The sequence below is a fragment of the Phoenix dactylifera genome, unplaced genomic scaffold (assembly GCF_009389715.1).
Source record: "Phoenix dactylifera cultivar Barhee BC4 unplaced genomic scaffold, palm_55x_up_171113_PBpolish2nd_filt_p 000184F, whole genome shotgun sequence".
In the NCBI taxonomy this organism is placed as follows: domain Eukaryota; kingdom Viridiplantae; phylum Streptophyta; class Magnoliopsida; order Arecales; family Arecaceae; genus Phoenix; species Phoenix dactylifera.
The window spans coordinates 99322-171410 of NW_024067713.1; the positions used below are offsets into that span (position 1 = coordinate 99322).

General features: G+C 40.3%; 2 protein-coding genes across 2 annotated transcripts; both read left to right on the forward strand.

Moving 5' to 3' along the window:
• The first annotated feature begins 15554 nt into the window (after positions 1-15554).
• Positions 15555-34933, forward strand: LOC103696064 (protein CLT2, chloroplastic). The gene is made up of 10 exons (XM_039117102.1): positions 15555-16167; positions 17690-17835; positions 18199-18252; positions 24168-24285; positions 29657-29756; positions 29834-29869; positions 30020-30070; positions 30300-30423; positions 33673-33798; positions 34172-34933. The coding sequence occupies exons 1-10, from the start codon at positions 15782-15784 to the stop codon at positions 34327-34329; spliced, it is 1299 nt and encodes a 432-aa protein (XP_038973030.1). The 5' UTR covers positions 15555-15781; the 3' UTR covers positions 34330-34933.
• A 2767-nt stretch (positions 34934-37700) lies between these two features.
• Positions 37701-46353, forward strand: LOC103696063 (NAC domain-containing protein JA2-like). The gene is made up of 6 exons (XM_008777576.4): positions 37701-37878; positions 38696-38865; positions 42287-42537; positions 42647-42826; positions 43270-43612; positions 45484-46353. Exons 2-6 carry the CDS (start codon positions 38703-38705, stop codon positions 45759-45761), a joined length of 1215 nt encoding a protein of 404 aa, XP_008775798.2. The 5' UTR covers positions 37701-37878; positions 38696-38702; the 3' UTR covers positions 45762-46353.
• The last annotated feature ends 25736 nt before the right edge of the window (positions 46354-72089 follow it).

The following is a 72089-nucleotide window of genomic DNA, read 5'->3' on the forward strand; positions in this document are numbered from 1 at the left end:
TTCTTTTTTTATTCATGAAGTTAAGTGCAACCGCATTTCGGATTGCACGAACATCCCCCGCAAAAGCTTCTTTTTGATAATCATATGCCTTTTTCAAAATCAAAAGTATAAACATGTATGCTTTTAATATAATTCTTTTGTTATAGATAATGATTGATGACCTGGCGACAGAGGATCTAAATAACATGAGCACATGAACATTTTGTTCTAACTTAATTTACATGCATATTCTTATAAAAAAGCAATGGTCATCCCTAATAATATTATTTTGGCAAAATGGTGATTCATTCACCAATAATTCATTAAGAAACGAAAGAAAAAATGTTGCCAAATTTAAGAAGCAGATTCCATGTTTTGGTTAAAAAAATAAATTTTAAGATTTTGCAGAGGAATTTGTCCCGGACATGCACATGAGGAAGAAATGGCGGTGGTGTCGATGCTCCATCGGAAAATGGATGTTATCGATGATCATAAAGTTTTTGTGGCAAATAATGGTTGTGATTTATATAATGTTGTATATTTAATAAATTAGAATTTGATTATAAACTATTCAGAAGCTGTAAAATTTGATGGCTTTAAGCCTAGTGAAGTAATGAATGCATGAGAGTTACTGATATGTTATGGAAGGATGCAAGGTAAATGCAGGATCATTGTTATACTGATGAGAGAAGACTCTTTTTGATCCTAGGGCACTAACTTCTTTTACAAATGACAATAACATGGCTAACTAGCTAAGAAAGGATATAAGATTTATGTGACTAGAATTTAATTTACAAAGTGTCAATTGAATTATGTATTGGTGTAACTTTCTTTGGTTTGTCCTTCTTTCCTGTTTGTCAAAACTCTGTAATTTGTCAAAGAAATTTCCTATGGCCTTTGTAAATGTAGAAAAAGAAAATAACTATTTTAGCAGTTTCAGGACTCCACTATTACATGTCTTCGCATAAAATAATTGTGATGTATATTCTATGATCATTGTGATGCTCCTGTGTTACCTGAAGTTGGCCTTTGAGATATATAATTTAATAATTAGTAATTATTTCCTAATGTGCGATGCTTCTAATTTAATGTTATCACATGAAGATGTAACATGCTCATTGTGGGCCATGGTAACAGCTCATAAGAACCATCATAACGGCAATAATATATATCAAGTGAGTTTTTAGTGCTGGTTAAAAAGTCATTAATATTTTAGGACATCTGTAAAAATAATATTAGTTGTTTTTTTATTTAACAACAATTAATAATAGTTTCCAAAATTTTATTTATCACTCAAGACATATTGATAAGATAAATTATGGGAATAAGATAAAATTATAAGTCTCGATAAATTATGAAATAGTGCATAGAAAGATTGGTTGTCAAAATTAATAGCATAATAGAATTTTTTAACTACCTTGTTGAGAAAAAATAGTTTAGTTATTAAAAAATAGTTTAGCAGTATAAATAATTATAGTCATGAACAAGTAATAGCAAACTTTATTTTAAAAAAAAACTCAAATAGAAATAACAGATTTAAGATAGCAAATGAAACCATAAAATATTTTAAACTTCGCATCCAAATCTTGAAAAGAATTGGGTTCCATTATTGTGAATAGCATCCGGAGTTGTATCTCTAACTTCTTCCATTACTTCCTGGTGACTTGGTTGCACAGTTGCATCTAGATAAAGAATATCGTCAGGAATTACTTCCTGACTTTCACAACATACTTTTCATCCTGAAATTGCTCAAACAGCTTATCATTCATGTCCTCTTAAATGATGTAGTTGTGGATAGTCATGGAAGCAACTGCAATAAACATTTGTTTCCCTTTGAAATTCATATGAAGCCATACAATGCAAGATTGGAAAATATGCTTCCAAGACAGTAAAACAAGCACAAAAAATTCTCTAGCAAGCTCTGCATGGTCAATCATATGGAGAGCATTGTCCAGATCACTGCATATGCAACAACACCAATCTAACTAAAGGCGAGTAGAAGTGGCATTTAAAATGGAGGAATAAAGAAAGCTAATGGACCCTCATCCATTAGTTCTAGGAAAAGAGAAATGCAGTTATTTTTCCTCTTTTCTATCTCTCAACTTGGTCTCTCCCTGCTCTTCTTTGCCACCAAGCAACATAGCACCATCTTGTCATTAATGTCAAGATAGTGGATGGTGCCCAAAACCGATGTAATAGTTGTTATGTAACAACATAGAACCTCACCCAAAAAAGTTAGCCAAAAGATATTATTTGATTCCTTCATTTTGTATAAGTATCCAAGATCTACTAAGTGCATAGCTGATGTGAAACTAAACATATGCTTGTACAGATCCTCACATACTTTTTCCACTTAAGTCATGGTATCCTCGCCACTCTAAGAATTCAGATCTATTCAAATCTAATCATATGCACCACGATTGGTATGGTCAGCTTTAATAGGCATATGCTGCAGTGTCCTCTAATCCACATAGGCTATAAATCGGTCCGCTCTGATACCATTTGTCAGAACACAGGACCTCGCCCAAAAAGACTAGCCAAAAGGTATTACTTGAATTTTTTAGTCCTTTATAAATATCTAAGATCTACCCAGTGCATAATCGATATGAGATTAAACACATGCCCAAATAGTTCCTCACATTATTAATGTCATAATAACTGTTATTTTATACCTTGATTGCACTTGTGCTAACAAGAAATAGCCCTACATAAAGAAGGGGAGTACCTCCCTTGAAATTCATTAAAATAATGAAAGCCTACATGGAAGAAAGAAAAAAAGAGAGAGAGAAGCACATCATTCCAACAACTAGTAAGGCCTCAAAAAGAAAATTCAGGTAAAAAAGTACAAGGAACCTGTTGACCCCCTAATAGATTTTGATGAATACAAAACACTAGAGTAAAATTCCATTATATCTTAACAATTTAATTGAGGAATTCATGTGTCTTATTAAGAATATTGTTAAGAAATGTCTAGGCAAGTTTCCATAATTTTTATGAATTTATTGAAGAATATTTTGAGTTAAAGAAAACAGATCAGGGACAGCCGAGACGTCTCCGGATAGTTTCAGAGACGTCTCTGGCACAAACAGGAAGAACCGGCACACTTGGAGACGTCCCCGACACCTGCCGAGTCGTCCCCGCGTTAGCGGAGTCGACTCTCTCAGTAGCGGAGTCGACTCTCTCAGTGGCGGCAGAAAGGCAGTTTTCAAGAGATATGCGCGAGACGTCCCCACAGTAAGCCGAGTCGTCCCCGCAAGTAAAAAGGAGACTTCCCGAGTCGTCCCCAAGATAGCGGAGACGGCTCTCTCAGGGTTTTCCAGAGAATGGTTTTTTGGGTGATAAGGAAGCGGAGTCGACCCTGAGACAGCGGAGTCGTCCCCATGCATAAAGTGCAGACAACCCGAGACGTCCCCTGAAGGAGCGGAGTCGACTCTCTCAGGAAATACCAGAGGACATGTTCTTCGGAGATAAAGAAGCGGAGTCGTCCCCAGATCAGCGGAGTCGTCCCCATTCAAAAAGTGCAAACAAGCCGAGACGTCCCCTGAAAGTGCCGAGTCGACCCCAGACAACGGAAAAAGTAAAATCTTGTAGCCGAGACGTCTCCCGTTGAAGCGGAGACGTCCCCGGAGTGACTGGGACGCGACTGACAGCTTTTCAGGTTTGGTTTGAATTTCAAATCCTTCTTTCTTTGTCTCTAACGGCTATATTTGCTTTTTGGGCTATAAAAGGGACCTCTTAAGTGCTTCTCAACAACTCTTCACCAACCCAAAGCTAGATCATTCAAGAGAGAAGTAAGAAAGAAAAGTTCAAGGGAGTGAGTGCATTCAAGTGAAGAAATCAAGTGTTTTCAAGCTTCCCAAGTGATTTCAAGCTCAATCACTCTCGTGCGCTTGGGATTCAAAGCTCACACTCAATCCTACGCGCTCCACATCGGAAGAATCAATATCTCCCACGCTTCCAACGGCAAAAGGATTCTTCCGGGTTCTATTGTTCATAATTGCAATATTTGCTTTTTAGAGCTTTTCCTTTCTTTTGTAAACTCTTTCGTTGTGGTGCTTGTTCCAGTCAAGGGACTTGGAACAAGGGAAAGGCGTCCCAAGCCTAAGTGAAATTGGGGGTTTTAGGGTTTGTTGTGAGCCCGGTGTAAAACAACGAGTTGGGTAGTGAACTCGCAAAACTACCGTACTGTAATCGTGGATTATAGTGGAAATTCCCAAAGGTGATTTGGGGAGTGGATGTAGGAGCAGTGGAAGCTCCGAACCACTATAAAACCTTGTGTTTGCGATTGACCTTTTTCATTCCTCCTTCTTTACTTTAGTGCATATATTCGTGTGTTTTATTTTTAATTAGTCAAAAGTTTTTAAAACACCCAATTCACCCCCCTCTTGGGTGACCATCTCTGGGCAACAAGTGGTATCAGAGCGGGTGCTCTGTGTATTTCTTGAAAGACCTAACCGTCTTAGCCAAAGATCTAGATGGCAACACCCTTTAACAATGTCCCTGCCGAGGGGCAAGCAACCAATAGACCTCCACTCTTCAATGGGACAAATTATACCTATTGGAAGACTAGAATGAGAATCTTCATTCAAGCACAAGACTATGCCCTGTGGAGGGTTATAGTCAAGGGACCACAAGAACCATCACATGTGGTTAATGGCATTCGAGTTCCCAAACCTGAGGAGGATTGGGATGAGAATGATGATAGGATGGCTCAACTCAATTCTAGAGCCATGAACTCACTATTTTGTTCTTTAGATGTAAATGAGTTCAATAGAGTCTCTACATGTAGTTCCGCTAAGGAAATATGGGATAGGCTTGAAGTTACCCACGAGGGTACAAATCAAGTCAAAGAGTCCAAAGTGAACATTCTAGTTCACAAATATGAATTGTTTAAGATGGAACCTAATGAAACCATCACATGCATGTTTACACGTTTTACCGAAATTATTAATGGCCTAAAAAGCTTGGGCAAATCTTACACTAACCCCGAACTTGTGAGTAAAATTCTCAGGTCACTGCCAAAAGCATGGGAAGCAAAGGTCACGGCGATTGTAGAAGCCAAAGACCTCAACACTTTGGGGCTAGAACAACTCTTGGGCTCATTGATGACGCATGAGCTCACGATGAAGCAGCATGAAGAAGAGTTGCCAAAGAAAAAGACAATCGCACTCAAGGCTACCTCAAGTGTATGTGAAGAAGAGAGCAGTGAGAGTGAAGAAGAAAGTCAAGATGAGGACTTGGGTTTGATAGTAAGAAAGTTTAAAAAATTCATGAGAAGAAAGAAACCCTTCCCATGAAAGAAATTTGGAGGGAGAAATGATTGGGAAAAAGAAAAGGAAAAAGAAAGAGACCCAATCGTATGCTATGATTGCAAGAGACCGGGACATATTCGTTCCGAATGCCCTCAACAAAAGAAGTATTTTGGAAAGAAGAAGAAGAAGGCATTGAAGGCAACATGGGATGATAGTGACACATCATCCTCCGAGGAAGAGAAGGAAGAGACTGCCAATCTATGCTTCATGGCGTTCGAAGACGACGAGGTATGTCAAAACCCAACCATAAATTTTACTTTAGAAGAATTATATGAGGCTTTTCAAGAACTTATGGGTGATTGTAGTATGTTAGGAGCAAAGAATAAAGAATTAAAAGCCTCCAATCAAAAACTAAAGGAAAATATTGAAAACTTATTAATTGAAAAGGAGAGCATTAAAAATATTAACACTACTAACCTAGAAATCAAAAATTCAAAACTGAGCATTGAAAATGAAAAGGCAAAAACACTAATTAAGGAATTAAATCTAAAAGTAAAATCCCTACTCGATAATAATACCTCACTTGCACAAAATGTTGAATCTCTTAAAAAGGATAAGGAAGAACTAGTCAAAGAAAATTTGAATCTTAAGAATGAGGTACATAAATACAAACCAATTATTGAAAAATTTACACAAAGCTCTGAAAAATTAAATCTTATTCTTTCAAATCAAAGAGCAGTTTTTAATAAAGCCGGATTAGGATATAAAACTAATGAGCAACAAAAGTATCTAAAGAATTTCTTTGTAAAAGCAAAAGACGTAAAAACTGAAAAACCAACATGCTTTCTTTGTGGAAAGAATGGACATAAAGCCTACTCTTGTATTCAAAGAAAAATCCAAACTAACAAGAATACATTTGTAAAAGCTAAAAGCATAACTAAAGTATGGGTGCCTAAGGGAACCAACTACACTAACCACGAAGGACCCAAGAAAACTTGGGTACCTAAGAGCTTCACATGATCATTTTGCAGGTATGCCTTGCAGCCGGGAATAAAAAGAGAATGTGGTATCTTGATAGTGGTTGCTCAAGGCATATGACCGGTGACAAGAGTCTCTTCGTCACCTTGGAATCAAAAGAAGGAGGAGTAGTCACATTTGGAGATAATGCTAAAGGCCGAATTATTGGTATGGGTAAAATCTCCATATCACCCTCCTCATTTATTGATAATGTATTGTTAGTTAATGGACTAAAACATAATTTATTAAGTATAAGTCAATTTTGTGACAAGGGCTTTAAAGTGTCATTTGAATCATCACTATGCATAATTAGTAGTCCAAATGATAATGAGATCATACTCACAGGACATAGGCATGGAAATGTTTACATGGTAGATCTTGATGATCTCACCATGAAGGATGGCCAATGTCTTGTAGCCATGAATCCCAAAGTCAATGAGACTAGTTGGTTATGGCATCGTAGGTTAGGGCATGCTAGCATGGACTTAATCTCCAAATTAATTACAAAAGATCTAGTCAAAGGACTACCAAAAATAGACTTTGAAAAGAATAAAATTTGTGCTGCATGTCAATTAGGGAAACAAACAAGAAGTTCTTTCAAGTCTAAGAACATAGTTTCAACATCAAAACCCTTAGAACTAATTCACATGGATTTGTTTGGACCCACTAGAACTGCTAGTCTAGGGGGTAAGAAATTTGGTCTTGTAATTGTTGATGATTTTTCACGTTTTACATGGGTTTCATTTCTTGCACACAAAGATGAGTCCTTTCCCGCTTTTATCAAGTTTCATAATAGGGTTTCAAATGAACTCAATCTTAAACTAAAAGCAATTAGGAGTGATCATGGTACCGAGTTTGAAAATCAGTATTTTGAAAAATTTTGTGACGAAAATGGTATCAATCACAATTTCTCGGCACCTAGGACACCCCAACAAAATGGGGTGGTAGAAAGGAAGAATTGCACACTAGCAGATATGGCTCGTACCATGTTGTGCGAATCGGATCTACCAAAGTATTTTTGGGCTGAAGCAATAAATACTTCATGTTATATCTTAAATCGTGCTTTAGTTAGATCCATCTTAAAGAAAACACCGTATGAGTTGATAAAAGGTAAGAAACCAAATATAAGTTATTTTCATGTTTTCGGTTGTCGATGCTTTATTTTGAACAATGGAAAGGACAATCTCAGTAAATTTAGTGCTAAATCAGATGAGGGGATTTTCTTAGGTTACTCCTCATCTAGTAGAGCATACAGGGTCTTCAACAAGAGAACTCTCGTTGTTGAAGAATCCATTCATATTGTTTTTGATGAAACTAATGGAGATTCTTCTAGAAAAGAAGAAGATGGTGATGTAGGTATACTTGAAGACCAAATGAAGGAACTCTCCACTCAAGACAAACAACATGAGGATGAGATCAAAGAAGATACAAATCGGCGAGATGAAGAAGATCAACCTCCATCAAGAAATCAAGATCTTCCTAAAGAATGGAGGTATGCACATGGTCATCCAAAGGATCTAATCCTTGGTGATCCTTCACAAGGTATAAGAACTAGATCCTCTTTAAGAAACACTAGTAATTATCTTGCTTTCGTTTCACAAATAGAGCCTAAATCACTAGAAGAAGCTGAAAAAGATGATAATTGGATGAATGCTATGCAAGAGGAATTAAACCAATTCGAAAGAAATGAAGTTTGGACTCTAATGAAAAGACCCCCTAATGTTTCAATTATAGGCACCAAATGGGTATATAGAAATAAACTAGATGAAGATGGGATAGTAATAAGAAACAAAGCTAGGCTAGTGGCCAAAGGATATAATCAGGAGGAAGGAATAGATTTTGATGAAATTTTTGCTCCTGTTGCTAGGTTAGAGGCTATTAGACTGCTTTTAGCATATGCATGCTTCATGAATTTTAAACTCTATCAAATGGATGTAAAAAGTGCATTCTTAAATGGCTATATAATGGAGGAAGTTTATGTAGGACAACCTCCAGGTTTTGAAAATCACTTACATCCAGATTATGTGTATAAATTGCATAAAGCATTGTATGGACTTAAGCAAGCTCCTAGGGCATGGTATGAAAGATTAAGTAATTTCCTAATTGAGAACAAATTTAAGAGAGGAAATGTAGACAAAACCCTCTTTATTAAAAGAAAAGGAAATGACTTATTGCTTGTACAAATTTATGTGGATGATATAATTTTTGGTGCTACTAATGATAGTCTTTGTCAAGAGTTTGCCAAGCTTATGCAGGGAGAATTTGAAATGAGCATGATGGGTGAGCTCAACTTCTTCCTTGGGCTGCAAATAAAACAATCAGAGGAAGGCATCTTCATCAGTCAGACCAAGTATATCAAAGAAATGTTGGAGAAATTCAAGATGAAGGATGCAAAAGAAATCAGCACACCCATGGGCTCAAGTTGCAAGCTTGACAAAGATGAAAAAGGTAAAAGTATAGACTGCAAATTATACAGAGGTATGATAGGCTCTTTACTTTACCTTACTGCTAGTAGACCAGATATATTATTTAGTGTTTGTATGTGTGCTAGATACCAAGCATGTCCTAAGGAATCACACTTGCAAGCTGTTAAAAGAATATTTAGATATCTAGTAGGGACATCTAATGTAGGTTTATGGTATTCTAAACAATCTGACATAAACTTAATTGCTTATTCCGATGCTGATTTTGCCGGGTGCAAACTCGACAGAAAAAGCACAAGTGGCACATGTCAACTCTTGGGTGCCAATTTGGTTTCTTGGTTTAGCAAGAAACAAAATTCAGTTGCCTTGTCCACAGCTGAGGCTGAGTACATTGCAGCTGGAAGCTGTTGTGCCCAAGTTCTTTGGATTAAGCAACAACTTGAAGACTTCGGTATCAAAATGGATAATATACCAATTAAATGTGATAATACAAGTGCAATTAACTTAACAAAAAATCCTGTCCAACACTCTAAGTCAAAGCATATAGAGATTAGGCATCATTTTATTAGGGATCATGTGCTGAAAAATGATGTGATGATTGAATATGTATGTACTGAAAATCAATTAGCTGATATCTTTACAAAGCCCCTTTGTAAAGAAAGATTCAATTTCTTAAGGAATGCCTTGAGCTTGTATGATCCTAGCAAATGAGTTGAATTTGTATTGCATTGCTTTGCTACTCAAACTAATAATCAACCTCAAGGTAAACATAAGTGAAAACATGAATTCATCTAAGCTAAATGACGAACTGTTTGACTTTCCGGAGGATGGTTACCCTCCCTTGGACTCTTCATGGAGATATTTTCAGAGCCTATTTCATAGGTATTCGAAATTTGGTCAAACACTCCTCATTTCAATATTAATAATTCAAAAATCATTATCAAATTATTATAGGATGTATCATTAAGGGGGAGGATCACAAACAAATTCACTCTAAGTTTATCAAAAAAAAATCATGTTGATTAGGGTGATTAAACAAAAATTGGGAGAAGATAGAATTCAGTCTGAAATTTTTCAGTGCCGGAGATGTCTCTGGCAAATCGCAGAGACGTCCCCCCAGGGGAGACGTCTCGCCTTAGTCGCGGAGACGTCTCGGGGACCGAAGGAGGGCTTTTTAAATAGGTCGAAATCGCTCGAGCCGACTCGAGCTTTCTCCTTCATTCCCGACCAAAACGAAAAACCCTAGCCTCCATTTGCTCTCCACCTCAAATCCTAGCCTCCGTTTGCTCTACATCACAAACCCTAGCATCCATGGCACCAAAGAAGGCTAGGACGACCCGTGGAAGGCGACCTAGGGTAGCGGCCGACGGTGAGGAACGACGGGAAGAACCCTCCGCGCCGTCTCCTCCGGTTGCTCCGCCAACCACGACTATTTCCTGTGCAAATCGCACAGTCACGACAGGAAGGTACATAGATTTCTCCTTTTTAGATCATGAGGGGTTCTCTATTGGAGAGAGACTCCGAGCCCAAGGGTGGGAACACTTTTGTACCCTCAATACCTCGACCTACCCCGGCCTAGTTAGAGAACTTTTTAGCAATATGGCCTTAGGGGACCTAGGGTACACTGGATATGTCCAAGGGACATTAGTAGAAGTCAATGAAGATGTCCTATCCACTGTCTTACAAATTCCTAGGGACGGTGAGGCTCCAACCTCACATCCCCAAAGGGAGTCAGCCCTAAATTTACTTTTAGGAAGAGAGGACTGCGGCCCTCTTGATGTTGTCAATTCCCAGGACCTAAATGCAGAAATGAGACTTCTCTTAAGTATTGTCAACCGGGTCCTATTTCCTAAAACCGGTCGCTTCGATTTTGTTTCGGAGCGAGACTTAGTTATAATGCACCACATCCTACTAGGGATCCCTCTAAACCTCCCTAGACTCATGCTAAATTACATTGCCCTATGTCATAGGTATTCTAGGTTTAGTATACCCTATGGCATGATCTTTACCTTAATCTTTAAACACTTCAAGGTTCCCATTCCAACAAATGAACCTGCAAAGCCCTTGAGAAACACCGACTATTACAATGAGGGCACAATGAGAAGAATGGAATTTCATAAGATAGATGGATCGTGGGTCAAGGTACCAAAGAGAAAAATCCAAATCCTAGAGCCTGAGATCCCACATCATGAGTCTGACCATCACTCTCCTCCACCTAGCCACATGGATATCCCTGATATTCCCTCCAGCTCAGCTGGACCTTCCACATCCATGCCGCCACCTCCTCCAGTTAGTGGGCCCTCCTTTCTGTCAGAGGATCAGATGCGCACCTTAGCATCTGCCATTTGCCAGCAGATGAGGGAGGAGATGAGATCCATGATCTCCACAGAGTTGGCCCCCATCAGAGCTTCACATGAAGGGCTTCTACAAGAGATGAAGGATATTAGAAGTCAAATTGAAGCTACAACACAAGAAATAATTGGTGTGGGTGCCACCCAAACCATCAGATCATTAGAGCTCAAGGACAGCTTGAAGAGCATTTCCAAGAGTCTTAAAGAGCTAACAAAACCAGATGGCAATGTGAGCACCTTAGTTGCCCAACTCAGAGGAAGAATTGAAATGGCAACTATAGAGTTTGAGGCACTTGTGGCAGGTTTCCACAAGTCACAGGGAGATCAATTTAAGACCCTCATGGATTCCATCAACACATTCATAGATGCAGCTTGTAAGGTTTATGAACAAAATACAGCTGGTAGGGCCCATGAGCAACGTCGCCGATGATGGATATCTTGTAGGATCTTCTTTTTGTAAATCCTAGGCTATTTTTGAAACACTTTTGTATTAGAAATCAATACTTGTAATGATTTCTTCTTTTTGACTATGTACTGACTTCAAAGGTTCACAATGATACATGAATACAATCCCTTTTGAAAACTGTGTACATTGCCAACTCTATGTATGTGTTTCTATGAATGTGAATGTGCCTCTTGATGTGTCATAAGCATCTCATAACATACATTAAGTATTCAGATTTGGCACAACGTATCAAAGCATATGAAACAGGGGGAGCACAACCTGAATATCAAAGGGGGAGTAAAATGAACACTGAATATATTGAATATAGAGATAATTTGTCCCCTTCATTGTTGATGACAAAAAGGGGGAGTAGATATTGAATGTAGAGATAGTGAAAGGGGGGAGCAGTTATATATATGGATATTGAATATGGAATGCAAAATTTATAATCATAATCCAAAGTTGATTTAGAAAAGATAAAATTGAAGAATATTGACCTTAAGATAATTGCCCTTCCGGAAAAGAAAGGGGGAGTCAAAAAGAATCTAGCTTTCAATTATCTTCAGCATCAATACTTCATTTTAACTTGATTCAAATTCAGTTGATATGCTAAAATCATTTAAGAACTATAAAGATCAATCTTATGCACAAGGAAAGAACTGAAAATTGAATACTTTGAGTGATGCACATTGTATCTAGTTCTAATCAAAACATTATACTTGTACATCTGATCAAATACTGTGTATATGTTTAAATCTCAAATTTTGCATATACTCAGTGTTTTGTCATCATCAAAAAGGGGGAGATTGTTGACCCCCTAATAGATTTTGATGAATACAAAACACTAGAGTAAAATTCCATTATATCTTAACAATTTAATTGAGGAATTCATGTGTCTTATTAAGAATATTGTTAAGAAATGTCTAGGCAAGTTTCCATAATTTTTATGAATTTATTGAAGAATATTTTGAGTTAAAGAAAACAGATCAGGGACAGCCGAGACGTCTCCGGATAGTTTCAGAGACGTCTCTGGCACAAACAGGAAGAACCGGCACACTTGGAGACGTCCCCGACACCTGCCGAGTCGTCCCCGCGTTAGCGGAGTCGACTCTCTCAGTAGCGGAGTCGACTCTCTCAGTGGCGGCAGAAAGGCAGTTTTCAAGAGATATGCGCGAGACGTCCCCACAGTAAGCCGAGTCGTCCCCGCAAGTAAAAAGGAGACTTCCCGAGTCGTCCCCAAGATAGCGGAGACGGCTCTCTCAGGATTTTCCAGAGAATGGTTTTTTGGGTGATAAGGAAGCGGAGTCGACCCTGAGACAGCGGAGTCGTCCCCATGCATAAAGTGCAGACAACCCGAGACGTCCCCTGAAGGAGCGGAGTCGACTCTCTCAGGAAATACCAGAGGACATGTTCTTCGGAGATAAAGAAGCGGAGTCGTCCCCAGATCAGCGGAGTCGTCCCCATTCAAAAAGTGCAAACAAGCCGAGACGTCCCCTGAAAGTGCCGAGTCGACCCCAGACAACGGAAAAAGTAAAATCTTGTAGCCGAGACGTCTCCCGTTGAAGCGGAGACGTCCCCGGAGTGACTGGGACGCGACTGACAGCTTTTCAGGTTTGGTTTGAATTTCAAATCCTTCTTTCTTTGTCTCTAACGGCTATATTTGCTTTTTGGGCTATAAAAGGGACCTCTTAAGTGCTTCTCAACAACTCTTCACCAACCCAAAGCTAGATCATTCAAGAGAGAAGTAAGAAAGAAAAGTTCAAGGGAGTGAGTGCATTCAAGTGAAGAAATCAAGTGTTTTCAAGCTTCCCAAGTGATTTCAAGCTCAATCACTCTCGTGCGCTTGGGATTCAAAGCTCACACTCAATCCTACGCGCTCCACATCGGAAGAATCAATATCTCCCACGCTTCCAACGGCAAAAGGATTCTTCCGGGTTCTATTGTTCATAATTGCAATATTTGCTTTTTAGAGCTTTTCCTTTCTTTTGTAAACTCTTTCGTTGTGGTGCTTGTTCCAGTCAAGGGACTTGGAACAAGGGAAAGGCGTCCCAAGCCTAAGTGAAATTGGGGGTTTTAGGGTTTGTTGTGAGCCCGGTGTAAAAACAACGAGTTGGGTAGTGAACTCGCAAAACTACCGTACTGTAATCGTGGATTATAGTGGAAATTCCCAAAGGTGATTTGGGGAGTGGATGTAGGAGCAGTGGAAGCTCCGAACCACTATAAAACCTTGTGTTTGCGATTGACCTTTTTCATTCCTCCTTCTTTACTTTAGTGCATATATTCGTGTGTTTTATTTTTAATTAGTCAAAAGTTTTTAAAACACCCAATTCACCCCCCTCTTGGGTGACCATCTCTGGGCAACAGAACCCAAATGATCTGAATTTAAAATTTGAAATTAAAAGTTGAAATTCAACATAGAGAATTTGAAGCTGCGATATACAGCAAAATACACGACTTCATGACTACCATCCAATCCCAATATCTTACCACCGCTGATATCACTTGTCATCAAGCTGAAGAGAGAGCAAGGAAGAAGAGGAGGGAAAGAGAGAGAGAGGGTGTGAGAGAGAGAAGGTGAGGAAGGAGGGGAGATACAAATGACATATGAAGTGAAAAGAATAAATGAATTTATTGACTATACTAGTAGTTTAACACCTCGTATTCAATTTAAGAACACACCATTCTGGTGTTAAATGGTTTCCCTACATTGACTGATATTTGGCATTCAATTCAGCTCTCAGATAATGAGTACAATCAATAAACTTTTGACATCCACACCACCCCAAATAAAATGAAACTAGCATCAGAGCATGATCAGGTCGATGTGCAGATGCAATCACAAAAGATTTCATATCAGAAAAGTCTGAATCTAGACCAACATTTTATCTTTATCAGGCCATGGATCCACTGAAAGCCAGGGAAAGCAAATTACTACCTACTGACATTACCAAGCCAGAACAGCAAACGGAGCTGAACTGCAGCCATGAAGAGCAGAAGATAATGATGCCTGGCAGAGTGTAAGCATAAATGTTTAAGCAAATATATTCCTCTAGTTTGAGTGTAATCAGAACAGGCTGCATAATAGTAGCGATATATATACACACACACATGAATCCTAATCATGCAGGCTTGAAATCTTTGATGAAGTATCCGTAAATTTTCAAAGAAAGTGGACATCAAAGTGATTTTTATAAAAAGTTCCCTTGGATTCACATTTGAGCAAATAATTCTCCAAAACTGAAATGTAGCTCATCGATGTCTTAAAGAAGCTTTCTAGTGCATATGAACACTAGAAAAGTTACACAAGTATTAGTTTTGGGAAAGACTATCAAATCCTTTAGAATTCTAAAATTTATACTGCAAGCCAACCGTTACATTACATTTCTCATGAACATGATGAAACTGAACATCAAAGGTCAGGAAATTGTATGAAAAGATAAAGGGAGAATGTTCCATTCATAGTTGGTTTAAGCACAACCAACAAATTACTCGGTGTACTCTTTATAAGAATGTTCCATTCATGTTTAGAAGAAGAATCTCCTTCTAAGGCAAAGGCTTTTAGGCTACTATGATTCTCTACATCTAGTTGCAGAGAATGTGTCATAGCAAAAATCATTTTGGGCTTCACACACCAGCCTGCCCTAATCCCACTAAAACTTGCACCAAAGCGTAGTAAAAAGAAATGATGAAATTGATGCTGCCCATTTAACTATAATTTTGTTAGCTTTGATCTGGAAACAATATCTGTTTAACTACACAAAGACATTTGGCCGTTAGACATTTTCTGTCACCCCAATTTTGGCCGAATTTAGACCAGTGAGTTTTTTTTTGTACATCGGTGACTCACACACAATAGATGAGAATGTAACTCATAAAATCAGAAAAAAATCAGAAAATACAAACAAGATGGTATAGAATGTGTCTCTTCCAGAAAACATCTATGGAGTAATGGACCGCATAAGAAGCCATCCAATCTGCAGCATTATTATTTTTTTATCCACGGCAGACTGCCTGGGATTCGGAATCAGTGGGGTTTATTATAATTCCTCTTCGTGAAAAAAAAGCCAGGGGCAATATTTACATGGAAACATCAATTCCCATGCGGGTGAAATGCGGTCGCACGCAAGCATGTAGCTGTCCTGTAGATAACTCCAGCGGCCGTACATATGAAGTTCCCCTTTCCCACCTGCCCCTGGGGGCGAATCCATGCCCACTTGCTCCTCAGAGAAGTTCCCAGTGTTCTTCTCCTCTCCTTTTCCTCCACGTACATAGCCGCTGAGCTCCAGGATTCAAATTAAAAAGCCCATCCATTCCATGGAAGCCTCTCGCTGTCATCTCCATCTCCTCCCGTCATACACTCCCCTTCTCCACAGAACCATTTCCAAAGCCAAACTGCCACCCCTCCTAAACCCTAGGACTCGTCTCGTGGTTCCCTCGGCAATGCGCTCGCGGATATGCGATTCTAGGGTTTACAGTAGCCGGAGCTGGCTGTTACCCAAATCTTCGAGGAGACCACTGGTATTTCCTCCGACTCAAGCTTCTGACAGGCAGGCAGAGCTTGCCGATGGCTTCGACGGCCGGATTTTGGTTGGATCGGGGGTCACTGTTCTCTTCGCCGTCTTGAATCGGGTTCTATATAAACTGGCCCTCGTTCCCATGAAGAATTATCCCTTCTTTCTGGCCCAAGTCACCACCTTTGGGTAAGCTTCTTTGGTAATTAGAAGGACTGTACCCGTCGCTGCTTCTGTGGGCCTCGTTGTGTGATTTGATTGAAGTTAAAAGGCACGATCTTGTTCGAGTAGTGCAGATTGTTTTCCCTTGTCCCACTGTTCGTTTCAGTTGGTGTTGCACAAGAATATCTAGTGATTTTTGTAACACGACCTCGTTTATGGGTTTTTGAGTTGAGTGATATCTTTTCTGATTTGAAATGTCTCCATACACTTCATATTGGTTGGTGATTTTTATGGAATTACTCTGCTAATGGGCTTTTGAGTACATATATGTCATGCTCTTGATATCTTTGGTATCAATCTGTCAATTTTCTGGCACCACTGTTGATGGATTTTGGGTGGACGTATGTTCTTATTACTGATATTGATTGGTGACCTGCTGTGTTTTATGTACTGGTTGTTGATCAGCTTGATGCAAATGGGCATGCTTATTTTGTTTGTCTGATGTTTACTGCGTGCTTTTCTTTATTACCAGATGACGGATGAAATTTATGTGGCTAATGTTCTTCACTTGGAACTTTCCTTGTCTTTCTCCCAAAGATAATGATAGTAGTTTCAAGATTTAGCATTTAAAATGTCTTCTATAGCAGGTGATTGGCTGTTAGAGAAAAAGAGAGAATCATATGATATCACGGGGTAGAAAACTTCTACTCAAAATAAAATTATTGATTCATTGCATTAGGGTGAATTTATGTAACAAGAAACCTATTTGTGTATCTGTGAGACCCATGTGAGCATGTGTTTAGTCCTACATCGGTTATTCGCCAGAAAGATTTTGGATACTTATACAGGACTAAGAAATTTAAAAAATACCTTTTGGTTAGCTATTTTAGGTGAGGTCCTGTGTTGTTACAAATAGTATCAGAACAGATCCAGCCCATGGCTTATATGGACTAGGAGATATTGCAATATGGACTTATTGAGGCTGACCATGAGCCGATCGTGGTGTTTGTGATTAGATTTGAATGGATTTAGATCCCTATCATGATGTGGACATCAAGTCTTAAACGGGGGCAGTATGTGAGGACCCATGCGAGCGTGTATTTAGTCTCACATCGATTATTCGCTGGGAGGATCTTGGGGCACTTATACAGGACTAAGGAACCCAAAAAATACCTTTTGGCTAGCCATTTTGAATGATGTCCTGGATTGTTATAGTTGTAGCCATCAAATTCAGGAGAATATGCAAAATTACAAAGTATAACATTTTGCACGGTATACAATGGCATCCAGATGATGAATTTATGCATTATATTTGTCGATGTGATTTGTTGATTATATATTTTTAAATTTATTTTTGTCAAGAAATTAACATATTGCTTGTTGCAGTTTCTTATTATATATTGCGAATACGGGCAAATATGTTATGAATAATTGGGGAGTTTTCCATTTCTTTTTCACATGATATCTTTACTTCATTAAGCAGTTCTTCATCTATGAATTAGCAAGTTTATATTGTATAATATGCCAGAATTAACATAGTTTATCACAGATATGTGGCGGTATATTTCTCTATTCTCTACATCAGATACCGTGCTGGGACTGTGACTAAGGAAATGCTGGCCATCCCAAAATCTCGTTTTATAGCAATTGGTTTCCTGGAAGCCCTTGGCGTTGCTTCAGGGATGTCTGCTGGAGGTAACTGTAGATTTTATCCTTTTTCCTTTTAAAATGTCTTAATTTTCTCTTTAGTTTTTCTTTTGATGCTGGATATGACCATTGATTTTTCAGTTTGCTTAATGTTAAAATTGATGCCTTTGTATTCTTTTGGAGAATGTTGGCAGAAGGTTAACTCACGGTAGTGAATGTGTGCAAAAATAAAGTTAATCAAAGATAAGGTTCTTTAGTTTTTTGAATGTATAATCTTCTTTTTGTAATCATTAGTGCTATTTGTTTTTGATTGATCTCTTTGTACATGGACATTAGCAAAAGAAGATGAAATTGCTCTATTATATTGTAGACTGTATTTACAAATAAGACCTTCTTTCATATTCCATGCAGCTATGCTTCCTGGACCTGCCATTCCTATATTGTCTCAGGTAATGCTGGTCTTGAGTGAGCTAATTATTTCAAAATGATAGTTTCTTTTTCCTCAATTTTCATCTGCTTGGCATATTATTTCTTGAGCTATTTGTTTTATATTTATCTACATTAATAGACTTAGCTATCATCATATATCTGGACATGTTTACAGAAAAGTTTGCATCTCAGTTATCACTCTTGAGGATACCCTTAAAAGCATTTTGCTCTGTTCTTTTTTTGGCTCAAAATAGCCCCTTGTGTTTGTAAACCCTAGGCATGAGTCAAGGACAAAATCTCCATGAGCAGTGATTTCTTGTCTTACAGAAAGAGGCATAGTATCACTCATCATCTCTAATTATTCTGCAAGACTTTTTTTTGATAAAAAACTGGGCGAACAGTTTATCAAAAACTGGGTTTTATTACATGTCATTAATGACACAAAAAATGTGTTGCCTTTGTATAATTAAACGTTTTGGCTTCTGCCAAAGGACTTTCCAGCGAGCAGTTACATCCTGCTGAAGTTAGTACTTCTGCTTAAAGTTACAAATTCTATTACTTGCTAAATTCTGTAGGCAATCCAACTTAATACACCCCAATTATTATTTGGTAAGTAAAATCTACTTCCACCAGGAAAATCTTTTGTCCTGAGATGTCTCCTCAACCTACTGCATGAATTTCTACTTCAAGAGAATGAACTAAAACAATTTTTCCGATCTTGATAATGATGATCGGTTATCTTTTAGCACCGTCTTTTCTGGAACTCAAAAAAAATGAAGGAAAGAGAAAGAAAAAGAAAAAAAATAGAGACCTTATTGATGTTTAATTGATGGGATGGCATTGTTCCAAATAGCCTTTTCTTCTTTCCACCCAGTTATTTTAAAAAAACTATAAATAAACTATAAATACATTCTACAGTAAACACCCTTTAATGCAGAATTTTTAATACAAGTATCCAAATTTGTTTTACCTTTTAGGGCTGGTGTGGCATTTAATTTCTAATCGCAATAAAGGACAAATTAAATGTCTTATGAATTAAGTTGATGAAAGTCTAAACACATACAAATAGATAACTCCTTGATCTTCGGGTTGCTAGACTGCAATGTTAATAGATAGCATTCAAAATTAAAAGAAAGAACCCGTATGCAACGTTCACCAAATCGATACCGGAGGGTGTATTAGCCAGCGACTGGTTTGGCTTGATCAAGGTATGTACCATGCCATTCGGGGCGTATTAAAATAGGGAGAGCCAGAGAGGAAGGGGGAGAGGAAAACGAGGTGAGGGAAAGAGAGGAATAGAGAGAGAGAGGAGGGAGAGGGAGACAGACAAGCCGAGAGGTTTCGAACAACCCTCCACATTGTCGTCAAGGGGGGAGAGAGAGGGAGGGGAAGAGAGAGAGGTCGAGAGAGAGAGAGAGAGAGGCATAGTATCACTCATCATCTCTAATTATTCTGCAAGACTTTTTTTTGATAAAAAATGGAGTGAACAGTTTATCAAAAACTAGGTTTTATTACATGTCATTAATGACACAAAAAATGTGTTGCATTTATATAATTGAACGTTTTGGCTTCTGCCAAAGGACTTTCCAGCGAGCAGTTACATCCTGCTGAAGTTAGTACTTCTGCTTAAAGTTACAAATTCTATTACTTGCTAAATTCTGTAGGCAATCCAACTTAATACACCCCAATTATTATCTGGTAAGTATAATCTACTTCCACCAGGAAAATCTTTTGTCCTGAGATATCTCCTCAACCTACAACATGAATTTCTACTTCAGGAGAATGAACTAAAACAATTTCTCCGATCTTGATAATGATGATCGGTTATCTTTTAGCACCGTCTTTTCTGGAACTCAAAAAAAATGAAGGAAAGAGAAAGAAAAAGAAAAAAAATGGAGACCTTATTGATGTTTAATTGATGGGATGGCATTGTTCCAAATAGCCTTTTCTTCTTTCCACCCAGTTATTTTTAAAAAACTATAAATAAACTATAAATACATTCTACAGTAAACACCCTTTAATGCAGAATTTTTAATACAAGTATCCAAATTTGTTTTACCTTTTAGGGCTGGTGTGGCATTTAATTTCTAATCGCAATAAAGGACAAATTAAATGTCTTATGAATTAAGTTGATGAAAGTCTAAACACATACAAATAGATAACTCCTTGATCTTCGGGTTGCTAGACTGCAATGTTAATGGATAGCATTCAAAATTAAAAGAAAGCACCCGTATGCAACGTTCACCAAATCGATACCGGAGGGTGTATCAGCCAGCGACTGGTTTGGCATGATCAAGGTATGTACCATGCCATTCGGGGCGTATTAAAATAGGGAGAGCCAGAGAGGAAGGGGGAGAGGAAAACGAGGAGAGGGAAAGAGAGAAAAAGAGAGAGAGAGAGGAGCGAGAGGGAGACAGACAAGCCGAGAGGTTTTGAACAACCCTCCTCATTATCGTCAAAGGGGGAGAGAGAGGGAGGGGAAGAGAGAGAGGTCGAGAGAGAGAGAGAGAGGGGGGGCTTAGGGGGAGGGGAGAGAGAGGGAGAGGGAGAAGAGGGAGACTTACTTGGTTGGTCAAGGATGATGATAGAGAACATTCTCAAAGCGGGCAGCAAACGGGGATGATGGGGGTATTAGGGTTTCGAAGGGTGAGGAGTGAATAAAGCGAGCAATGGACAGTTTCAACCCTTGAAGGAAGTAGTGAGCCAGCTAAGCCCTCAATCCTTTTATGCCCCAAATCAAACCCTCGAACCATACCAGTAATCGACCGGTCCAATTTGCACGGTTCGACAAACTATGCTTATATGGCTTTAAGTTTGAAGGATAAGAGACCAGTCTAGGAGGATTAGATTGAAGAAAAGCTTGACTATATGATGTTACTTGGAGGATAAATTTAAATAACTATCATGCAGTTAATTTGGAGGAAAAAAAAAAGAAAAAGGAGTAATATTCATGACAAAGGATGAAGGGATAATTCTTTATGCATATTACGCTAACGTCGATGGTAACAACTCATAAAAAGATAGTTTTGCGGACCCTAAACAAAAAGATAATCTAAATAAATAGATAAATTAAAGATCTTATGATTTAAGTTGAAGAAAATCTAAACAAATACAAATATATAACTCTATGATCTTCAGGTTGCTAGACTGCAATGTTAATGGCTTTAAGTTTGAAGGATAAAGGACCAGTCTAAGAGCATTAGATTGAAGAGAGGACTCCGCTTTATGATGTTACTTTAAGGATAAATTTAGATAAATATCACACAATTAATTTGGAGAAAAAAAAGAAAAATGAGTAACATTCATGACAGAGGATGAAGAATAATTCTGTATGCATATTATGCTAAGGTTGATGTAACAACTCACAGAAGATACTTTGCAGATCTTGAAGTTATATACAGGAAAAGAGAAGACAAACTCACAGAATTCTTCCCGCTGTAACATAAGCTTTAAAATTGGATAAACAGTACTTTCTTTACCATAAATAAGCCTGAAATCAGTACCAACAACTTCAATATAGAAGTACACCATAAATGGGAGAAGCAGTTATATGGAACTCTCATATTTAGGTTGAGAAGATAAATACAAGAGAGACCAGCCCATAATTTCATTACGTGGGCAGTGACATCTTAGTATCACCTATTATTTAACTAATTATTGTAAATAATAGGTAGAGAATGAATAAAGCATTTATAGGACCCTCAGCTAAGCGAATAACTATAAATATGTTGAGCAAAGTTGGGTTAAATTTGACTTCTAGCTCAAGATTATATGATAGATCTTCAAGTGCTAACTGGTTGGATAAATCAGATTCTATGAATCTAAGATAGGTTTTGGTCAGGCTAGTTGTGATGTAGTTAGATATGATTAGTTCGATTTTGAACGGTCTTCTTTTGTTTGTGGGTGCTTTTTTTTTTTTTTTGGATTGTGTAGATTTGTTTTTGATGGATGAATTACATTTGGTCATATTTGCAACCCAGTTATGATTGATCTGAAATGGTTGGATCAAGTGGCCATTGCGAACAGTTTTATTTTAGTCATGGGTTACTCCTGTCCATGTGCCTATTTATCTGTTAAAGTGGGTTCTCAGTTTAAACTCTGTTACAAGCACTGTATGGTTATCTTTCAAAAATCATTACCTCATAGTCCTATTGCAAAAGATATGGTGAGATAGACTTGACCCATCTCTATGAAGCTGGTTTTTGTAAACCCCCATAGGATCAACTAAACTTTGGGAACACTCTGTGACCAACGTGTGACCTAACATCAGTCCTCTATACATCAATATCAAATTCATGGGCATTATATTGATGCCGATAGAAGTTGCCTTCGAATGCAGAAGCATAGCTGGTAAAGAAACCTGCCATATCAATTGTGTAGTCTAAGCTCAAATGAATCAACCAAGAAGCAATGTACTTCAAGGTTACTCTAGACTTAGAAATGTCTAGCGAATAACTATTCTGGTGAAATAGACAGCCCATTCGATGATCGAGGAAGACAAGGAGTATCAGGGAAATGCGTGTGCTTTATTGTAGCCCCAAAAACCAGGTTATGATGCTACCCCTTTGAATTCATGGACCCAACCCATTGGTAAAACGTCACATGATAACTTGATCTCATGTTTGACCTGTCTACAAGATTATCTTGAGATGAATTGAAAACAATTTAAACTTAATAGGATGAAACATCTGAACTACCTATAGATACTACACCTCAACAGAGCCCCATAACTCTTCCCTTGCAGCTGCACCTTGCTTGCTGACTGAGACCCCGATAGAACTATGTTCCTCTTCTTCCACTTTCTTTTCTGTGCTGTGGACAAACTTTTTCTCAGGCTTCTTTCATCTTCTTTTCAATTCATTTGCACAACAACCACCCTTGTTCCTGTTTCTACATGTACTAGCTTGGTGTCCAGCTAAAACCTTGATAAGGTCGCCATTGGATTTCTTTACATATAGTTTCTGGTATTTGACAGCAGTTATGAAAGGCAACTATAGCATATTTAACGATGACAAATAATGCAAACCATATTGATATATTTCTTGGACAATGCTATATAAAATCCATACTCTTACCGATTGTCGTGATGCTATCCATTTTTTACCAATTGTCATAATGTTATCCATTTTCTAGAGAAACAAATTGCTAAAGTTGAATGCATACAAGATAACACCTGATTCTAGTGCTAAGGAAGTATTTCCATGCTTTTCTGTTAATGAATGCCTCGACTAATATTTGCATTCCTCAATTGATGCTGGATGCCCAAATCTGAGGTTTGGATATTTACCATAAAATGTTGTAACGCTGCCATGAAAACTATTATACTTACCGTTGTTTGCTTGCAGCAATTGGTGGCATGTATAGCATGCTGAAAGGTTAAAGGATATTATTTTTCCCTCCTCTTTTTCTCTTTACTGCAGATGATTTTTCAAAAATCGTGGTAATGTTCTCTAGCATCAGTATAAATGATGAGCTTTAAAAGTTTTGACTCTTGTTTTCCTTTGTTTTTCCATCTTTAAATGCCTTCTGTTTCGCAGTAAGTTCCTGATGTTGTCTTTGGACCCCTTCTTTTTTTCACTATTTCTTTATATACCTTTTTGTCGTTTTATGGCTTTCTACAGCATCTAGTTAATGTATGGGAATCTAAATAGGTTGCACGCTCTGATTAAGTAGGATAAGATGAAGTTCTTTTTCCTATAGATTTTTCCCAAAGAAAGAATGCCACCTTCATGGTTGAGTGTAGCTGTTACCTTTTTTACCTAATTCTCTTACTGTGTAGTTTACAGTCTTTCCAGTATAGTTACAACATGCTGTCTTCATAAATGAACAGGATTTTTTTATGGAGTTAGCAAGCAATTCTATGAATACTTATTCAAAGAGTGGGAGCGCTTTATTTATTATTTTTGTTCTAATGTTTGTTATATCTCCATCTTCTATTATGCATGTTGCAGTCATTCTTGGGTGGCAGCTTATCTTATCTGTCATAATTTTGGGAAGAAAATATTCATTCAACCAAATCTTTGGTTGCCTACTTGTAACTGTAGGAGTGGTTCTAGCAGTAGCAGGTATGTTATTAGGGGAATTTGAGATCAAGCCTGATACTTATCATCTTTATTTCATTTGGTTATTCTTTATTTGCAAAGTTAGTGCTCAATTCATTTTATTGATAAAAAAACATTGTTGTAAAGACTATGATTGTATTGATTTTTTTTTCTTTTTTTTTCGCTAATTGCTTGGGGTGTTCACTTGAAGTTAATATTGGTCAGGCAATTTTCTTGATATGGTTTTTTTATGCAAATTATTGAGCTTTCATATAATGAGCTCATTATTCTCCATAAGTTAGAGGGGGAAGTTTTAAAGCACTAGTTTATTCTCTTTCCTAGCAGGTTATATATGTAAAGATAAGATTTTTTTTAATAGACCAAGGCTTTTTTCTAATTAAAATAAAAATAATCGAAGCCTTTATCTAGGTCATCTCTTTGCTCTTCAAATATCTTTTAAAGCACAACTGTACCTGCTCTCATGTGAATTGTGGACTAGAAAGTGCTATAGCTCTTCTTTTTTTTTTTCAATTACATAGATGGCTTAAACCCATCTATAGCTCTTTAAGATGTACTTTCAATGCTCATGTTGCCTTGTCACCTTAATAAAGCTAACTGAAGTGTGGACCCCAGCATACCCATAGTGCACCTAGGAAACTGTTTGAGGCTTAGGATTTGACCATGAACTTCAACGCAGTCTAGCCTTGTGCGGCGCTCTATTGCATCATGGCATGAAATTATATTGCATGCATTTTGCACAATTAGTTACTAAAGTATTGACTTTGACACAAATTGCATGGGCTAGCATGGGGCACTGGTGTCGTGTGCTTGTTTGGAGTTAAAGCTTTCCTTGCTAGACTTATGCATAGGTGAGACGAAGATTAGGTCCCTTTGAAATGGATCCCATCGTTGGTACCGGATAGTTCCATAGGAAACCAAGACATGACACCTACAAGACACTGGTCTTTTAATAGGCTGGGACATCTTGCTTATCTTAACTGAAATCTGCTGGTACCATCTGGTATCAAAGCCTACTTGGCCAACACCAGGATTGATCCGACCAAGTTGCTTAATTTTGAAATAAAAATGAGAACGAGAGAAGTGGGGGGGCACATTCTCTTTCTCTTTGGCTAAGTCAAAGAAGGGAAGTGCAGATAGAGACCACACTTGTGTGTGTGTGTGTGTGAGAGAGAGAGAGAGGGAGGGAGGATAAAGAAGGGGAAGAAGGGCAAATCTGCCCTGCCCTCACACCTATTTGGCCTTCTCGACACCAAAAACTCATAGAAAGCATATCAATATTCACTTTAATACTCATTTAGGAGAAGAAAGTTTAATGAATGCATAAATATATAGAGTAAAAAATATAAAGCAAAAGATTTGGCATCCCCAATATGTATTAGGATGCAGACAATCCTAAAAGTCGATGGTGGCTCCTGATACTATCCAGACCTAGGACAAAAGCAGTACGGAGCTCGTTATTAGTATTTTAAACCTTGGGTGAGATATTCTTTTTCTTCCTTTTTAAAGTTTATTCAAAGGGTAGGGAAAACCAAGTAATTTTTTAGAAAACTATCCAAGAATATCCTAGTGCACGCCACTGCAAGGTCCGGGGAGGGTCAGATCTATGTAGGCCTTACCCCCACATGCAAGAGACTATATCCATATTTCGAACATGTGACTCCGAGATCACCATGGAACAACCTTGCTGTTGCACCAAGGCATACTAGAAAAATATCAAAATTCAAAATAAAGAGAAGAGAGGGGGAAGAAATATGAAAGCTAGAGAACACTCAAGTACTGTGGCAACTAATCTTTCTCCAGAGATATGTGACACTTGTTAGTCTCTTCTTGTTGCAGAGATTCAACCAGGCCGTTAAAAGCTTCACAGCCTTTCAAGCTAAAGCAGAAAGAGAGCTCGATTTACTGTGGAAATTTCTTCCATTCCATTTTTCCCTGTGTACTCCTGCAGATGGCAATCACCTACTGATCAAAGTTAATCTTATAATGCGATTCTCTTGTTTCACCAAACTCTCAATAGTGAAGTGAGAGATGAAGGTCTACCTTGAATGACTATAACTCGAAGATAGATGTTGGATACTTGTTGAGTAAAAGAATGGAAAATAAACAAACGATTGCCATTTTCCTCTCAATGTCCACAAAGTTCAATGTCCTGTGCTTAATCATTTCTGATGCAGGTTCTTTTGTTGTCAATATTATCTTAAAGTGCCAGCCATGTGAAGATTTTAGTCCTGTTTGAGGCACTTGATTTTTGGAGAGTGTTGAATAAAGGGCAATCAGTCCACCATCATTTAGAAATTTATAACAATCTCTAACATAAATGTTCAATTTTTATTCCTCTCCATGATAGCTTTATCCATGTCGCTGTTGGGGCCTAATATTTGTTAGTAAACAAGAAAGACGAGTCCATCTTTCATTTTCTCTTTAGAGTTTAAAGATCTGTTCAATTTGATGTTTGAATTTCTAGTTCTTCTGTTAAACTATGAAGCTACAGTCACATCTCTTCCTACTGGCTGAAGGAAAAGATTTGGAAAGAGGGAACAGGGAGGAATGCCAGCTGACATAGGGAGATAGTTGTCTTGGTTAGCTTTCGCATGTATTGGCTTACTTCGTGCTTGACCGACCTTACTCTCTTCCTAGGTCTAGTAAGAAAGAAGCCCCATCCATGTTATTTTTTTCATTGCATAAACATTCCTTACATGAGAAGTCCAACATACTTAATGAACCTCTGTTATGTTCTCATCCTTCTGAATCTAAGAAAGAGCTTTTATCCAGAGATTTTTCTTACAATAATTGTTTTAAACTTTAAATCTCCTATCTCTTCTCAACTACCTGGTTTGATCTATTGTGCTGGAGTATTGTATTTTTTTTTTGTGTGCTATTGACACTAGACCAATGTCGGACCGTACTGGTTCTCTGGCAGAACGAGTCGGTACGGCCTATGCCGTGCCGGGCCCGTACCGACACAGTAGAAGAGGCGGGGGAGAGGGAGAACAAGAGAGAAAAAGAGAGCGAGGGGAAGGGTGGGCGGGGAGGCCGGCGGAGGGTGGCGGCCTCCTTCACTCTCCCTATCCCACCTTCCCGCTTGCTTCCTCTTTTTCTCTCTTTCCTTCTCCTTCTTCGGTTCCGGTAATGGTTTTCATTTCGTTGCCGGAACCATACTGGTGGGCCACCAGTATGGCTCGGAATGGCTGGAACCATCCGGTTCGGGATGATTTCGCCGACCCTGCACTCGAATATAATTAAATCTAGCTTTATCTTCAACATTTTGACACTTGATAGCTCATAAAATAGAGTGTTGTTCCACCTTTTGAACTTAGATCTACTAAATTATGTGAAATCTTCCAAGGTACCAGATTGGCGCATGGTGCCCTCATTCATTTTTGCTTTCTCAGCATGTTTGAGTGCTGGTCCTGCTGGATTGAGCCATTTGTTATGCTTATCTAAGCTGTAGACTGGCATGTGCTGAATTTAGAGTGTTGACTCTGATTATTGTCCATGCTTAGATATCAAAGTGATTCATTTAAGTTTGCCTGCTCCTAGAAAGCATCTGCTAGGAGTCAGGTTGGTGTAGGAAGCTAGTGAAGGTTAAAGCATGTTGTTTACCATTACTTATGCAAGACATTGCATTATATCATTTAATACTTAAAGAAGTTTTTGAACTGTTACTATTAGTCTAGTTGGTCCTTTTCCTTAAAGGCCTAATGTTAATGTGAACTTCAAGAACTCGATCATTGATGTTTGGTCTCAGCATATCTCCATAGTGCGGAAGGTGGATACAGCTTTTCAGAGCACTTGCTTATTGGTTCCATACATGGAAAGGTATTTTTCTTGGCTAGTATCATGGAGCTAATTAGCCCAAAGCCCCAAACAAAGTGCACTGTGGGTCTGAAGTTTTGGAACAGCATAGTAGTGTGTCTCAACCGTCTACTCTGCAAATGTATCTTAGAAATCAAAAGGTCTAGACTTGTTCGTTCTTTGGATTTTATGTTCAGAATATAGCCCACATTGTTATCCTATGCTGACATTTGGTATGCAAAGAAGCTTTATTTTTCCCCCTTAAATGGAACTAATGAAGACATTCCGATAACCCCATTACATCTGCTTTTTCTTGCTTTTCATGATTTTTGTTTTATCTTAAAAAATAACAATGAGATGGACAAAGTTTGGGGGTGATTCCCTTAGTGGCAAAGTAATCCAAAAATAATTCCATATTTTTTGTATCTTCTTTAAAGAAACGATAAATGCATGCATCTTGAGATTGGAGTCTTTTGAAACCATATTTGACACTTATTGCTAATTTCACATATCTTTTCTGAAGAATTTTAACTTCATCTGTATAAGTATAGTATTGAATGCAGCTAAAGATAACGTAGCATGATCATGGGCCTTGATGAAATGATATTTATTTGAAACCTGGAAGGAAGGTTCATCGTAACAGGGCACATACCGCCTCGTACTAGGAAATACCATACCCATACCAAACGAATATTCGGTATAGGGGCATGCTGAGTGTCTATATACGCGAAACAACCCATATCGACACTGTACAAACATAGTACCAGTACAGGTACTGAAACTGGTATCACAAACCTTGCTTGGAAGTGACTTTCTTGAAAGAATTAAGCTTTGATGTGAATAACTTATTCTAGTACATGAACCAGTGAATGTTTTGGCTCCTTCATCGATCAACTCTGAACAAAATGTCATAGATTAAAATGAGGACATTATCATTGATATTGATGAATTCATATTCACAAATTTGCCAGAGACACTCCAATTTTCATGGTTGATGAATGATTCTGCACAATGACCATAGGCATTTGCAATTGAGGATGTTCTTCTATGCTGCAGAAACTAACTTAGCAAGCATTTTTTTTTGCTTGGCCAGGATCAATATGATAAACTATATAAAGATCGTCCGACACTTCTTTTTTGGTCTAATTGATGAGTTTCCTTTGTTTATATTGTTGCTTAGTTTTTTTAAGAGATTTGACTTGCTCCCAAACTTTGAACTTTCCTATATCATTTGCCTGGCCGTATGTCAAACAATTTTGGCAAGTAAATTAGTACCAAACCAATTTAGGATTTTAAGATTGTAAATTGTGATATCACTAGACATTGTTAGCTTTTTTGCTCCTTTTCATGTTACATTATTTGTCCAGATTAGTTTAGTTATGATATAATTAACTAAGCATGGTGTGCCCATGGACTCTGAAATTTGATTGCAATTATGTGTATAAGTTATCATACAGTTTATGTTATTATTGGACCTTTATTTAAGTATAAGGTCTGTTGCTGGCATCTTTTTTTCTTTCTTTTTTTTCTTTTCATGATAAAGATTATAAAGACTTCAACTTCTTGTTGCTGATTGACTGTAGTGGGGCAAATGGGGGTCAATTTCTATCTGAAGTTGAATTTCGCTGGCCAGCGCTGATGGTGGCCTCATCTGCATTTCAATCTGCCGCATCCATTCTCAAGGTTTAAGCCTCTGCTAGTTATTAGGTTTACATTAGTATTTCATATTGAAAAAAACTCTAAACCACATATAATGGCAGGAGTTTGTTTTCATTGACAGTGCAAAGCGCCTTCAGGTAATTTTTGCTTGTAATTTCTTCAATTAAATATGTCATTTATTGCATTAAGACCATAGGTGAAGTGATGAACTAGTGTGGAATGGAATTGTCGTTGTATTTTTTTTTTCATTTATAATTCTTTACAACCTTAAGCTTATCTTTATGCAGGGAAAGCCTCTTGACATATTCGTTGTCAATTCTTTTGGATCTGGGTTCCAGGTGAGTTTAAACCTGTATGGTTATTGTTCCCCCTTTTCTGTATTTATTTGTTTCTCAAAAACTGTAGCAAATGCAGCTGGTGTGCCTACCTGCATTTTAGTTATATCAAGTTTTGCCAAAATGCAAGGTTTGAATTTGCAGTGTTCATGTTTGTTTTCCTTCGAATATCTTATGAGCTCAATTTTAAGAGGAGGTCTAAGTTGAGGTTCCTGATCCTTCGCATATGCAGGCTCTTTTTGTGTTTCTTCTTCTTCCTTTTCTTTCAAACATGAGAGGAATTCCTTTTCCTGAACTTCCCTCATACATAAAAAGTGGAGCTGCATGTTTTTTGAATTTAGGAGGCAATATGACAGGCAAGTTTTCTTAGTACAGAAATAACTCTGCAGTTAACCTTTGCTTATGTCTATTTCTTTAATATGTTCAAGATACGGTTGAGATATGCAGGAAATGAATAAATATTTATTAATATGTTTAAACATCAGTATCCCTGTATAGGTTGTTTAGAAAATAAACTTTCTATACCATTTCCCTCCTGATCCAAATCCTTTACTGTTTTTAATTATATTGAATGTAAAACCTCAAACTTGCTAGTTAATATTATCCATACGCTAGTTATCAGATGGTTTGCACTGAAAGTTTATGAAGAACAAAGTAAAATGCAACCCAAAACAAACAGAAATATCAGGAAAAGAAATGTTGATGCAGAACGATTATGAAGTCAATCAGCCTTTTTTCCTTTTTGTTTGAACTTTTACCATCATGAAATCGACAGCAAAGATTCCGTGTATAAGTGCTCATGTGATGTGCATAATGATTTTAAAGAAACACTGGTGACATGACACTAGCGTTATAATATGGTTTTCATGCAATAAAGAATATGTTGAGCTACAAGACAGAAGTGTAATTTGAACTGATGCAAGCGAAACTCATTATCTCATTTATCACATTTTCATTTATAACTGCTACATTTTTTGTTGCATTGCATGTCTTCTACAAATTTGACTGTATGACTAGTTTTGGTTCAAGAGAATAGAGGAACAAAAATCAAACTCTTTGCTATTCATGTATGTAAAGAATTGATAGTGTTATGATCAAGGTTCACAATCTCGGTATCAGGCACTGTATCGCTATCTTGTTGGTTTGGTACAGTACGGAATGTCTCTGTGCCGAAATAGCTTTATAACCATTTTTCTTAATTTTTATTTCGGTACGCCTTGGTATGGACCGGTATGCCTTGGTACGGACTGATATGCATCTTGGTACGGGGTGGTATGCCTCGATATGGTTAGTATGGGGCTTATACCGACTTGAAGGTATTTCGTATCGGTTTTCTTCCAGTATGTACAATATGCCCTGCATCGCTCGGTATGGGGCGGTACGGCAGACCTTGGTTGTGATACTTTCCTTTCAAGATCCTTCATTGCATCAAGACTAGCCATTTGTAGAATCCCATAAAGATGGTTGACCACATGTTATGGGATGTTGATTGTTTAAAGTTTATTTACAACACATCAGTTGATCTAGGCAACTTAATTGAATATAATCTTATATTACCGATAATCATTATATTAAACTTAAGGATGATTAACAATCATAGGCAAAATTCAAGGTTTCTCATCTACACTAGGAATTATAGTCTCACCCATCATAAGCATTTGTATTAGAAAATTAGTATAAGGTAAGGTATGCTATATGGGCCGGTTCAGCACGTATCGGTACCGGGGCCAAACAGTACGGTTTAACGGGTGGAAAACGGTTCTTGCTGCGTACCAGTGCGAACCAGTCTGGTTCACACCGGTACCACTTGGTGCTGGCGCGGGGAAGAAGAAAGAAGAACAGGAAAGACGAGGAAGAAAGAGGAAGAAAGAAGAGGAAGAAGAAGAGAAAGAGGAGAAGAAGAAGAGGAAGAAGAAGAGAAAGAGGGAGACTTACGGTACCGGGCCTCGTTAAGGCGATCCTTGTTGGCGCTTACTCGCGGGAGAAGAGCGGAGGAGAGAGAAGAGTGGAAGAGAGAGAGGAGAAAAAACGAGAAGGCTCGGAAAGAAGGAAATTCCGTGCGAGAAACGCGTCCACCAGGGAAATGCGTTGCGCGGTTGCGGTTTTAAGCGGGAAAACGAGGGAAACGCGCGGAATGCGTTTCGCGTGCGGTGGGCGGGCTCACCTGTGTGCCCGCGCGCTTTTGCGCGTGCTGTCCCCGAACTGGGTCGGTACGACCCAGTTTAGTTGGTACATTACCGGTATAGGTGCCTACCGGTACGTCGGTATAGCGGACCTTAACTATAAGGCAAAAACAAAAGTCATCTTTAATAAAACAGATGCCCATGTTTGATTAATCTAAGGTTATCATCTACATGTGTATCTGTTTTTCTTTTTAAGAACTTTATGAAAATCCATCACCAAATGAGGTAAATCTTTTAAAGTCTTACAAATTGGTCTTCATCTTGTAGAAATCTGTGATTAATGCAAGGAATAGTGAAAACTCATCATCATATCTGCTAATCGCATATTGTGCTTTTATTGCTAAATAACAAATATGCATAGCAGTTGGGTACTGCCAGAAAAATACATACTCAAGGGTCAAGACCTTTGCATAGTAGCTACATTTTCACTTGGAACCTCTAGTCTGATCAAGAATATTAAATTCTTTCTTTAGATGCTGTTGTATGTTTTAAACGTTAAAACAGTTATGAATCTCATGAACATAACTCAAGCTAGCAAACTGGTGGACATGGATGCTATTACTAATGTACATGACTGAAACTTGCATTCTACACCAACCCCCAAGCAACACAAATATGACACTACCACTGATATTTTCTTTAATAGGGAGAACAGTTTTTAGATAGTCTGACTCTGACAAATTTCTTTTTTTTTCTTTTCCTTTCTTTTACTGGTTGGTATATATAGTTTTGCAGAATTTGTTAGGGTGTGAGACCACAACATTATCGATAGATATAGGTCTAACCTCATGATCTGTCTTCAATCTATGAAAGAGAGCGCTATGGTATTGAACTTGTCAAAAAAGAGTGGCTAAAGGGCTATGAAGAGGAAGAGATGTGCAAGAGAAGGGAAGAAGAAAGGGGAAAGATGAGGTTGAAGAGATAAGGGAAGATGTTATGGTCACTCTTCTTAATATATTATTGCTTCTATTAACTACTGCCCAGATAATGTAAATATATTATTTGTTAGATCACATAGAATGGGTCCAAAATCCACATGAAAAGAAAGCTCTATACAAAATTGAACCAAAGGTGCCGAAACACCATTACCACCTCTTAACTCCAGATCTCTCCTTCAATCATAACCTCTAAGTTCAGACCTTCAATCATGCTTTCAACTCCGTTCCCCTCCTGATGACAGGGGTGACATGCCTAAATTTTGGAGTAAATGACCTTTGTATTAGCCTTCACAGGGGTGAAAACACTTGCATTGAAGTTGATTTCACTTAATATTCTACTTGCACCGCCACATATATTTAAAGATCATGTGCTCTCTTTCTTATAGGAAAACCTAGTCTGTCAAAGATGTGGATGCAGTTAAAGTTATTATCTTTTGCTTGTCAGCAGATTTATATGAATCAGTCTGTTAACCCTGTTTTTCAGGTTGTGCAGGAGCTCCATTATTACCTCTACTTTTTATAACAATGAATATGGCTTTCAACATATCTTTGCTTGGTCTGGTGAAAATTTCATCTGCATTAGTTGCTTCTCTTGCAGCAACACTAGCAGGTTTTCTCTCTCTCTCTCTCTCTCTCTCTCACACACACACACACACACACACACACACACATGGACACATGCATGCATGCGAACAGGCACACATACCCAAGTGCATGCATGGCCCATCTGCAAAGCCAATTTACCAAATCAAAAGACTAAAGATATGTGTTTGTGCATGCATGTGCTACCCAAAGGCACGAACTGCATCACCTGCAAAATAGTGAAATTTCTTGAATCAAACAAGTATTCTCATATGGCATTTGCTTGCTGCATGTGCAAATTTCAGATGTGTCGCTCTACAATTGGCTTATTAGGCATAATATGCTATCGTAAAATGAGTTTTTTTTCTTGGACTAAAAGGTTGTTTTTCATGTTGTTTTAGTGCCCATTTCCATCTATATTCTCTCGCTGCCATTACCTTACATCCCTCAAGGCACAAGCTTGAACACATACTTCATCATTGGTGCTGCAATTGTGGTGCTGGGACTGATACTATACAATCTCCCTCAATCAGCAAATTGTTCCCATAAAATCGACTAACTTTATGCTCGAAGCAATGCTCTGAAGATCCCTGCTATTGAGTAGAATGGCATTCATGCTGCAACTAACTCTATTGACAGGCACGGTATTTATCTATTGGCAACTGTGCTTGTCCCTGCACCACATATTTTACTGCTCTGCATGAGTTGCGACCAGTCTGAGGTGCAGATGGACAGGTTAAAGCCTCATCATCAGGTGTATACATGGACTGAGGCCGGATCATATCATAGACTGTTGAACTTGCCAGCCAGGAATGGTTATGCATGCAAGTAACTCCGCAGTCTTCAGTAATATTGTTACAGCTCCAAACTGTCAATTGCTAATTTGTTGCAAATCGCAATGTAGCAAGGACTTATCATCATCCACGATCTCACAATGAAATTTATGTTGCAATATAATTAATTAATTATGAATGCTCATATTAGAAGTTGGAGCAGAACCAAGGCTTTCATAACACCAATATTCTGATAGTGACTGTTGTAACACGTATAATGCCTGATTTTGTCGCTTAATGTATGTCTTTTAAGCTTTTTAGTATTAATAATCTGTTATAATGACAATTGTAACTGTGATATAAAGCAAAACAATGATGTTGTGCTTCAAATCCCTGTTTACATAAAAGAATATCATTCCTTCTTATATGGTAACTCTTTTAATCTCTGAAATAAAAAAAATGTGTTGCAAGGTGCCTGCCTCTCCCTAGAGTCCCAAGTACCAACATCCAATTATACCATACAAGACCAGAGCATCTATAACTGGGAGAGGTTTGGTGTTAAAAATTGTTACAACGGTTGTTGCACTGTTGTAACGGTCGTCATCATAAATCTTGAACAAAAGCGGGGCGGTTTCATGTGGCGTACGGAAAGCTAAAAGAACCCGACAGAATCTCCAGGTGGATGGGGTTCCCCCGCGCACCGCCGCCCGCCGACTTGGATGGCAAGCAACGCGTAAAAGCCGTGAAATGGTCTAAAGCAGGTGTGAACAGACGAGGGCAGAAAAGTTGGGACGTCCCTTTGTCTTCGTCTACTTTATCTTAATTGTTTATCCATGTTTCTGTCTGCATGCAATGGAGGAATGGATCAGCTCGCACTGTTATTCTCATTTGCTATGCTCTCTCTCTCTCTCTCTCTCTCTCTCTCTCTTCTGTTTTGTGTGTGTGGCTGTCCTCTATCACTTTTAATTCTCTGATCAGCTTCTCTGTCACTCTTTCTGATGGTCTTTTCTCCATCAATGTCAAGTCTGATCTCTCTCTCACACACTCTCTGGTAGCCTTCTCTCTATCACTTTCAAGACACTATCTCTCTCTCTCTCTCTCTCTCTCTCTCTCTCTCTCTTCAACTTTTCTGTTCAACCACCTTCACTCAAGGTATTGTTCATCAGAAATTATGGTCATTATTTAGACAATTAATTCTGAATGAATTGTTTAGAAATTAAATATTGGCAATTGTTAATGATATAAGTGTCATCATATGTGATTGTAATTCTTTAAAAGAAAGAACAATAATTATTATTATGTAAACTTTTAAATGATTATTATGGATAATGTTGTGAGAGGCTTGTGAAACTACTGCAAGGCCTGTCCTCCACTGCGGTGGTAGGACCCTGGGCAGATCAAGTCATTGCTTACGGAATCCGGATGCTAGTGGAAAGTCAAAATGAAAAGCTAAGCTTATCAAGAATTGGACACCATCTTTTATTCAGGGCAAGAAGCAATACCATCCAATATAGTTAGACTCGATCATATAAAATAAAATTCGTCATGTTGGTACCGAATTTTTTATGGATGCCATACTAGCACAGTATTAGTACGGCATATTATAAAAATTCTTGACATACCAAGTATCGATATGTCATTCATACTGAATATCATTACCAAACTGATGTGATACAATATTTCTGTAGCGTCTAATTTGGATTGCACGGTGTATCATGATGCAACGTGTTTGGTTTAAAATAATAAAAAACTATCCATGATGTATCATTTGGAAGAATCTTTCTGCTTAATAGTAATTATAAAATTGAGAAGCTTTTAAGTTTCCATAGACTCGATCAATGGGCAGATGAGAGGATCCTGATTGTCCGCTAGTGGAAGACTCTAGAAGCGATGAAAGAATAAAGTTAATGTCACCAAGTTGAATTCGACCCGGATCACCTAACCTCTCCACGTCGATTACCTCTTGGGGCGTCCTTTGGGTCTTCGGGTGGGTGATTCTATTTTATTTGTTTAAAGTAACACCATTGCTTATTTTATTTGTTTAAGGTAAGCCTGCCATGACACCATTATCTTCGTTCGATGGTCAAAGTCGTGTCCGGTCGGTGCAGTGGCCTAGAAGAAAAGAAGAATACAAGAACTAGTGTATTTTATTTCATTATTTGATGGGAGCCACTAATTTTAAATAGATCAAACAAATTGGAATAACAACCTCCTAGCTTTACATTTAGAATAATATGTTATATTAATTTAAACTATTAACTATCAAAAGGAATTAAATAATCTTGTAACAAAAGATAGTTCATGTTGCTAAGAATGACAATATATCAAGCTCCATGACAAGCAACATGCTTGTTGGTATATTATATACATATTTCTAGTAATGCATCTTGCAAAGTCGTAAAATTACCAACTGGTATTTTTTTCTTATATCATTAATGCCCTGCAACTTAAACTATTTTAGTAACCACAATATGTATGCAAATTACAAAACTCATGTGAGGTATTTATCTTGCCAAAGTTAAGTATCAAAAATACAATTAGACACGGTTGGATAAGAAATTTTGTTGTGGCACTTGCTATATGCCATTTTTTTCCCACTTATATACCATATCATCATCATATGTTGCATCATCAAAATAAAAATTTTCATCCATTATATCACTCATTATCTATATATACCATATCATCATCATATATTGGTGTCAGTAAAAAAAATGTCATATTTTTGTCATGTATAACTTTTTATTATTGAAAATGGTTCAAAAATGGTTGAAAGGATGACATTATAACACCAATAAAATTCTTTAGTCATTTAAAAAAAATGCGACCTAATTTTGAAGCACTGAAAACATAATTTATCTTAAAATTTGATATCCTAATTGATGTCCATAAATAGAACAAGTATTCTTAACATTGCTAATTATTAGTTATTATCAAAATTTATGCTCCAAGATTCCATCCATGGAATGCGAATAATATGATAACAACCGTAAGGACAGCCGTTACACTTTACGGGGAATGCTGATGTATAAAACGGAGGGCGAGGTTGACGTCATGGGGCGGCGGCGGTAAAATGGGCGAAATTTTAGGGGGAGTAGGCAGGGGATTGCATTAACTGTGTTCTGGCTTTGGTACGAACCGTGGTTAAGAGCCAGAGTTAGTGACTTAGTACTGGCTCCTCGCTCCATAAATACCTCGTTCACTCACTTTTTCCGTCTCGTCATTTCGGCCCCGGCGAAGCCATGGAGTGAGTCTTCCAAGCTGCGGCGGGGGAGTAGGAGTAAGAAGAGAGAGAGGAGTCGGAGGTCGCCCATTGTCGACCGATCAGCTTTGAGGTTAGATTAGAGAAAAATTGTCGAATTTCTTCGGTTTCGATTCTTTGTTTGAGATAATTCGACGGGAGGAATCCGGGAATCGTTCTCGAATATGCTCTCTCTCTTATTCTGTTTTTCGGATTTATTTGATTTTTTTTGGGTGTTGATATGGGAAAGAGGATTCGGGGTTCTTTGATTGTTTGGGATTCTCGAAGTGGATCTTTTTCTTTTGGTTGATGGGGATATTGCTTTGAATCATCGAAGTGCTGCGACAGAAAGATTCGGGCCCGAACTTGTCGTTTGTTTGCACATAATGGAGAGTTTTATAGCGAATCGTGGCAGCATATTCAAAAGTTTTGAGGAATTGATTCTTGAATCGAGCTATTTATTTGGTTTCGGGTGAATAAATTGGATGGAACCATGTCGATTTTTCTAATTCTTTTGAAAGAAATGTAGAATTTTCTTTTTTTATGTCGTGTCTTTTTTGTTTTTTGGCATAGCTTTTGAGAAGAAAAAAGTCATGATTTTGTACCCATCTACGATCATGGAATTGATTCTAATTGTAGAATTTTTTTAAAAAATTTCTCGGTTTATCTCCCTTTTCATCTTCTGGTCTTATATTAGAATTTTACTATTTAGGGCAATTGATATAACTAATGCGATAAAAAAATAATCAACTTGGGAATTGTATTATATCTAACAATGTTTAAGCAAAGAAACTTTGGATTTCCTTTTTTCGTCTTTCCTCTTTCCATGAACCTACTGATTAGATAAATTGGGGACGTACTAAATATACGACCTGTGGCTGCCCTTTATTGGGTTTCTTGTTCCAAATCAGGGTTGCCATGTGTCCTTCGGCGCCTGTCTCTGTACCACTGGATATCAATATATTTTCAACTGATGAAGAACTCGTACTGCTCTTGGGAGAAAGGAAGGTTGGGGATCCTGTCCCAGCCAACGCGATCACTGAAGTGAATCCTTTCAGCATCGAACCATGGAATTCTCCTGGTTAGCATTGGATCATACTTAAGAGTTGCCTCTTTATTTCCGTATCCTACTTTGCATTTATAGTGAAGGTACTTCAAACTTAAATAGATTGATCTATGCGCTTAGTTTTTCCTTCGTGGTGGTATTTGGTTTTGATATTGGTAGTATTTAGATCACTGTATCATTAAGGGATCATGGTTTTCGCTGTTAGAGGAGTTGGGGGGGGGGGGGGGGGGGGGGGGGAACTAAGATGTTCTTCTATTGTCTTGTGTAAATGATAGGATTTCTGGGCCTACAGGAAATCTAGAAGATGTATGGAAACAAGGTTTCTTTACAAGTGATTAAGGAGAGTTTCATCTTTCTGGTTTAATGCTTGTACTTGTTTCGTTCCTATGCTGCCAATAAATTTCTGTTATAAGAACTAAATTTGCAACTGTCTTTTAGATACTTAGGATAGTGATTGTGATCGAGGACCATCCATTAATAAGGAAATTAGGCGCACTTTTCTTAGGCGGCAATGTAGAAATTAGGAAATTATATTTTTTATGTGGATTTCAGAACTAGAATTTTGTGGGCTCTAGAATTAGAATTTTATATGGACTCTAGTTATTTATTTTTATATGGACTCTTGTTAAGGTTTTGGGTATATAAACCATTGCTATGTAAACTGAGAATACATATTAAATTATTGAGATTACAGAATATTGAGATATCCCTTTTGTCTCTTCCTCTGCCTTTGTCTCTCTTCTTCGCTTTCTCCTTCTTCTTCTCTTCTTTTCCCTCTTCTTCTTCTGCTTTCTCTGTCCTGCATCAGATTGTCAGTATATAGACTAGTTAAGGGAAATATATGAGATTCTGTGTTAGCTTAGTCATCAACTAGTAGATCTGATTGGAATGAAGTGCAAAAGGATGGAGGATCTTATGTGTTCTTCATGCATGGAGCACAATGCCTATATGCACTAGCTGTGTAATTATGTATCTGAAGTCTTTAAGGGTTTTGTGGATGCATGAATCTTGAATATGAAACTGGAATAGTTTCTTTCAAAACATTTATGGCCTTTTTTCCCCTGTGTTCAGACAGAGAAATCTTTTTCACTAATTTAATAAGCAATGATGACAGAGTCAGGTAAAGACAACGTCTATTGTAGGCTTGAAGCTTGTACCATTAAATAATTTAGATTGCTGATTTTATATTTCGTTCTTCAATTATTGGAAGGGTATCAGTTGAGAAGATTCTTTTTATAATAAAATGAAATTTCTGGTAGACAAAATTGTGGTGCATCTCAAATCAGCATCAAAGAGTTCCTTTTCTTGAGATAAAATGTCAGAATTTTGAGGAGAAATATCTTTCTTTGTTGTTTGTAGTTGCATTTTTAAATCCTCTTAATAATTGCTTTGGGATGCCAACATGTTTGGGGTCCATTGGTTGCTACCCCCCTCTCCTCATGGTTGCATTGGGGACAGTCCAGGGTTTGAACCTGCTTGACTAAGTTTAATCCATCCTTGATGATCACATTATCAAACACAGCCTGAACAGTAGATGACATTGAAAACTAAAAAGAACTGACGAGATACGTCTGGAGGGTGGACAGCTTCCTTCTTCTTGTGGGTGTGTATATAGTTCATTCTTAGATATTCTATTCATTTTTTTTTTTCGTTCATGCACCTTCGATGCAACTTTTCCTCTTAAGGCGTGATTTTTTCATGATTGCTATGTTTGTGATCTATTGGCATCAGGACATTTGCATTCACTTCAGTTTTCTGCATACTACAATTTAGGAATCAAATTCAGCGGTTGTCGAAATTGGGGACAATTCGTGTATTTGCAGATGATGTCTGCTAATTTCATAGCATTTCTAACTTAATTGTGGTAACCTTGCTTGGGATAATTTAGTGAATTTTCATGGAGTTTAAGTCTTGGGACTCTCTTCACCTCCCAAAGGACAACCTGGGGTTGATCTTAGATCGTTCATATTACATGTTTGTATCGATCTTCCTTGGGCAGATAAATAGTGCTTCGAGATTATTTCTATGATGCTCCCTCTATGATTGAAAGAGTATATGTTGTAGTTGTAAAAATTGGTCCGGACTGACTGGTCAGATCGAAAAACGATGAACCAGACCCCTGGCTGGCCCCTTTTCAACCAAGGACTGGAAATGCAGTTCAACCAGTTCAGAAACGTGGTTGAAACGCTAACCTGACTGATTTTCAGGAAATCGGGTGAAACTCAAGTGAATTGGCCCACTTCTACAGCGCTGCAAAAAGTTTTTAGCGTGTTTGGGTAGAGATTCAAACCATGGTCCAAGGGTTTGATTAGCTATATCTCAACCACTAGGACAACTTTTAGCTCATAAAAACTTGTCAAGGGACAATATCTATGTTATGTTATTCAAAAGATGTTATTTTCTCAATATTTTAATAATTAATTTTTTCAATAAATCTAATCATTTTCTTTCTTCTTTGGTGCAAAAGTAAAGTTATAACCAGTAAAGTTATTAAAATATATAGTTCATTTTATGCATTTGGATACTTTTATAACTTTACTGGTTAAAAAATAAAAAGATAATACCTTTATATGTTTTGCCACAGTATATACGACTTTGCTTACACTTTTTAAAATTGAACGAATCATTTTTTTCCATTTATGTTGCAGCTAAAGTTTAGTATTGAATGCAGATCAATGTATTTTGAAGAATAGTATTTTTATACCAAAAACAGAGTGATATTTGGAGTGAAAAATTATAAATAATTATCATAGAAAAAATACAAATAGCCAGACATATTTTTTACATGCTATCTGTTTTTTATATTTTATTTTTTTAATATTTTTTAACTATAACCCTCATTCCGATTGATTGACCCGGTGGTTGGACAGACACCCCAGTGACCCTGAGCCCTTGGTCGGGTTGGCCAGCCGTCCGGCTTTTGTAACTATTATTTATATTCATCCTCTTATGCTTGTCATCTTTTATCACACAGGGTTCAGGCTGATAAAATGTAGATGACTTTCCTCACTAGGTGCATATTGGCTGCATCATATATTGATCTGCAACTCATATCTGAGCTGTTTCTATATGTGGAGCAAAGGACAATCATTTGTAGTGAGCCTTGATCTCCTAAAACTTTAAAAATTCCTGAAATCCAATGCTACCTGATCGAAATGGCTAGATATAATGCCATTTCTAACTATCATCAGGATTGCACAATTCATAGAAAAAGAGGATAAATTTTAATATTGTCACTGGCCATCTCGCTAGTAAAATCCTGGCTGTACATGAAATACTAAAAATAAATTCTTTTTGCATAAGTCCTTTATCATGGTGAAACATATAAGCTTTAACCTCTGCTGAAATTAGAATTTTCCTCAGTTTACCTTACATTTACTAATAATAAATTATAATTAAAATAGAAATTAGCTGACTGTCAGAACTTGTTGTGCAGAAGATATATGGTACTTGTACAATCTCGAGGATCCACAATCTTTGAATGGTGAAGGAGAATTTAAAGTGACAAGAATTGGGTACTGGAAATCCATGGATGATCTCAGAATATTCACAAGTACTCCTACTGTGGTCAGAAAAACAACAAGGGAATTTTATATAGGGAAACCTCCTTATGGAAATAGAACTGGGTGGATGATGCATGAATATCAAGCAGAACAGAAGACAATCAATGGAATTAATAAAGAACAGGTATTATATATTTAGCAACCTATACTCGGTTTTGAGTTGATTCTTTTATTGTTTGGACCTTCTCACTACCTTCTGATGGACTATTGATCTGCTTTCATGATTTTTACAGGATTATAGGTCTCTGTGTAGAGTCTTCTTGCAAATTGATGAAAGGCCAAATCATGAGGAACAACATAATTCTGTGATTGCAGATGGTGTTGATGGTCATTACCTAGAATGTGCATTGCTGAACATTCTAGAACAAGAAGAAAACAATTTATCTTCAAGCGATGCTGCAAACAGATCCCAGGTAGAACTCATTTCTTTTTTTCTTGTTGATGGGCCTTTGTCTGCATTACTTGATTTTCTTATGGTGCTTTGTTCATGTACCGAATACCAATACACTTTTGAATCCTGTCAATTTTCATTCTACCTTCTTGCTTATTTTTAGGCATAGTTTTTAGTTGGTATCTCATAATTTCTAGTTTGATCGTTAGTAGCATGTCAAAGTAAGATTAGAAACTTTGTTTTGTTTGGAACATACACATGCATGATTTGTTTTTTGCCCTTTTGTCATTCTGTTTGCTCATTGTCCTATGTGGGCATTCACTTTTTGGATGATTATTAGCTTACATTGCACCATTTTAGAAGAAGGCACTGAGGCTTTTATTTTTGTCCAATCGTATGAGAGCAATGCTTGGTCAATTTCATTTTCTATATATTCACTTGGGGTTCTATATTATTTCTGTGTAGATGGTTGCTGGTGATGTGCAGGGGCAATCAGTATTATCTGGAACAAGTGTCACTGTTCCAGTAACTGATAATTGTTTTGAGGAAATGTATGCAACTTGTGATTTTTCTAAGGAAGACTACTTGGAATTGAATGACCTATATAGTCCAGAGACATCTTCATCCTGTTCTGACAACTCCAGCCTCATGTCAGTAAATTCCGATGAATACTTTGATGCTGATGCCTTGTTGAGGGATCTTAAGAATGAGCATAACCCGAGGGTGGAAGAAGGGCACGTAGATTGCAGGTACAATGTATCTGCATCCATCAAAGCAAATCGAGTGGTTATCATGCCACCAACACCAGGTATGCTTGTCCTGTTATGTAGTCACATGATTCAAATAACTATGCATTTATCTAAGAGAATTATCTATCTAAACATAGGCATGACAAGAGGCTACTGGCCTAACATGCTTTTCTATTCTGTCTGGTCGTAAATACTTCTTTGACTGTTTTATTTTGACCTCGCTTGCTATCTCTAGTATCCTAGCACATGATAATTTATGTAATTTTAGCAAGCAAACGTCATCTTGTGCCTTTTAGAGTCACTTTTGCAAATACATATAGTTATTTCTTTATATATAATGACTGCACATGGGGTTATGACTTCAACCCTTAGCGTGACTCCACTTTCGGTGTTTTCCAAAATGTCCATTCTCAAAAGTCAAGCCTCTGTTACTTTTTCACTGCTATCTGAACCAGCTTTTACATGCATTGCATGTGTCAAACTCTGAACCACCTAATGCTAACGGAAAAGATTGTTAGCTGCTATTAGATATTCTAAACGGTACTTCCACCATGTCTCCCATTTACATATCCTAGGGCCTCCCTTTCTCTTTCATAATGCTTCAATGTAAATCCAACCCCTCTCCTTACATGCCATCTCCCCAGATCCTTTGTTGCAAATACCCTATCCAGTACAGCTTTTTCTTTATCAGCAGCCTTGATAGGTGCAACTTCGACCTTTCCTCTATGATACTCATTGTCTATCCCATCCACCAGAAGTTCTCACCTTTGCCATGCTTATCGTATTTTTTTAGATGTGTTTTGTCTCACAGATATATTTTTTTAACTGAAGACATGCCAATTACATATCACCTTGAACATATGCCTCTACTTCATTCAGCTCTATTAATTTCATTTCATATCCATTTATCTTTTTTCTTTTCTTTGACAGAGTTTTGTATCCAAAACAACATTAGTGACCCCTCAATTGTATACCTTCACCATCAATCATGACTGAGGGGATCCATTTTTGGTACTAAAACTGCATCCTGTTTATATAGTAGACCCTAACTTGTGAAGGTTTTCCCTGACAAATTTCAATATTCTATCTTATCCAGTCTCTTCAACTAATATCGTCCAAAAATAAGATTATACCAAGTCGCCTCCTAGTTTTGAGCAATCTACTTTATGAAAAAGTGTAACTTTTGTATACACTTGAAATATTTTCATCGTGCCTCATCTTCTGCTAATTCTCATTATTAGCTTGGTCATGTCTTTCACAATTGTAGTATGCTATATATAATCTATATGAAACACCTAGTTTCTAATTATACCAAAGTATGTACTGGATCCTATTATTTTCCCTACTTCAAAAAATACATACATACATTCTCTTCTGCTAATTCTCGTTGTGATTTTCTAGTCATTTCATATCCATTAAATGATATCACAGTACTTCAATCAGTTCTCGCATCCCTATCTTCAATATCTCATTGAAACACTTTAAGTTTACCTGATCTATATCATTAGTTGGTCTCTTTCTTATATTAAGCTAATTTATATTCCTGTTTGATTTCCTTCTTCTTAACCAAGGCCAACCTATATCAAGATAAGCTAATCTTGTGGATTCCCTTCTTGTTTTCGCTAAGCCAATGCGTCACAAACCAAGTCTGTCTTCATTTGCTGATTTGAATATTGCCAAGGTCTTTATTTGTTCCTTTTCATTTGCTTGTTACTTCTTTTTCTTGATTGCCTTGAGATCTGTATCTTTTTTTCGGTACAAGAGATCTATATATTTTAACTGTCTAGTTTCTTTCTATCTATGGTGCTAATCTTTAGATTCTTATTACACTTGTTTGGCACTGCCTCTTGAGCCTGCTACAACCTTAGTTTGGCACGGACAGTTTAAGAAAGACTGGAATTAAATTTTGTTCATTTCTTTGTGGGTTCAGTCTGCAGTAACAGTAGCAGTAATCCCGTGGTTGAAGGGGGCACATCTGCCAATCCAATGCCTGAAGAAGCGCGGGCTTCAGACCCTTCCTCTTCCGCTGATGAGCTATCTCGTAATGGAAAGGCTGCTAATTCTGGCAAATCTCCAGACTGTCTTTCAGATCAATCTTCTTCCGATGGTTCACATGGTAGCAGAACTTCCAAAGGGCAGGGATCAAAATCTGCTGGCAGGATTAAAAAGTTGGGGAAGAAGTATTATTGCTGTTTTGGATCATTTTAGCCTGACCTTCATTCTTATTTTATATTTAGTTTAGTAGATCATAGTTGCGAGTATGAAAGGTGCAAGCAAGCATCTTCAACTTGCTGTTGGTACCAAACCAAAAACCTGGAAACCAACTGCTAACAAGAACTGAGAGGATATCAGTAATGTACACTTCATCTTCTATTGGGTGTAGAATCAAGGACATACTTCTGCGCTGAAGCACTTCAAAGTTAGCTCAACAGTTATGCAGAACAAAATAGTGGTGACAAGTGCAGTCTCTACTTCCTAGGGCAGCTGCTGGGGGAATAATTGCTGCTTGGTGACTTGGATTTTTCTACCTTAATCATATTGCCATCCATCTTATTTACAGTAATCAAATCCTGGGGATTGGACAGAGACTGCAAACATAAGAAAATTTTCAGTTTCTTTCTGTTTGTATTTGCTGCAGCCTATATAATTAAAGTATATATTATGTAAGTGATTTTACAGTTTCTTTCTGTTTGTATTTGCTGCAGCCTATGTAATTAAAGTATATATTATGTAAGTGAGTGTTCTCCTCCCTCCCCCTGCCCTCCTACAAAATATATGCTCAAAATAGATGGTTTGATTTCCTGATGTTTTTTTTTAATTTCTATGGCTATTTATTTATTTAGGGTGGGCACTGGATTTCAAGTTGTTGTTGTTGTTGTTGTTCCTTTGTGATAAAAGGGAAAACGGCCATGTATTGGCCAAGGGTACAGGTCCATGGATTGCTCGTGCTGCCTCGATCTCACTGGGACCATGGTGATAGAGTAATAGTACCAGGCGAGAGGGTACAAGCAATGGAGGTATTTCACCAATGTAAAGGTTTTTCACCTAAAAAAAAAGAAGAAGAGAGAAATGTGAGGGTGTAAGCATGGGGGTGGTGTTGTTTTCTCTCTTTCGAGTATAGAAGAGGTCCTTGACGATTCTTCTCCATGCTTTCCAATAATAAAAAAAAAATTACATGAAAGCTGTTCCTTGGGGAGGGGGATACTTACGCTACCTATTACCTCACAAGAAAAGGGGTGTTCCCATGTTTGTATGAGTCTTCCAAGTAGAAATTTGATGACTGCAGTGGCTTTCCTGGTCCATGACGGTCCAGTAACCATCTGTTTGAAGAATTCAAACAACAATTGTCTATATTTCTTTGCTCTACACTAGCCTAAGGTCTCATGTAACAAAATGCTAATGCCAAGCTAGACAAGCGGAAAAAAAAAAGAAGAGAGAGTAACCTTTGCATCATAGGGTAGATTTGATTGGGAAAAAAAAGGAAGTGGGTGGGTGAGAGAGGTTTTTTCCTCCAAAGACTCCATGTCTTCGTGATATTCAGCTTTGGCGATCTCTTGCATAACATATGGCACACTTTGTTTGATGCAGTAGTCCATCTGCCAGTTGTTTTGATTGACAGGGTTGAAAAGCTAGTTAGAAACTATTGTTTAGTTTTGTTGGTCTTGTATAAGTACCCAAGATATATCCAATGCATAACTGATATGAGACTATACACACACCTGCTTGAGTTCTCACATAATTTCTCCTTTAAGTCCTGATGTCCTCGCCACGCAAAGGATCCAAATCTATTCAAATTTAATCACCATGATCAGTTCATATGTTGTTATGTTCCCTAATCCACATAGACCACGAGTCAGATTTGCTCAGATACCATATATAACAATGCAGGGTCTCACCTAAAAAGACTAGTTAAAAGGTCTTATTTGGATTTATTGGCCCCGTTAAGTACCTAAGGCCTATCCAGTGTATCACTGATATAGATTCTCACGAGTCCTCACTATTTTGGGGGGAGAATTCTAAGTGTAGAAAGAGAGGGTGAGAGTGGATGCTCGTCAAAGGGTCGTCAGAGAAGGATTTCATTGGAGTGGAGGGTGGTTGGAGAAAGATCCTGCCGGAGTGGAGGGTCATCAAGGTTGATAATAGGTATTGGTATCTTGGTCACTTCATAGGGCATAATAAAGAGAGTTGGGATTTACCCTAATTCCTAATTTTCCTAACTAGCCCTTATATGGGGAGGGGTCGGTCATTTTGAGTATATCGTTAATGGCAAGGATTATGTTAACAAAAACCTCAAAAGTTAAGGTGCCTAATTGAAACCTTTAATGTCGAGGGGTTGTACGTGCAAGAAAGTCAAAATCAAGGAGATGTAAGTGCAATTTTTCTGAAAAAATATGTTGAGAAAGATCAATGAAACAACTTAAAGTTTTGAGGTCAAAGGAAGAGGTATTTGCTACAAAGCATGAAATCTGGTTGCTTTCTTGAGGAGACACAAGTGAGCCCGCTCAAGCTTGTGTTGTTTTCTAAGTAAGTTGGTGATCATTTCAACTTTTAGCCATATGGAAAGATGTGATGATGTGATTTCTATACTGAATATGGATAAGCGAAGTCTAAAATGAACATAAAAGTTTCTATTTGGCTGACCAAGTAAACTGCCCTTCTGTTCTATCATTACTAGATTGGCCATGGATTATTTGATGAATGACTTTGATAAAACTAGTGAGGCAGCATATTGGAGGGAAGGAATGAGCTAGGAGTAGTAGGTAGGAATTCATACCCTTGGAAACATATACAATTGATTGCTAAATTGGATTAACAAATGGTTGAAAGACATGGATGAAAAAATGTGCAAGAAATGGATAATAAGGATCATGATATCTGCAAATTCATTGACCCTATTTTTTTCCTTGCTCCGGATAACAACTCATTGACTGTATTAGAATGTTTAAGCATCTCGATTAATGCCTTGAAGGTCAAGAATCAAAGGAGTTGGATAGTCACAGTTAAGTCCTCTGCAAGGTGATTGTTATATGCCTTAGGAGTGGAGTGACATCAAAGCACACATGAATATTATAAGAATTTAATTTTCCAAACGATTTTTGTTTTTGATTTTTTTTGCTCATGTACTCATGAGAAAACTTGAAGGATTGAGAAGAATTTGTTAATGCAGAAGAGAGATGATATTCTGATGCTCTTTATTTGTTATACATTTGACATGTTTAGGGATATTAGAGCTTAGTTATCTCCTTGTATATATTTTTGTGATGATGATTGTAATTGATGATCTCCTTGGATTTTATTGACATAGATAAAATTCACGATGACTTAATTATAATGACTAGGTCTTGATGCAGATGAAGTTGTATTTTGTAATGAAAGATATTTAAGGGGATATATAGATTCTTAACAAGGAATTAGCACATGATAAAAGGATTAATATTACCAAAATATTGATGGCAAACTAGTCCAATGGTCATACCTGCCTTTATTCAGCAAGAGAACAAGGGCCATGATCTTCTGCTTAACAACTAAAGATCCTGGATTGGAGACTTAGATGGTGCATCTCTATGTTTTTAGACTTCCCTCCCTTTTTTTGAAAACAAAAATGTCAACTTAAAAAATCAAGAAATCAACAAATTTGAAACAAGATACTTTAATGATATAATCCTGTATAGGTTTACCTTAATACTATAATAAATCCTCGGGATAGCATTAGAAACTTTAGTTCACAGCCAAAATTATTGGATCAAGTTCACTAATCTCCAATCTCATAATGCTAAGATAAAGAATGAATAGGAAAAAATACTATAATAGAGGTCCAACATATGAAACAACAACCATTTGTGGATTGAGATTTGCCTGTCATTTTGGATGATCATTTGACAGCTCTAACATTATTATCAAAAATTTAGATTTATATTTTTGCATGCTAGGGAAAAAAAATCTTATAATCAAGTTATCAGGGTGATTCATAATGGATAAGCTAATTTAGTGTTGCTTGGGCATTTCTCCTTGGTTGGAGTGGACGTATATAAAGTTGGCTGGATATTACCACTTTTATATTGAAAGTTTGGGAGAGATCATAGTAAGATGTCTACAAACAATTAATATTCTTACCACAACTCAAGATCTCATCCAAAAACTAGTCGAAAGATATTATTTGAATTTCTTGATCATATATAAGTACCCAGATCTACCCAATGCCTAGCCGATATGGGACTAAACATATGCCCGCACAAGCCCTCACATATTTCTTCTGTTTAAGCCCTAGCATCCTTACCAGACTAAGAGTCCAGATCTATTCAAATCTAATCACAAGCACCATAATCGATCTATGGTTGGCCCTAATAGATTAATATTGCAGTTTTTTCTTGTCTATATAGGCCATGGGCCGGGTCCATTTTGATATTATTTGCATAACCTAAAATCTCATCTAAAAAAAACTAGCTGAAAAATATTATTTTGATTTTTTAGTTCTGTATAAGTATCCAAGATCTACCTAATACATTGCCGATGTAGAATTAAACACATGTTCGCACGAGTCCTCATAATTTTGAAAAATCTAAATTGAGCTATGGAAGCAAACTATATGTTAAGTCTTGTTTAATTTGTAAGTCATGTTTAAAATAGTCCCAAATAAGATCTGTTACGGGGAAACTTAGCCACCATGCCCCACGTGACCGGTACGTGCGCCCAGGAAGACTACGGCTGCCCCTTGATCCAGCAATCCGACCTCAGGTCGGATATCTTCGGCTCCGCAGCCCGACCCCGAGTCGGCTGCCCCTTGGTCCAGCAATCCGACCCCGGGTCGGATATCTTCGGCTCCGCAGCCCGACCCCGGGTCGGCTGCCCCTTGATCCAGCAATCCGACCTCGGGTCGGATATCTTCGGCTCCGCAGCCCGACCTCGAGTCGGGTGCCCCTTGATCCAGCAATCCGACCTCGGATCGGATATCTTCGGCTCCGCAGCCCGACCCCGAGTCGGGTGCCCCTTGATCCAGCAATCCGACCCCAAGTCGGCAATCTCTTGACAACAACAGACTGTTCCCCTGAGGCACGCCGCGGCCCCCTGCTCCACTATCCCTGCAACGGCCGTATCCGGCGCTGCCCCACGATCCCCTGTAACAGCCGTACAAAGCGGAGCTCCACTACGCCCTGCCATGGCCGTACCCGGCGCTGCCCCACGACGCCCTGTAATGACCATGTCAGTGGCAACCCCATCGTGCCACACGATGACCAATCCCCAAAAAAACCCCCCAGCCTGATATATATGCGGCTGGGGGGGAAGGGGAGGGTAAGAAAGATTTTCCAGAGTATTATCTTACCTGCTACCTCTTCTTCTCCTTCGATCTCCCCTAACTTGATCGTCGGAGGGCCCCCACTACCCCAGTGGTGGTGCGAGGCTTGCTTGCAGGTCTCCCGGCGGAGGGCGGAGCGCAACCGAAGTAATTCCAAGGGAACCCCATTCGCACCGCTGTGCCAATCGTTCTCGGTTTGGACCCCCAGCAACAGTTGGCGCTAGAGGAAGGGCCCGGATCTCAGAGCGATCGTAATGGCACGGCGAGGTTGTCGTGGAGCTTCCAATGCTTCCGGTCGCGGGGCCTCTCGCGCCTCTGGCCGGGAGGCCGTTGCATCTCCAACACACTCTCAGCAACACTCCACCGCCCCACCGCCCATTCAGACGGTCGAAGCCGCCCAGTTCGACCAGCTAACCCAGCAGGTTCGCACCCTCGCGGAGGTGGTGCAGAATCTGCAGGGTGCGATGTCCCGGGCGCCGCAGCGGGCTCAGGAGCCGCCGCTGCCTGAGCGTTCGCCTGTCCTCCTCAACCCGCGCTCCTACCTCTCCCATGGGGAGGAGCGCCGGCGCGAGGAGGATTCTCGAGCACGCTCCATTCTGCCGGGACCTTCCCACCGGAGCTGCGCGGGGTATGAGAGGCGGGCCCGGGCGCGTTCCCAGACCCCCCAGTCCTCGAGGAACCCGCGCTCCAGTCGGTCCCCCTCTCGCCGCTCCTTGTCTCCCACCCACCGGTCGCGCTCCTTGGACCGGCGGGTGGACGATCTCCACCGACAACTCCAGGTCCTGAAGGGCCATTCCAAAGATCCCTTCGCCGACTTAGAGATCTCCTCCCAGCCGGCGCTTGCCTCGAGAATCCTGCGGACCCCGAATCCGCCGGGGTTCAAAATGCCGGCGATCGAGCCCTATGACGGGGCGGCGGACCCGCGGGATCACGTCGAGAGTTTCAGGACCCTTATGCTCCTCCACGGAGCATCAGATCCCCTTCTCTGCAAGGCTTTCCCGGTAACCCTCCGTGGCCCGGCGAGGGCGTGGTTCGCCGGGCTGGAGGCTGACTCAATCCGGTCCTTCGACCAGTTCACTCGCCTCTTCATCACTCATTTCGCCGTCAGTAGCCGGCGGCGACTGGTCTCCGACTCCCTCTTTGATGTCCGGCAAAACGAGGGAGAAAGCCTGCGGGATTATCTTACCTGCTTCAACAGGGCTACGCTGGAGGTCCGGAACCTGAGTCAGGAGGTAGCTCTTTCAGCCCTGAAGCGTGGCTTCCGGAAGGGCAGACTCACCTTCTCCCTGGACAAACGCCTGCCGCGGAGCTTCCCAGAGCTGTTGTCCCGGGCGAACCAGTATGCAGACGCCGAGGAGGCGGCCGCCCACCGGAGCAAGGAGGCCGCCGAGATCCCTCAAAAGCTTGGGAAGAAAAGGCGGAAAGAGGCACGCCAGAGGAGGAGCCCGACGCCTCAGCGTCGGCGCAGAAGCCCGTCGCCGGCGAAGAACCACGGCGCCCCACGCCCTCGTTCTCCGCCCCGACGTTTCAACCGGTACACCCCTCTCCTGACTCCTCGGGCCCAGATCCTTATGGAGATCAAGGGGCGAGAGGACCTCCCGGCCCCGAGACAGATGCGGAGGATCCCTGGGAAGAGGCCCTCCCGGGCATACTGTGAGTACCACCGAGACCACGGCCACGACACGGAGGACTGCTTCCAGCTTCGGGACGAGATCGAGGCTCTCATCCGCCGGGGGCGTCTCGGTCGATATGTGAGCGACCGACGTCCCCCCGCAGACCCGCGTCCGGCCGACCCGGCTCCTCCGGAGCCTCGGGAGCAGAATCGACCCGTTGCGGGGGTGATCCACACTATCACTGGGGGCTGCCCCCGGCCCGTGAGGAACGCAAGGGGCTCGACGGAGGCGTCAGGGGCGGCCGTCGCAAAGAGGCAGAGGGTCGGCAATGTAATCACCTTTTGTGATGAGGATGTAAAGGGGGTTCAGACCCCCCACGATGACGCCATGGTGATCTCCCTCACTATGGCAAACTATGATGTAAGGCGTGTTCTTGTGGATAGTGGAAGCTCAGCTGATATCTTGTTTTACGAGGCCTTCCAAAAGATGGGCTTGTCCAGACAATTGTTGCACAAAATATCCACCCCCCTCATAGGATTCACCGGTGACGCTGTCCCGGCGGAAGGTGTCGTTGAGCTGCCTGTGACTGCGGGCGTCGCACCCGCAAAAGCCACGGTGCGACTCGGGTTCTTGGTCGTCCGTGTTCCCTCGGCCTACAACGCTATCCTCGGACGACCCGGACTGAACGCCCTTCGCGCGGTGGTCTCTACGTACCACTTGCTCATGCGGTTCCCCACGGTGGTCGGGATCGGGGAGGTCCGAGGCGACCAACCGACCGCACGGCAATGTTTCCTAGCGACCCTCAAAGGGAAGAAGCCCGCAGAAGCCCTAAGCGTCGAGTCCCTTGATGCCAGAGACGAGGTGGCCTTGCGGCAGGGGGAGCCGGCCGAGGGTGTGGTCGAAGTTCCCCTCGAGGAAGGCCGCCGGGACCGGGTGGTCCGGGTCGGCGCCAATCTCGACCCGGGAGCTCGGGCCCGGTTGGTGGAATTCCTCCGAGCCAATGCCGATGTTGCCCAGATAGACAACCCAAGAGGGGGGGTGAATTGGGTTTTAAAATTAATTTAGATATTTAAAACATTATGGATGATTAATTAAAAACTATTGCAAGTTATTTAATTAATCCTAAGTGCTGTGAGTGATGTGAGAGTAAGAAGAAAAGAGCCAATCAATCACAAACACAAGGTTTTATAGTGGTTCGGAGCTAACCCTTGCTCCTACGTCCACTCCCCAAGTCTCACTTGGGAATTTCACTATAACCCCCTTGGATTACAGCCGGTTGTTTTGCAAGCTCACAACCAAACTTGTTGTTTTACGAGCTCACAACGAACTCGGTCGGTTTTCCCAGGCTCACCGACTAGAACCAACTCCGATTGTTTTCCCGGGCTCACAATCAAACCCTTACACACGTTGGTTTTTAACTTGGCTCACCAACCAACCTTAGTCCCCTTGATTCAATCCCCCGATTGAACCAAGTAAATACAAGTTCTAGAAAGAAAGGAAAATAAGCTTCTCAAAAGCAGATGTAAAACAATATAATCAAAAGAGGAGTTTAGAAGCCCTCAAACGCTTTTAAGCTGAAGTAGAGGAATGGCTTCTTGAACTCCGGTCTCCTCTCGAATGAGTAGTCGACTTGAATGCAGGAGGAGGAGGCTTTAATTGCTGGGAAGATGTAGTTGGTTGCAGTAAATGCTGATCTTCCCCTTTTTCGTTTAAGAGCACGTTGCAGAGCTTGAAAGCTTGAATGCTTGGAGTGGAATAGTTGTTCTCTGCCTTGCTACAGTCTTCTGTGGCTATTTAAGCCAACCCCCATGGAAACTAGCCGTTACACTGCTTTTTCTGTCCGTTCTGCACACTCTGCGCAGCCTGACAATATGACCGTTGGTGGGTTGGAGTCGACTCGCGCGATCAGGAGTCGACTCGGCTGTAGCGGGAGTCGACTCAAGCTTTTCCGGAGTCGACTCGGCAACTGTTCCAAATTTAAATTAGAGTTGCCGTCACGACTGGGAGTCGACTCGTCTTGACCCGGAGTCGACTCGCCAACTTCTGGAGCTGACCTGGCAATTTTGGAGTCGGCTCATCCACAGAAGTCCGTGGATCCAATTTTGAATTTTGTCCACTCGAGTCGACTCGACTGTCCTTGGAGTCGACTCGAATCTCAGAGCCCGAACTCCCGATCCTCTGTCTTTTGGCTCATCCAGTCTTGGAGTCGACTCGAACTTCCTTGGAGTCGACTCGGCTCTCAGTTTCCGAAAGTTGGTCTTCTGCCTTTTGACGTGAAGCTTGTCTTGGAGTCGACTCGAGCTGTCTGGGAGTCGACTCGAATCTCAGAGGCAGTAACATGGTTTTCTGTCTGTCGATGGTCGCGGAGTCTCGGAGTCGACTCGTGCAATGCGGGAGTCGACTCGAATCTCAGAGTCCCAAAAATGCTCTCTGACTTTTTCCTTGTGTTCCGCTGAGAGTCGACTCATGCTTTCTTTGGAGTCGACCTGCCAACCATCGGAGTCGACTCGCGTTCCACTGGAGTCGACTCGAATCTCAGACCCGAAAAACTGCTCTCTGACTTTTCTTTGTGTACCTCTTGGAGTCGACTCTTACTACCCTGGAGTCGACTCGTTGAACATTGGAGTCGACTCGCGCACTTCAGGAGTCGACTCGTTGACAGGTTCTGAGATGAGGCTTTCTGTTCTTCTTTCTGTTCTCAGTCGGAGTCGACTTGTACTAGTCTGGAGTCGACTCGAGCTCGTGCCAGTGAACTTGATACGCTTGGAGTCGACTTGTGATACTCGGGAGTCGACTCGAGTCTCAAACTTTGGTTCATGCAGACTTCTTAACTTATCCAAAATACTATGAACCAAGTCTAGAGACATTTAGACAGGATTTTCTCTAAAACACTCAATTGAATTCATTAGTAATCACAAGATATACTCAAATGCTTTGAGCTCATCAAAATCAAATGGGGTTTTAATCAATCACTCCACAATCTCCCCCTTTTTGATGATGACAAAACTTTGAGTATCTGTAAAATGACTTGCTCAATAAATAATGAAATAAAATCCATAAATGAATTCAAATGTCTGATAATTTAATTTATCCAAGTTTGAAAGGAGTGAAACAACAAATTTCGGAGTTAAAGCTCCCCCTTTCATTTGGAATTATATAAGCCTTCTTATTATGCAATCAATTGTTTGGCTTATATGTCATTAATGATTTAGCTTGATTAAAATTTAGATTCTCCCCCTCAACATATGCATTCAACTATGTTTTGATTCTCTGAATTTCCTTTTAACGCTTTGAAGTTTTTGAACTGAATTTTTTGTTTTTAGAGGGAAAATCTGTCAATTTGTTCTTGAGTAGGATTCAGCTAATCTCCGAATATCCCTTGAATAGATTCTGGAGATTACTCCATTAGGAGCCCCAAAAGAGAGATAATGAGCCTCGAGGTACCGAATCCACTTAGAACAAATTTGTGTGTGTTTTTAAGAGTTTATCTTTTTATTTATTTCCATTGATTTCTTTTACATATTTTTTTTTATATTTCTCCCCTTTTACACATTTTATACATATTTCTCCCCCTTTTTGTCATCATACCAAAAAGGAGGTAATCAACCACAATCAATGGCACAACCAATCATCAAATGGCACATAATTGAAGATAAGATGTCTACTCATTGTATTGATATGAATTGAAGTAGATTTGAGCATACAATAAGTAAAGTAAAACAATACAAAACAAAACTCAAACACATCTATGTCCTCCTCGAGGATGAAGCTCCCCCTCTCGAGGATGCATCTCCTCCTCTGGAGGATGTGGCTCCTCCTCTCGAGGATGTGGCTCCTCCTCTCGATCGGCTCTGCTCCATGAGGAGGGTGACTGCATCTGTGACATGGCCAAGCTGTGTGATGATAGACGTGGTGGCTCTGCTATGTGTAGTGGAGAGCTCTGTCACCGACGCCTGAAGCCCAGTCACCGATGTCTGAAGTGCGTCCAGCTTGTCGATGAGTACATTCGACAAGCGCTCGGCCCCCTCGGTGGTGGTGTGCATGTCACGACCTATCTCCTCTCGCATCTGTCGAGTGGAGCTCGTGACCTCACTCATGCTGTGGAACTGGGCCTGGACCAAACTCCGGACATTGTAGATCTCTTCCCGTACATGAGCCGTCATGTCAGTCACGGCTGTCAAGGAAGGGACCAACTGAGAAGATACGGGTGCAGGAGTGGGAGCAGGCACCGCACCTCGGAGCTCCCGAAGCAGCTCATCCCTCACCTCTCTGACTATCTCCTGTCGCAGCTCCCGGAGCTGCTCAGGATCAATCCGGACCGCCATAGAGGGTGGTGCCGAGGAGGAAGGTCCGGCGGAGGTGGTAGGAGCAGGAGGAGTGGATGGAAGGTCTGGATGGTCTGGAAGGTCTGGGTAGTCTGAATCGGGCTTAGGACTGGGTGAAGGTCTGGTGGTCTGAGCGGTGAGGGTAGACTTCCTAACCCATACCCCCTCTCTCTTCCGAAACCCCATCCTGTGCATGGTCCCCGTACACAAGCGATCTGTCCATCGCAATGCACGAGAGGGTTCCCTCTCAGGAATGGGAATCTCGTACTCCCTAAAGAGAAGAGTAAAAATCATGCCGTATGGGAGGGTGAGCCTAGGTCTATCTAGGGGCTCACACATATACCTATAGATGAGTTTGGGGAAGTTGACCGGGGTGTCCTGAAGAATGTAAGACATAATAGCTAGGTCCCTCTCATTTACAAAATCAAATCTTCCTGTCTTAGGGAAGATGGACCTGGACAGAATACTCAAAAGGATTCTCACTTCAATAGGAAGTGAGCTAGCAGATACCTCGTCTAGGGGGGACTGAGGTGGATGTCCTAAGACGACCGTAAGGGCCTCAACTCTATCCTCAGGGTGTGCGGGAGCCACCCCTACTAATGGAAGGTGGAGGATGTGGGCAATGAGATCCTCCGTGACACGCACAGGGACACCTACTACTGTGCCCTTGATACCTCCATCTCCCCGATGGACGGTACTATAAAACTCTTGAACAAGGCCAGGGTAAGTGGGAAGGTCCAAAGTGAGGAAGTACTCTAGGCCCTGGGCTCTAAGCCTATCACCTATGGTGAACCCTTCCCGGGAGAGATAGTTAAAGTCGACATACCTCCCGGTGGTGACGGCCTTCCCGGCCAACGGCCTTGCGGAAACCGCCCTAGGCGGGGAACGAGCCGGAGGTGGTTCCCTCGCGGGATCGTGCCGCGCCTTGGAGCACCGCTCGGGACCGGCCTCGGGACGGGACCTCTTCCTAACCACGGTCTTACGAGGCATCTTGACCTAAACGGGAAGAAACACCTAAAGGACGGAGAAAGGTCGACGGAGGAGACTCGGGACGGACAGAAGACGACCTAGGAACGGACGAAAACCCTAAGAACCGGTGAAAAATTGACCGAACAGAGGTTGGAGACGATCGGGGACAACCTAGGAGTCGGCTCTAGGGCTTTTTGAACAGTGGCGGCTTGAAAGAAAAGTGTTTGCGAAACGACAAACCTAGGGTTAAAAAGTCGGATCCCGACTGCGAGTCGACTCCCCTGAGTCGCGAGTCGACTCGACCTCGAGTCGACTCCAGAAAATGCGCGAGTCGACTCCCCCTTAGGAGCCGGCTCTGAAACTTACTCGAGTCGTCTCTAACTTTGGCACGCACCTAAAACTCATGCTATAATCGTGCCAAATGAGGGAAAATCACCTAATTATGATCTGATTTGATGATCATTGAAAAGAAACTCTATTTTAACCACATTGTAATCATCAAAATCAATTATTCTAGTGAAAACCACCACTAGGATGGATCAATCACTCCTAATCCCCTCCTAAGCACACTAAACCTCTCTTCACTTAAGGGTTTTGTAAAAATATCTGCTAATTGATTATCAGTACAAACAAATTGGAGTGTCACATCACCATTCAATACATGATCTCTTATGAAGTGATGTCTTATCTCAATGTGTTTAGTTCTTGAATGTTGAATTGGATTTTTAGTTAGATTTATGGCACTTGTATTATCACAATTAATGGAAATTTTATCTTGTTTAATGCCATAATCTTCTAATTGTTGTTTAATCCACAAGATTTGAGCACAACAACTCCCGGCTGCCACATATTCAGCTTCAGCAGTGGATAATGCAACCGAGTTTTGTTTCTTGCTAAACCATGAGATAAGGTTTTCTCCTAGAAATTGACAAGACCAGCTGGTACTTTTTCTATCAAGCTTACATCCAGCGAAGTCTGAATCTGTGTATCCTATTAAGTTTAGGCTAGATTCTTTAGAGTACCATAGCCCTATGTTCTTAGTTCCTATTAAGTATTTAAAAATTCTCTTAACTGCAGCTAGGTGTGATTCTTTAGGATTAGCCTGATATCTAGCACACATGCACACACTAAACATAATATCAGGTCTACTTGCAGTAAGATACAGTAAAGATCCTATCATACCTCTATAAAGTTTTTGATCTACAGATTTACCTGATTCATCTTGATCTAATTTGCATGATGAGCTCATGGGGGTGCTGATTGACTTGTTTCCCTCCATATCAAACTTCTTGAGCATCTCCTTGATATATTTTGCTTGATTGATGAAGATTCCTCCTTCAGATTGTTTGATTTGAAGCCCTAGGAAGTAGTTCAGCTCTCCCATCATGCTCATCTCAAACTCACTCTGCATCAAATCAGCAAACTCTTCGCAGAGGCGATTGTTAGTAGCACCGAAAATGATATCATCAACATAAATCTGTACTAATAACATATCTTTGTTTTGCTTTTTCAGAAATAATGTTGTGTCTACATTTCCCCTAGAGAATTCATGTTCTAATAGGAATTTACTAAGTCTCTCATACCATGCTCTAGGTGCTTGTTTTAATCCATAAAGTGCTTTGTTCAGTTTATACACATGATTAGGGTATTGATGATTTTCAAAATCAGGAGGTTGTTCTACATACACTTCCTCATTAATATACCCATTTAAAAATGCACTTTTTACATCCATTTGAAATAGTTTGAAATCCTTAGAGCATGCATATGCTAATAATAGTCTAATAGCCTCAAGTCTAGCTACGGGAGCAAAGGTTTCATCAAAATCTATGCCTTCTTCTTGATTATAACCCTTTGCCACTAGTCTAGCCTTATTCCTTATAACAATTCCATTTTCATCTAGCTTATTTTTATATATCCATTTTGTACCTATAATTGGATATTCAAAAGGCCTCTCTACTAGATCCCACACTTTGTTTCTAGTAAATTGGTTTAGTTCTTCTTGCATTGCATTTATCCAATTTACATCATTTTCGGCTTCTTCTATATGTTTGGGCTCAAAGTGTGAAACAAAAGCTAGATGGTTATTCAAATTTCTAAGTGAAGCTCTAGTCCTAACCGGTTGAGATGGATCATCTAGAATGAGTTCCTTAGGATGCCCGTGAGCATACCTCCAAGCTTTTGTTAGCCCATGATCCACAATAGGCTCTTGGCTTGATGATGCTTCTTCAATCAATTTTTGATTATCATCTTGTAATCCCATCTCATCTATCTTTTCTTCAAGTATTTCAACATCATCATCAAAATTAACCTTCTTACTAGATGAGATGTCACTAGAGTCATCAAAAACAATATGTATAGATTCTTCTATAACTAGGGTTCTTTTATTAAAGACTCTATAGGCTTTACTAGTTGTAGAATAACCTAAGAATATTCCTTCATCAGATTTAGGATCAAATTTCCCTAGATTATCTTTCTCATTATTATGTACAAAACACCTACATCCAAAGACATGAAAGTAATTAACTTTTGGTTTTCTGTTTTTCCAAAGTTCATAAGGTGTTTTCTTTATAATGGGTCTTAATAAAACTCTATTTAATATGTGACAAGAGGTATTAATGGCTTCTCCCCAAAAGTACTTAGGGAGGTTACTTTCACATAACATAGTCCTAGCCATTTCCTCTAGTGTTCTATTCTTCCTTTCCACAACTCCATTTTGTTGTGGTGTCCTAGGTGCAGAAAAATTATGGATTATCCCCTTTTTACTACAAAATTCGTCAAATAATTGATTTTCGAATTCGGTACCATGGTCACTTCTAATGGCTATGACTGAAGACTCTTTAGCATTTGTTACTTCCTTATGGAACTTCTTAAACATAGAAAATGCTTGATCCTTATGCGCTAGAAACATGACCCATGTGTACCTAGAGTAATCATCTACTATAACTAGACCATATTTATTTCCACCTAGGCTTGTTGTTCTAGTTGGACCAAATAGGTCCATGTGTAGTAATTCTAGAGGCCTAGAAGTAGAGACACATTTTATGGATTTAAAAGAGTTCCTAGATTGTTTGCCAAATTAACATGCTTCACATATTTTGTTCTTTTCAAATTTTAATTTTGGCAAACCTATCACGGAGTCTCTTTTAACTAGTTTAGTTATTGTGTCCATGCTTGCATGACCTAACTTACGGTGCCATGACCAACTAGCATCATTATCTTTAGTTTCATTTACAACTAGACATTGGTTATGTTTTGCAAGATCTTCTAGGTCTACAACATATACATTTCCACGTCTAATTCCTTTAAAAACTAAACTATTATCATTAGGATTTGTTATAATGCATAGTGATGGTTTAAACATAACATCATATCCTTCATCACATAATTGACTAATGCTTAACAAGTTATGCTTAAGACCATCAACATATCTAACATTATCTATAAAAGTAGAAGGGGTGATTTGAACTTTACCAATACCAATGATGTGACCTTGGTTGTTGTCTCCAAAAGTCACAGCACCTCCCTTCTTAGCTTCAAGGGTGAAAAATTGATCTTTATCACCCGTCATGTGCCTTGAGCAGCCACTATCCAAATACCAGCAGTTTTTGTTGACCTTGGCTGCAAGACACTCCTACACAAACAAATCATGTCATCTTAGGTACCCAAGTTTTCTTGGGTCCTTCATGGTTAGTCAAGTTGGTTCCTTTTGGAACCCATACCCTTTTAACTTTTTTTTTAGTTATACTTTTTCTAAAATTACACACATTTGCTTTATGACCTACTGTACCACAGCAAAAGCAAGTTATTTTCTTAGTTTTAGTTTCTCCAGCTTTAACAAAGAAGTTACTAAGAAGTTTTTGTTTATTTCTTGGTTTATATCCTAAACCCACTTTATTAAATACAGCTCGTTGACTATTTAGTATCATGTTTAATTTTTCAGAGCTATATGTAAATTTTTCAACTAAGGGTTTGTATTTGTTAAGTTCTTTAGTTAGTGTTTGATTTTCAGCTTTTAGATCATTAAGTTCTTTTGTAAGATCCTTATCTAAGGTTTGTTTATATTTTTTAAGTTCTGAAAATTCCTTAGTTAGTTTTTCATTATCTTTAGTTAAGGTGTTAGTCTTTTGAGTTAAAAGTTGGTTGCTTTTTTTAAGTTCTATATTTTCTTTGGTGATTAAATCCTTATCCTTAACTAATTTATCGTATTTATGTAGGTGTGATTGATTAGCTATTTTTAGTTCTTTATTCTTAAGATTTATAGCCTTATATTCTACCATTAATTCATTAAAAGCATCATAAAGTTCATCAAAAGAAAAATCAAGATGCGTATCGGAAGTTACCTCGTTTTCGTTGGCCATGAAGCAGAAATTGGCCTTCTCTTCTTGTTCATCATCTGATGAGGAGGATGATGAGTCGGAGTCGGATAGTGTAGTGACAAGAGCCTTCTTCTTCTTGTACTTACTCCCCTTCTTCAGTAAGGGGCACTCTGCTCTTATGTGACCCGGCTTCTTGCACTCGTAACATCCTATCCCCTCATTTTCCCTTTCCTTACCCTTATCCTTTTGATAGGAATTTGAGGGGCCTCTCCTTTGATGATACGCCTTCTTGTGGTTGATGAATTTCTTGAACTTACGCACAAGAAGCGCCTCACCATCATCTTCCTCATATTCTTCTTCTTCACTGCTGCTACTGCAAGATAAGTCTTTGTTAGATGAAGTAGATTTTAAAGCTATTACCTTTTTCTTATGGAAGAACTCTTCCTCGTTGTGTTGTTTCATGGTGAGCTCGTGCGTCATAAGGGATCCAAGAAGCTCCTCAAGTGGTAACTTGTTCAAGTCCTTGGCTTCTTGGATTGCCGTCACTTTAGCTTCCCACGACCTTGGTAGACACCGAAGGATTTTCCTGACAAGCTCACTGTTAGTATAGTTCTTGCCAAGGCTTTTTAGGCCATTGACAATATCAGTAAACCTAGTGAACATGCATGTGATTGTTTCATTTGAATCCATTTTAAATAGTTCATATTTATGTACCAAGATGTTTATTTTGGATTCCTTGACTTGATTCGTGCCCTCATGGGTCACTTCAAGTCTGTCCCAAATTTCTTTTGCAGAATTGCAAGTTGAAACCCTATTGAATTCATTTCTATCTAAGGCACAATAGAGTACATTCATAGCTTTGGAATTAAGTTGTGCCTTCCTCATGTCATGTTCATCCCAATCCGTTTCTAGTTTGGGTACCTTGACACCCTCTACATATATGGATGGGATGTATGGCCCATTTACTACAATAGTCCACATCTCATAGTCTTGGGCTTGGATGAATATTCTCATCCTAGCCTTCCAATATGAGTAGTCAGACCCATTAAAGAATGGGGGTCTTTGGGTGGACTGACCCTCAATGTGGGAAGATCCAAATGGGGTTGTCATTTCGATCTTTTACTCTTGGGTGGAAGAGTTTAGGCTCTGATACCACTTGTTGCCCAGATAGACAACCCAAGAGGGGGGGTGAATTGGGTTTTAAAATTAATTTAGATATTTAAAACGTTATGGATGATTAATTAAAAACTATTGCAAGTTATTTAATTAATCCTAAGTGCTGTGAGTGATGTGAGAGTAAGAAGAAAAGAGCCAATCAATCACAAACACAAGGTTTTATAGTGGTTCGGAGCTAACCCTTGCTCCTACGTCCACTCCCCAAGTCTCACTTGGGAATTTCACTATAACCCCCTTGGATTACAGCCGGTTGTTTTGCAAGCTCACAACCAAACTTGTTGTTTTACGAGCTCACAACGAACTCGATCGGTTTTCCCAGGCTCACCGACTAGAACCAACCCCGATTGTTTTCCCGGGCTCACAATCAAACCCTTACACACGTTGGTTTTTAACTTGGCTCACCAACCAACCTTAGTCCCCTTGATTCAATCCCCCGATTGAACCAAGTAAATACAAGTTATAGAAAGAAAGGAAAATAAGCTTCTCAAAAGCAGATGTAAAACAATATAATCAAAAGAGGAGTTTAGAAGCCCTCAAACGCTTTTAAGCTGAAGTAGAGGAATGGCTTCTTGAACTCCGGTCTCCTCTCGAATGAGTAGTCGACTTGAATGCAGGAGGAGGAGGCTTTAATTGCTGGGAAGATGTAGTTGGTTGCAGTAAATGCTGATCTTCCCCTTTTTCGTTGAAGAGCACGTTGCAGAGCTTGAAAGCTTGAATGCTTGGAGTGGAATAGTTGTTCTCTGCCTTGCTACAGTCTTCTGTGGCTATTTAAGCCAACCCCCACGGAAACTAGCCGTTACACTGCTTTTTCTGTCCGTTCTGCACACTCTGCGCAGCCTGACAATATGACCGTTGGTGGGTTGGAGTCGACTCGCGCGATCAGGAGTCGACTCGGCTATAGCGGGAGTCGACTCAAGCTTTTCCGGAGTCGACTCGGCAACTGTTCCAAATTTGAATTAGAGTTGCCGTCACGACTGGGAGTCGACTCGTCTTGACCCGGAGTCGACTCGCCAACTTCTGGAGCTGACCTGGCAATTTTGGAGTCGGCTCATCCACAGAAGTCCGTGGATCCAATTTTGAATTTTGTCCACTCGAGTCGACTCGACTGTCCTTGGAGTCGACTCGAATCTCAGAGCCCGAACTCCCGATCCTCTGTCTTTTGGCTCATCCAGTCTTGGAGTCGACTCGAACTTCCTTGGAGTCGACTCGGCTCTCAGTTTCCGAAAGTTGGTCTTCTGCCTTTTGACGTGAAGCTTGTCTTGGAGTCGACTCGAGCTGTCTGGGAGTCGACTCGAATCTCAGAGGCAGTAACATGGTTTTCTGTTTGTCGATGGTCGCGGAGTCTCGGAGTCGACTCGTGCAATGCGGGAGTCGACTCGAATCTCAGAGTCCCAAAAATGCTCTCTGACTTTTTCCTTGTGTTCCGCTGAGAGTCGACTCATGCTTTCTTTGGAGTCGACCTGCCAACCATCGGAGTCGACTCGCGTTCCACTGGAGTCGACTCGAATCTCAGACCCGAAAAACTGCTCTCTGACTTTTCTTTGTGTACCTCTTGGAGTCGACTCTTACTACCCTGGAGTCGACTCGTTGAACATTGGAGTCGACTCGCGCACTTCAGGAGTCGACTCGTTGACAGGTTCTGAGATGAGGCTTTCTGTTCTTCTTTCTGTTCTCAGTCGGAGTCGACTCGTACTAGTCTGGAGTCGACTCGAGCTCGTGCCAGTGAACTTGATATGCTTGGAGTCGACTCGTGATACTCGGGAGTCGACTCGAGTCTCAGACTTTGGTTCATGCAGACTTCTTAACTTATCCAAAATACTATGAACCAAGTCTAGAGACACTTGGACAGGATTTTCTCTGAAACACTCAATTGAATTCATTAGTAATCACAAGATATACTCAAATGCTTTGAGCTCATCAAAATCAAATGGGGTTTTAATCAATCACTCCACAGCCGATGTATTTGCCTGGTCGGCGGCTGATGTACCTGGGATCGACCCGGAGGTCATTTCTCACGCCCTCAACGTCGACCCGACCCACCGGCCAGTGAAGCAGAAGAAGAGACACTGTGCCCCGGATCGGATCCGGGTGGTCGACCAGGAGGTAGACAAACTCTTGGAGGCAGGATTCATAAGGGAGGTGAGTTACCCGAGTGGCTGGCAAATGTTGTACTTGTCCGGAAGGCGAGCGGGAAGTGGAGGATGTGCGTCGACTATACCGACCTGAACAAGGCGTGCCCTAAGGATAGCTTCCCGCTTCCGCGGATAGACCAACTGGTCGACGCGACTTCCGGATATCAGCTGCTGTCTTTCATGGACGCCTTCTCCGGTTACAACCAGATAATGATGGCCCCACAGGACGAGGAAAAAACTGCCTTTATAACGGACCGGGGGCTGTACTGCTACAAGGTAATGCCCTTCGGTCTGAAGAACGCTGGCGCCACTTACCAGCGCCTTGTCAACAAAATCTTCAAAGAGCAAATCGGCCGGAACATGGAGGTGTACGTGGACGATATGCTGGTGAAGAGCCGCCAGGCAGACCAGCACATCGTGGATCTGGAGGAGACTTTCACCACCTTGCGGAAGTTTCGCATGAAGCTGAACCCAGCGAAGTGCGCCTTTGGCGCTTCGGCCGGGAGGTTCCTCGGTTTCATTGTCAACCAGCGGGGTATCGAAGCCAACCCGGACAAAATCAAGGCTATCCAAGGTATGTCCCCTCCGACCAAAGTGAAGGAGGTTCAGGAGCTCGCTGGAAGGGTCGCCGCGCTCGGACGATTTGTGGCAAAATCGGCCGAACGCTGCCAACCATTCTTCAAGGTGTTAAAACGCCCGAAAGACTTTCTCTGGACGGCCGAATGTCAAGCAGCGTTCGACCAGCTCAAGGAATACCTAGCGTCTCCTCCCCTGCTATCCAAGCCGCAGGAAGGGGAGATGCTCTACCTCTATCTGGCGGTCTCCCCAACCGCGGTCAGTGCGGTGCTGGTTCGGAAAGAGGCAAAGCTCCAGAAGCCTGTGTACTACATCAGCCGGGTCCTACGGGACGCCGAGACGCGGTATACGAAGGCTGAAAAGATCGCCTTCGCGCTGCTGACCGCGACCAGGAGGCTCCGCCCCTATTTCCAGGCCCATTCTGTCACCCTCTTAATTGATCAACCGTTACGACAGATCCTCAGCAACCCCGAGAATGCGGGACGGCTGGTGAAGTGGGCAGTAGAACTCGGTGAGTTCGACATCCGCTACCAGCCTCGACCCGCCATCAAGGCCCAGGTGCTCGCGGACTTCCTCGCTGAGTGCACGGTGCAGGAGGCGGAACCTAGACCACCGGAAACGCCCAGCCTCGACCTCCCGACCTGGACGCTTCACATCGATGGGTCGTCGAACCCCGAGGGTGGAGGGGCCGGGCTGGTCCTTACCAGTCCTGATGGAGTGATAGCCGAGTATGCCTTGAGGTTTGGATTTCCAGTTACCAACAACGAGGCGGAATACGAGGCCCTAGTCGCGGGACTCAAACTCACCGGGGAGCTCGGCATCCGGCGTTTGAAGGTCTTCACCGACTCCCAGCTGGTGGTCGGGCAGGTCCGTGGGGAGTTCGAGGCCCGGAGCCCGACCATGCAGAACTACGTCCGGAAGGCGCAAGCACTCATTCCCGACCTCGGCAGTGTCGACATCCAGCAGGTCCCCAGAAGCGAAAATGCCAGGGCCGACAGGTTGTCCCGCTTGGTGGGCGCAGAGGCGCACAACTTGTCGAGGGCAATCTACCTGGAGACCCTGGATGCCCCGAGCATCGGCGAGGCTGGAGCGGTAATGGCGATTGATCCGGAGCCGTCTTGGATGGACCCGCTCGTCGACTACCTCGCCGAAGGAATCCTCCCTGAAGACGAAGATCAAGCTCGGCGACTTGTCAAGAAGTCCGCCCACTACGTACTCTATGAAGGGAGGCTGTATCGGACCTCGTTTACCGCCCCCCTCTTAAGGTGCCTCCGCCCCTCGGAGGCGGCCTACGTCCTCGGCGAAGTCTACGAGGGCGTCTGCGGATCCCACTCGGGGGCTAGGTCCTTGGCGCACAAGATCATGAGGCAAGGCTATTATTGGCCTACCTTGTTGGAGGACTCAAAGGATTATGTACGGAAATGCGACGCCTGCCAGCGCCACGCCAACGTCCAGAGAGTCCCTTCTGTCCCCTTGGCACCAATCACCGCACCCTGGCCCTTCGCACAGTGGGGAATGGATATCCTCGGACCATTCTGAAGGAAAAATATCCCGCAAAATCCGATAAAATCGGATGCCAGGTCAGAAAATCAGTTTTAAAATTTTATCTATTTATTTATAGCAGGTATAAATAAATAACATAACTATATTATGTTTACCATACCTCGATCCCGCAGCGGAAGATGGTCAAGGTACTCAGGAACAGAATCTGGTACAGGGCCAAGTGCTGGATCAGATACTGGATCAGATGCTAGATCTGGTACTGGATCGGAAACTGGATCTGTAACTGGATCTGGTGCCGGATCTGGTACTGATGGATCTGGTGCTATGCGAGGCCCGGATGTACGGACCCTCTACTTCACACGCACGCCAAGAAATGCAGGAAGGTAGGATGATGTCTGTATAGTGCAAAAACCCTTTTGCAAATAAACCCCTGGAAGAAAAGAATTTCAAAAATTCCTTCTTCCCTTTTTCTTTTTCTTTCTTTTCCTCTTTCTTCCCGTTTCCTTTTTCTCTCTTTTACAGGCTACTCAAAAGATCATGAATCTCCCCTCTCCCCAGATAAAATCTCTAGCTCAGAATGAAGAGAAAGCTAGCCTATTTATAGGCAAAGACAAGGCTGAACCAGGGAAGAGAAAACGCCAAAAGGGAAGAGTGAACGCCAAACGTTTCATGATTTTATTGAATTTTTTGAACCGTTTGATTTCAATTAAATCAGTCCTATATTAAAGAGGTTTCAAAACCGAAGAGACACGTCTCTTCGGATCTTCAAATGGTAGCCGAAAGAGGGAAGATCAAGCGGCCTTCGATGTGTTCGGAAGAAGAAGAAGAACGCGGTCCACGGGAGAAGGTTTGCAGAAAGATTGGTCCACTGAACCGAGGAAGAAACCAGAACGTGTCATTCAATTAGAGGGGCAAACAAGTAAATTTCCATCAAATTTGACTTTTCTTAAATGGGTTAATTCAAATGGGCTGAATCAAATGGGCTTGGGTCCATCATTGGTTCTAAACCAAATTGAAGACCAATTTGAAAGATTTTGGATCCCGAAAAATTCCACATGAATCTGATTCATGTGAACTCCAATTAGTTCAATTTTCAGATCAATCCAAGTCACACTTGGACTAGAATAAATATGGAATAAATTCTAATAAAATCATCATTAAGTCCAATTCATCCAATTCAAAACCAAACTCAACAAATGAGTCCAAATCAATTTCAATTACATTAATTGAAACTTGATTAAGCCAGAATACAGACATAATTAAATACACATCCATGAAATTCAGTATGTACCTCATGTTCAGTGCTAGCTGAACATAGACAAAACCAAATCTCAAATGACCCACAATTTAATTCTCAATTAAATTGGATCAAGTCCTTCCTACTTAACTTGACTTATGTGCGTGACTCCGATAGGTTCGAACACTAAGCCGGTAGTACATGGACTACTCCATGCACTAATCGAGGTGACCATCTAGCAATGATACCCGACGTCCGGATAGGTCGAATATGCAGAGCAACATTCAAGAACCTAGACGTATGGTTGTTGCATAATTCATCCCTATGACCATCGATGCTCAAAATGACCTCAGAGAGGACTGTCGACCTCTGGGTCCGGTCATCCATAGTGTATTTCAAATAATCAAATCAAGTGACCTATCACTTGGTTTACCCTGGCCAAGGTTTTACTGAATTGAAATACAGTGAGACATCAACTCCTAAAATCTGGAGCGGTCAATCCCATCTTGACTCATACACAGACTTCGCGAGTACTTGACTGCACCCAGCATCCTTCCGATCCCTGAATTAGAAATTCAGGTCATCCAGTGCCTAAGTACAGTGAGTTGCTTGCAAGTCACTGTGACAGTCTCAGGTCTAAGGGGTACTTATGTCCACACGCTTTGCGAGCTAACTCCCGACAGTGGAGTGCTACGCAGGTGAGTCACTGTTCAGTGATGATGTACTCCTATATCTCACCTGTATGCCATACAGTGTCTCCACACTCCTTGGTTTAAGAGGACAACCAACTAAATGACACACAACGACCTATACTTGATATAGCTATCGTCCAATTGACAGCTCATCATTTGGTCGCGAACTGATTTAAGGACTAAATGATAAAACCTCCTTTACCCACTAAATTAGTCCTAAGGACTTCATTACAATACACAGGAGTTCCTATTTGAAGATGCAACACTTGTGATGAAAAGAATGCCAGAATAGATTTTATTATTCATTAAATAAAACATATACATTATTCTTACAATAAAAATTGGCTTTGGGACACAATTTCCAACAACTCCCACTTGAACTAAAGCCAATTTGTACAGTATCTAATACCCATCTTCGATTTGTGATAATCGAACTCCTTTACAGAAAGGGCTTTAGTGAATGGGTCAGCCAGGTTTTCCTTTCCATCGATCTTCTGAAGATTGACGTCACCTCGCTCCACGATCTCTCGTACAAGGTGGTAGCGACGCAGAATGTGCTTGGTTCTATGGTGAGACTTTGGCTCCTTTGCTTGTGCAATGGCTCCAGTATTGTCACAATACAAAAGAACTGGACCATTGATTGAGGGAGCAACACCAAGTTGATTTACAAACTTCTTGATCCAAACAGCTTCCTTTGTCGCATCTGATGCAGCAACATACTCTGCTTCGCATACGGAATCGGCTACTGAATGCTGCTTGGAACTTTTCCAGCAGACTGCTCCTCCATTCAGGGTAAACACAAATCCTGACATACTCTTACTGTCATCATGTTATGACTGAAAACTAGAGTCTGTAAACCCCACAAGTTTTAAGTCAGATTCTCCATAGATTAACCATTGGTCCTTAGTATTTCTTAAATACTTAAGGATGGTTTTCACCACCTTCCAATGGTTCTCACCCGGATCAGACTGATACCTACTCGCTACTGCTAGTGAGTAAGCAACATCCGGTCTTGTACATGTCATGGCGTACATAATAGAACCTACTGCAGAAGCATATGGGATTCTACTCATACGCTCTCTTTCTTCGGAAGTTGTCGGACAATCTTTCTTAGAGAGAGAAATTCCTTGGCCTATCGGAAGATAGCCCTTCTTGGAATGCTCCATGTTGAACCGCTTCAACATAGTGTCGATGTACGTGGATTGGGACAATCCAAGCAACCTCTTAGATCTATCTCTATAGATTTTCATCCCTAGGATGTAGGATGCTTCTCCCAGATCCTTCATGGAGAACTGTGATGACAGCCAGAGTTTCACATTTTGTAATGCAGGAATGTCATTCCCAATTAAGAGAATGTCATCCACATACAACACAAGAAATGTGATCACTGAACCGTTAACCCACTTGTAGACACAAGGTTCTTCTTTGTTCTTAACGAAGCCATATGTTTTGATAGTTTTATCGAAACGTATGTTCCAACTTCGAGAAGCTTGCTTAAGTTCATAAATGGACTTTTGTAGCTTGCATACTTTGGACTCGTCTATGGATGTGAAACCCTCAGGTTGTATCATATACACCTCTTCTTCCAGCTCTCCATTTAGAAAAGCTGTTTTCACATCCATTTGCCAGATTTCATAATCCATATATGCTGCTATAGCTAGCATGATCCGAATAGATTTTAGCATTGCCACAGGGGAAAAAGTTTCGTCATAATCGATACCATAACGTTGACGATATCCCTTGGCAACCAGACGGGCTTTATAGGTCTCCACCTTTCCGTCTGCGCCTCTCTTTCTTTTGAAGATCCATTTGCACCCTATGGGTTTTATCCCTTCGGGTGGATCAACTAGTGTCCATACACTATTGATATCCATAGACTCCATTTCGGATTTCATGGCATTAAGCCACAACTCAGAGTCGGACCTCTGCATAGCATCCATATAGGTGATCGGATCCTCATTATTCTCATCGAGCTCAATAGGATCCGCGTCATGGACCCAGAAACCGTAGTATCTATCCACTTGATGCGGTACTCTACCGGATCGCCTTAATGGTGCTTCTACATTGGGCTCCGGGTTTGATCTAATCAAAACCGATTCTGTGGGTTCAGTAGATTGTGTTAAATCTTCCACCTGCTGAACTTCACTAAGTTCAACCTTAGAGGCAACAATTCCTTCACCAAGGAATTCCTTTTCCAAAAATGTTGCCTTAAGTCCTACGAACACCTTTTGTTCATTAGGAAGGTAAAAGTAATAACCCCTAGTTTGCTTGGGGTACCCTACAAAATAACACTTATCGGACCTAGGACCCAGTTTGTCAGTTTGAGAACGTTTAACATAAGCCGGACATCCCCAAACCCTAAGGTATGAAAGTGTCGGCTTACGCCCAGTCCATATCTCATATGGAGTCTTCTCAACAGACTTACTTGGAACCTTATTTAGTATTATACACGCAGACTCTAAAGCATAACCCCAAAAAGATAGAGGCAGACTAGTAAACCCCATCATGGATCGAACCATGTCTAACAGAGTTCGATTCCTCCTTTCGGATACACCATTGTGCTGAGGTGTTCCTGGAGGGGTCCATTGTGAGAGAATCCCATTCTCCTCTAGATAAGTCAAGAAATCACCGGAAAGGTATTCTCCTCCTCGGTCTGACCGAAGGATCTTAATACTCTTTCCAGTCTGTTTTTCTACTTCATTA

Excerpts from the sequence above, each read along its gene's own strand:
- LOC103696063 (XM_008777576.4), top strand. The coding sequence starts at position 38,703 with ATGTGTCCTTCGGCGCCTGTCTCTGTACCACTGGATATCAATATATTT. Across the intron at positions 42,538-42,646 it reads ATGGAATTAATAAAGAACAG|GATTATAGGTCTCTGTGTAG; the intron begins GTATTATATATT and ends TGATTTTTACAG. Across the intron at positions 42,827-43,269 it reads ATGCTGCAAACAGATCCCAG|ATGGTTGCTGGTGATGTGCA; the intron begins GTAGAACTCATT and ends ATTTCTGTGTAG.
- LOC103696064 (XM_039117102.1), top strand. The coding sequence starts at position 15,782 with ATGGAAGCCTCTCGCTGTCATCTCCATCTCCTCCCGTCATACACTCCC. Across the intron at positions 16,168-17,689 it reads GCCCAAGTCACCACCTTTGG|ATATGTGGCGGTATATTTCT; the intron begins GTAAGCTTCTTT and ends AGTTTATCACAG. Across the intron at positions 17,836-18,198 it reads TTCAGGGATGTCTGCTGGAG|CTATGCTTCCTGGACCTGCC; the intron begins GTAACTGTAGAT and ends TATTCCATGCAG.